This window comes from Zea mays, chromosome 4 (assembly GCF_902167145.1).
Source record: "Zea mays cultivar B73 chromosome 4, Zm-B73-REFERENCE-NAM-5.0, whole genome shotgun sequence".
Lineage (NCBI taxonomy): Eukaryota > Viridiplantae > Streptophyta > Magnoliopsida > Poales > Poaceae > Zea > Zea mays.
This window is the reverse complement of record NC_050099.1, coordinates 163,489,573-163,560,035: the sequence shown is the minus strand read 5'-3', so window position 1 is coordinate 163,560,035 and position 70,463 is coordinate 163,489,573. Positions and strand designations below refer to the sequence as shown.

General features: G+C 51.6%; 2 protein-coding genes and 1 pseudogene across 2 annotated transcripts; 1 reads left to right on the top strand and 2 right to left on the bottom strand.

Moving 5' to 3' along the window:
* Nucleotides 1-19,007: 19,007 nt before the first annotated feature.
* On the bottom strand, nucleotides 19,008-26,167 carry LOC100194134 (uncharacterized). The gene is made up of 7 exons (NM_001139186.2): nucleotides 25,773-26,167; nucleotides 25,583-25,678; nucleotides 21,629-22,049; nucleotides 21,228-21,318; nucleotides 20,389-20,725; nucleotides 20,150-20,298; nucleotides 19,008-20,021 (listed from the first exon to the last, which is right to left on the bottom strand). The coding sequence occupies exons 1-7, from the start codon at nucleotides 26,103-26,105 to the stop codon at nucleotides 19,505-19,507; spliced, it is 1,944 nt and encodes a 647-aa protein (NP_001132658.2). The 5' UTR covers nucleotides 26,106-26,167; the 3' UTR covers nucleotides 19,008-19,504.
* On the bottom strand, nucleotides 22,908-25,443 carry LOC109946056 (uncharacterized; annotated as a pseudogene).
* A 1,668-nt stretch (nucleotides 26,168-27,835) lies between the features above and the next one.
* On the top strand, nucleotides 27,836-29,419 carry LOC100278528 (uncharacterized). The gene has a single exon (NM_001151773.2). It carries the CDS (start codon nucleotides 27,893-27,895, stop codon nucleotides 29,048-29,050), a length of 1,158 nt encoding a protein of 385 aa, NP_001145245.2. The 5' UTR covers nucleotides 27,836-27,892; the 3' UTR covers nucleotides 29,051-29,419.
* Nucleotides 29,420-70,463: the final 41,044 nt, after the last annotated feature.

Genomic DNA, 70,463 nt, shown 5'->3' with positions numbered 1-70,463 from the left:
GGCCACATCTATGGCTCAGGCACGTCATGCCGACCTGCTAACTGTGTCGGGTCAGCCCGTTAGCCCGTCGATTCATTTAATTAAATTAGCGTAACGACGCCCGACACGGGCCACAACTATGGCACAGGCACGTCATGCCGGCCTGCTAACTGTATCGGGCCAGCTCGTTAGTCCGTCGATAGGAGGTGGGATTCGAACCCATGCCCTGATGGAAGAAGGGCGGGAGACACTGGGTGAAACTATCTAACTAGTAGAACATCACGGTAAGATGTTTTTAATATTGAATATAAATTGTATATAGGTATATACGTTTTTTTGTAAAATAAAAAAATAGACGTGTCGGGCCGGGCCAGCACTACGGGCCGAGGCTACAACCCAAGCACGGCACGACGTTCTTTGCTCTTGCAAGCATTAGGTCGTTTCTGAGATCACATTGGCGCAATGGACTACATGGTGTTTGAGGTTACTGAATTGGATAGAGCAGCAATGATTTGTCACACTAACAGCAAAATGAAAGGTTATTTGTTGGTTTTAAACGTTAGTAATTGCTACGAAGTAGCGTAATTTATATGGAGCGCATCCTTTTCTTATTGATGCCTGACTTTCACAATCACTCCATATTTTGATCTATCTTTTTTATAAGTTTGGCTTCATGAGACTTATTTTATAAACTTGATCTCATAAACTTTCTCTTATTTGGTCTTTGTATGATGGAATTATGTCATTTTATAATCTCTGTTCATTCAGTCAATCGTTGTGAACTCTCTTCTAATCGCTCACTTCATTGGCCGTGTTGTACCAAGACATATTTGCATAGAGTAAACAATAACATCAGTTAGCCAAATCAAAAAATATATTATAGAGAGAGCGGAGACAATCAATAAAAAATCTTGAATTTTTTTGATAGATAGTTTACGTGAGTATTGTTGTAAACCGTCGCAACGCACGGGCAACTGACTAGTTATACTTAAAACACCAGTTTCAACGATCGTACCGCGTCATCTTTTTACAAATAACCTCTCACAGCTATTTCCCTGCACGCCTATAGATGGCCAAACGGTGGCCCGGCCTGCTGACTGTTAAAAAATGGTGCAGAAGGTGGAATTTGAACTCATGCCCTAATAGAAGAAAGGTAGGAGACACTAGGTGAAGTTATCTAACCAGTAGAACATCATGCTCAAATGTTTTTAATATTTAATATAAATCGTATATATGTATATACGTTTTTTGTAAAATAAAAAATATAATCGTGTCAGGCCGGCCAGCACTACAGGCCGAGGCTACAACCCAAGCACGACACGACGTTCTTGGCTCTTACAAGCTTAGGTCGTTTCTGAGACCACATTGACGCAATGGACTCTATGATGTTTGAGATTGCTGAATTGGATGGAGCAACAATGATTTGTCACACTAACAGTAAAATGAAAGATTATTTGTTGGTTTTAAACGTTAGTAATTGCTACGAAGTAGCATAATTTATATGGAGCGCATCCAATTTTTATTGATGTCTTACTTTAGCAATCACTCCATATTTTGATCTATCTTTTTTATAAGTTTGAGTTCATGTGACTTATTTTAGAAACTTGAGCTCACAAACTTTCTCTTATTTGGTCTCTATGTGGTGGAATTATGTCATTTTATAATCTATGTTCGTTCAGTCAGTTGTTGTGAACTCTCTTCTAATCGCTCACTTCATTAACCGTATTGTACCAATATATATTGGATGGAGTAAACAATAACATCAATTAGCATAAATATTATTGTAAGCAGTCGCAACGCACGAACAACCGACTAGTACTAATTAATAACCGGTTTAGAGCAACTCTAAAAGAATGCTTAAAAGTTATTAGAAAGTCAAGTTTTTTACTAATATCTGTTTTGGGATGTATTTACAGCTTTTTTTAGTTTTGCTCTTACCGAAAAAAACAGAAAAAAGAGAGATCGGTTAATAAAACCACTCGGACAGGTCAATCACTGCTCCCTGCTGACAAGAAAAAGTTGTTCAACTCCGAGTGAGCTTGGAGCCAGACCGAGGGGCCGTCGAGACGATGGTCGAGATCTTCTCCAGGTTCTCCGCCGGCGCCCACCGCCGCTCCAAGAGCGTGGCCGCGAGCTTTCTCCTTTGGCCTATGATGCCCCACTTCGTACTTCTTCCATGTCGTTTCTGTCGTGGTTTACTTCCCCAACTCCTGCTCGTTTCGTCTGTAACCGGATCAGGTCAACAGTAGGTTAGCTTAGCTCCCTGAAGCCGTGCAAGGGTCAGATTTATTTGAGCTGGTTTCGTTTGACCGCTACCTGTTCATGGGTGGATTCCTGTTGTCTGCAGGGCTCGGTACCATATTAATATTCAATAATAATCAATGCTAGAGGCTTATTTTAATACTACGGTGTACTATTATTTTAGTACAATATTAGAAGTTTAAGGGACAATTCACTCAACTTAAATAGGTGTATCATTGGTGTATCTATTGAGAAACTGAGAAAAAGAGCTGCCACGCGCGCCGCCGGCCGGACGAGGCCGAGGCCGTAGCCGTGGTAGATCGGATCTTGGTCCGAATATGTCCATTACTGTCGTACGTTACTGGTTGTTTCCTATGTTATGGCTAGTAACAGACAAGCTGTAATAGTTGTTAGGCGTCAGTTTCTAGCTGGCGGTAACGGTAGCTGTAACACCCCTGGTGTTACGTAAACTAAAACTCTGACATGTCATCATAAGCATCTGCATTAATGTGCTTGTTACACCTAGAATGCATTTACTAGGTTAAAACTTTACAAAAAGTGAGATGTTGTGTGTTGAGTAGTGGACTTAGTTAAGGACCTGGTTTAAGCAAAATGAGGGAAGATCATCTCTTGAGCAAGTAATATGATGACTTGGAGTCTTAAGTATTAAAGGAAAGCTTTAAGAACTTGGAATTATTTGTTTTGAAGTGTTAGTCTAGTGGAAGTAACACTTGAGAAGATTGGATCTTGAGCTAGAGAGTAACTTTGCTCTAGGTGGAGGGATCAAAGGGATGAATCCCTAGAAGAAGCTGAAACACAAATGAAACTCATTTGAAACCCTAAAACTAGCCCAAAAGGGGAATTCAAAATCTAGAAGGATTTAGCTAAAAGTCTATATACCAAAATGGTAGAGCTTGGAAAAGTGAATAAGTTTCTTATTTGGAGAATTCCAAGTTGTGTGGAGAAATTTGGAGTAATTTGCAGAAATTCAGTTTTGGGTTCAGTTTGAATTGGGCTGAAAACAGTTTCATATAGCTGTATTTGGACCCTTATAACTTTTGATCTATGGACTTTTGGTAAGGAGTTGCTATAACAAACTTGTAAAGTGACTGTGGGAGAACAATCCTTATTAAGTGTACCAGCCCTAAAACTATATGCAACTAGTTGAAAAAGTGGTCCAAATTAGAGCTGTCAGATTTTGTATATTTCAGACTTAGTGAAATTCAGGGTCTGAATTTCAGTATTTTGTGCAAACTTTGGGCTAGTGTAGTTTGGAATCCAAGAGGTTTTGGTTATTGGTCACTATACAAAACTTGTATAAGAACTATAGGAGTATAAACTTTATTAAGCAGTTGTCCCCTAGAAACATTTGGAACCCAGGAAAAAGAGTGATTTAAAGTGGTGCTGCTGTGTTTCTGAATTTTCAGATTGGAAACAGTAACTGAATTTCAGTGTGGATAGCAGTTTTGGAGCTGGTTTGTGGCTGTTCTGTAATGTTTTGTGCTGGGATGTTTATAGAGAAGTTGAAGCCTATATGATAGTGAACAAATCTACTAAAGTATCTTTGACTTGATTCCACACAGAAAATGGAGAAAAACTTGTTCAAAGTTGGACTAATTGTGGCTGAAACTGAATTGTATTCAGTTACTGAAAACTGAATTTCAGTGAAAGTTGCTGTTTTTGGAGCCCATTTGTGCCTAATACATAAGGTTTTAAACTATGGTTTCTATAGAGGAATTGAAGAACATAAGTTGGGGTACAAATGTCTTTGAGGGTGATGGATATGATCCTACACAAAAGGTGGAGAAAAAGTAGACTGAAACTGGACTGTCCGTGTGCACAAACTGAATTTTTGTGCAGATCACTAAAACCTGAATTTACAGTTTGGTGCTATGTTTGGAGCTCTATTGTGCCAAATCCTGGCAGATTTGGACAGACAACTTTATAGAAAAATAAAAGACCATATATAGGAGAACAAATTTCTTTAAGTGGGTTTGGTCTGGTACTACACAACGAAGGGAGTAAAATGGTCCCAAACATGTTCTGTCAGACTTGGTGGTATGCTATTTCAGACTTTGAAATTTGATTTCCAGTGTTGTTGCTCAACTTCAGTGCACCACAACTCTTGTTCTGAGCATTTTAAGCCATGGAGTGTTATACCAAGTAGGAAGGGCTATAAGTGAAGAATAGTTTTGGTTAAGGAAGATTGACCAGTTGACATATGGAATTGTGAGAAACCAAGGTTTGAACAGGGAGGTCTGCAAGGGATCAGTGTTGTGCTGATTCAGTTCACTGTTGGTTTGGTTTAGTGTTTTTCCTTGGAATTTGGAGCTGTTTTGTGTCTGATCCAAGAGGTACAAGACTAAGGTCCCAACGGCAAATTGTTAGAGGGTTAGTTGGTGAACAAAGTTCATTAAGGTTGATTCCCTGGCCTGTTGTGGTTTGAAACTGGGAGAAATGAAGGAGTGATGTTGTGAACTCAGTCAAGCAGTAGCAGTTTAGTGTGCTCCAAGAATATCTGAAGAAGATATTTTCATCCTTACTGTGGCTGCACTTGTATATATATCGCTGATGATATGGATGGAGAACATGGCTAAGCATCTAGAGATCTCTCCCAACTGAAAATATCCAGTTTTGGACTAGTTTGAACCTACTCATAGATGCAGCCCTATCTGTTGGGTTCCTAACCACGTGGGTGGATAAAGATCAGCGCCCTGCTGTATTTTGTTTGATTATGTGGATTGAAATGAAGGTACAGTGCATAACTAGGCCCTAGGCGTCTCATTTCTTTTCCCCTTGCTGAACGTATTTCAGTTGGGCTTGTTTGTGCTTATCCATAAATAGAGTCATATCTATTTTAATTGTTGTTTGCAGTTGGGAACAAAAGGAGTACTTGTGAGTAGAGATTGGGATGTGTATGCAGTACAGGACTAAGGCCTGAAGACCTCCCTCTCGGCTGAACAAAATATCCAACCTTTGAACTGGTTAGAGTTTATCCACAATGGATATTTGTGAGTGAGTGGCCTAGGTTCAGTGTCTTGGTGATAGCTGTGAACCTGTGTGGGACTTCAGCATGAAGGCCACGTATTGGAGCCCAGGTTGTGCTGGCATCTCTAGCTGCTCTTCACCTCCATGCAGTGCACAGGTTCAGTGACATCTGCCCTTAATCTGTGGCTATAAAACTTGGTCCAGGGAAGTTTTTCTCCCTATCTTCAAGCTCCAGCCAGATTGCAGCGTGTGTGAGTGTGGTAGGTCTTCTGTCCGCACCAGTGTTCACCTCTCCCCTGCCCAAGTTTGCCCAGTCCCAGGGTCTAGTATGTCATCCTTCTGTCAGTGGTGACCACGCCCACTGACTGCCTACCTCGCCGTGGCCAAGACGTCTCAAGGAGTGACCAGCCCGCATGACCCTCGTTCCACGTTCTTCTAAGGTCAGAGAAGGTTTTCCCATTGGTATTTTCAGTTCTACCGTCTTGTGTTGACCGGAACAGGGTCGCGCCGCTGCAGACCGTCCCCATAGAATTGAGCCCACTGAACTGGGTTTGTCGCCGCCGCCATCGGTAGTTAGGTCTTAGTGTCCCCGCGGTCGATTGAACACAGGTTGGAGTCCACCGTTGCCTGGGGATCGTGATGGTGTCGTCGTCGTTGACTAGATCACACCACCATGGCGGATTGGACGTCTGACCGCCGGGGTTGAGCACGACGGTGTCGCGACTGAGTTTGTGCAAAAGAGATGAAGTCGAGGGGTCTAAGCGAAACTGTCAGTGACACCAATTAACAGTGGCTCGGGCTCGTTTGGATTTGTCTGGGCAACAAGGTTCTTTTTGCAAAGCGCGCACGGCGTGGGTGCGAGCTGTCAGCCATGGGTCGGCTCTGCCCAACTTGGGTGGTGTGGTCTAGTTTGGGCCCAATGTTGTTCATATTTTGGTCTTTTCTTTAACAGAGAACTTATAAATTGTGCTAGAAATTGTAGAAAAATCCAAAAATAGTGAGATCAATTTTGTTGGATGTCTAAATTCATGAGATCTCAGATAAGAATGGTTTTAGGATTTTTAGATCAATTAGCAAATTTTAAGTGAATCAAAGGTGTCTTTGGAAGGATTATTGGAATTTTTGAAATCAGAGTTGAGCACCAAAAATCATGGAAATTCTTGGAAAGGCTTGTTATCATAAAGTGAGCACTTGTTAAAATTTGGAGCCTTTTTAGAAACCTTTTTCTTAGAAGCATTGTAAAGTCACAAATAGGGTGAGAAAATCCCTAATCAAGTATGAATTAATGCTTTGGAAAGGAGCTAAGTTTATTTAGGGAAGAGATGCAGTTGCTTATGAAGTTTTACACTTTTGGATGAGATCAAAGATGGATTAGTTCTCTGGTTTACCTAAGTGAATTCAAATTGGTCACTTTAATCGAGCGTTAAGAAATAGGTGTATTCTTGTCATGTGCTTTAGTTGTAGTGTTTCTGTTCCCCACCTCTCCTTGTGAGAGTTTGCATTACATGTCATTACATAAGCATTCATGTATTTGTAATTGACTTGTAGAACACCTAGACGAGGTGGTATTTGAAGAAGTCTACTCCAACGCCTGCTCCTCAAGTGGATGAAGCCATCTAACTGGGTATTGAATAGAGGGATCTAGAACCACTTCACTGCAACAAAGGCAAGCCCCGGTGCATGCAACCCCTTCCTTGTGTTTTTAAATAATTTCTGCACACTTTAAGTCTAGTGAAATGTGCATTAGGTTTATAGGAGTTGTTTGAAACCTTCTTGATGCATTGCCTTTCCTTGATATCCATACCTTTATAGATACTTCTGATGAAGTATCAAAACATGATTTACAAAAATGCTTAGCCCTGCTTAGATCTTGTGGATAGAGGTTGTCCTTTGCGTTAATGCTTAGCTCAGGGGTTATCCTGAGGAAGGATGGCTTCTACCTGCAAGAATATTTTTCATTGGGAGCGTGGTGGGATCTTACTGCAAAGTTCCCTATAATGCTCTTTTCATCCTAAGGAATACAAACAATCCTAAGGGTGGAAGTACTTAAATCGGGACTTGGGCTAGGAACAGGTGATGCTCCGCCCAGGTTAATTAAGGATTGGATGCGTATGTAGGCCTGTTGATCAAGGACTATCTTAACTAGCCACATGCCCTGGAAATGGGACAGGGTAAGCTTGAACCCGGCTATTCCATACGTGAAAAGACAACCGCGCACTGGGCGTGGGAGATGGTGGGAGTAGCGTGTACCCTCCTGGCTAGAGGCTGGATGGAGGATACTGTGCTCCCGGGTAGCGCGGACCGGTTCACGTTGTGGAGGATCTGTGGGAACGGTTGACATTTGCAAGGGTTAAGTGCTACATATGTCGTGTGGTTAGAGATCCTCAGCTGAGTAAATCGATTCGGATCGCCGTTATATCCCCGGAGAGTGGAGACTTGATCTCCGACCTGCAACCTAAGTCAGGATGTGAACCTCATGAATAAAAATGATGTTGTATTGATGAGATGGTGAAATTAGACTAGATGCAAACAGAGTCTATTAATATTTAATCTGGCGTTAAAATATTGAAAGTAAGGACTCACTTTAGTAAGCTATTTCTGCGAAAGTATCTAAGTTGATTCTTGCTAAAGCCTCTCCTTGATTCCTAAATCCAGCATATCCTTGAGAGTCTTTTCTTTAGTCGAGTAAGTCTTGCTAAGTAATTCCATACTCAGGGTTTTATTCCCTGTTGTTTTTCAGGATATAACTTTGTGCTGCTGTGATGGTGTTAAGTGCCGGTGGGCTCGGCCTTCTTATATAAGTATACCCCGTCTTTATCTTCTTACTGAGGATGGTCATTTGTGATAGTCGCCTAGAGGGGGGGTGAATAGGGCGAAACTGAAATTTACAAATATAAACACAACTACAAGCCGGGGTTAGCGTTAGTAATAAGGAACGAGTCCGCAAGAGAGGGCGCAAAACAAATCCCAAGCGAATAAGCAAGTGAGACACGGAGATTTGTTTTACCGAGGTTCGGTTCTTGCAAACCTACTCCCCGTTGAGGAGGCCACAAAGGCCGGGTCTCTTTCAACCCTTCCCTCTCTCAAACGATCCACGGATCGAGTGAGCTTCTCTTCTCAAATCAAAGCCGGGAACAAAACTTCCCCGCAAGGGCCACCACACAATTGGTGCCTCTTGCCTTGATTACAATGGAGTTTTGATCTCAAGAACAAGTGAGAAAGAAAAGAAGCAATCCAAGCGCAAGAGCTCAAATGAACACGGCAAATCACTCTCTCTAGTCACTAGGGCTTTGTGATGAATTGGAGAGGATTTGATCTCTTTGTATGTGTCTAGAATTGAATGCCTGGCTCTTGTAAGTGGTTGGGAAGTGGAAAACTTGGATGCAATGAATGGTGGGGTGGTTGGGGTATTTATAGCCCCAACCACCAAACTTGACCGTTGGCTGGGCTGTCTGTTCGATGGCGCACCGGACAGTCCGGTGCACACCGGACAGTCCGGTGCCCCCTGCCACGTCATCACTGCCGTTGGATTCTAACCGTTGGAGCTTCTGACTTGTGGGCCCGCCTGGGTGTCCGGTGCACACCGGACAGGTACTGTTTGTTGTCCGGTGTGCCAGCATGGGCGAGCCTGCCATCTGCGCGCGCAGAGCGCGCATTAAATGCGCGGCAGAGAGCCGTTGGCGCGGAGATAGCCGTTGCTCCGGAGTCGCACCGGACAGTCCGGTGCACACCGGACAGTCCGGTGAATTTTAGCGGACTAGCCGTTGGCGTTTCCCGAAGCTGGCGAGTTCCTGAGGCCGACCTCCCTTGGCGCACCGGACACTGTCCGGTGTACACCGGACAGTCCGGTGAATTATAGCCGAGTCGCCCTCAGAAATTCCCGAAGGTAGCAAGTTTGAATCAGAGTCCCCCTGGTGCACCGGACATGTCCGGTGGCGCACCGGACAGTCCGGTGCGCCAGACCAGGGGTGCCTTCGGTTGCCCCTTTGCTCCTTTGTTGAATCCAAAACTTGGTCTTTTTATTGGCTGAGTGTGAACCTTTTGCACCTGTATGATCTATACACTTGGGCAAACTAGTTAGTCCAATTATTTGTGTTAGGCAATTCAACCACCAAAATTATTTAGGAACTAGGTGTAAGCCTAATTCCCTTTCAATCTCCCCCTTTTTGGTGATTGATGCCAACACAAACCAAAGCAAATATAGAAGTGCATAATTGAACTAGTTTGCATAATATGAGTGCAAAGGTTGCTTGAAATTGAGCCAATATAAATACTTACAAGATATGCATGGAATGTTTCTTTCTTATATAACATTTTGGACCACGTTTGCACCACACGTTTTGTTTTTGCAAATTCTTTTTGTAAATCCATTTCAAAAGTCTTTTGCAAATAGTCAAAGGTAAATGAATGAGAGTTTGCAAAGCATTTTTAAGATTTGAAATTTTCTCCCCCTGTTTCAAATGCTTTTCCTTTGACTTAACAAAACTCCCCCTAAAGGAGATCCACCTCTTAGTGTTCAAGAGGGTTTTGATATATCATTTTTGAAATACTACTTTCTCCCTCTTTTGAACATAATGGGTTACCAATTGATAAATACTCTTGGAAAGCACTAAGTTTTTGAAATTGGTGGTGGTGCGGTCCTTTTGCTTTGGGCTCATTTCTCCCCCTTTTTGGCATGAATCGCCAAAAACGGAATCATTAGAGCCCTTAAAGAACTATCTTCCCCTTTGGTCATAAGAAAATGAGTTAAGATTATACCAAAGATGAAGTCCTTTTCTTTGATGCTCATTTCTCCCCAAAGAATAGAGAGTTGCTTGGAGTGATGGCGAAGTATGAGTTACGGAGTGGAAGCCTTTGTCGTCGCCGAAGACTCCAATTTCCTTTCAATATACCTATGACTTGGTTTGAAATAGACTTGAAAACACATTAGTCATAGCATATAAAAGAGATATGATCAAAGGTATATAAATGAGCTATGTGTGCAATCTAGCAAAAGAAGTTGCGAGAATCAAGAATATTGAGCTCATGCCTAAGTTTGGTAAAAGTTTGTTCATCAAGAGGCTTGGTAAAGATATCGGCTAATTGATCTTTAGTGTTAATATAAGAAATCTCGATATCTCCCTTTTGTTGGTGATCCCTAAGAAAATGATACCGAATGGCTATGTGCTTAGTGCGGCTATGCTCGACGGGATTGTCGGCCATTTTGATTGCACTCTCATTATCACATAGCAAAGGGACTTTGGTTAATTTGTAACCGTAGTCCCGCAGGGTTTGCCTCATCCAAAGTAGTTGCGCGCAACAATGACCTGCGGCAATGTACTCGGCTTCGGCGGTGGAAAGAGCGACTGAATTTTGCTTCTTTGAAGCCCAAGACACCAAGGATCTTCCCAAGAACTGGCAAGTCCCCGATGTGCTCTTCCTATTAATTTTGCACCCCGCCCAATCGGCATCCGAATAACCAATCAAATCAAAAGTGGATCCCCGAGGGTACCAAAGCCCAAACTTAGGAGTATAAGCCAAATATCTCAAGATTCGTTTTACGGCCGTAAGGTGGGATTCCTTAGGGTCGGATTGGAATCTTGCACACATGCAAACGGAAAGCATAATGTCCGGTCGAGATGCACACAAATAAAGCAATGAACCAATCATCGACCGGTATACCTTTTGATCCACGGACTTACCTCCCGTGTCGAGGTCGAGATGCCCATTGGTTCCCATGGGTGTCTTGATGGGTTTGGCATCCTTCATTCCAAACTTTGTTAGAATGTCTTGAGTGTACTTCGTTTGGCTAATGAAGGTGCCCTCTTGGAGTTGCTTGACTTGGAATCCTAGAAAATACTTCAACTCCCCCATCATAGACATCTCGAATTTCTTTGTCATGATCCTACTAAATTCTTCACAGGTAGATTCGTTAGTAGACCCAAATATGATATCATCAACATAGATTTGGCACACAAACAAATCATTGTCAAGAGTTTTAGTGAATAGAGTAGGATCGGCCTTGCCGACTTTGAAACCATTAGCAATAAGGAAATCTCTAAGGCATTCATACTATGCTCTTGGGGCTTGCTTAAGCCCATAAAGCGCCTTAGAGAGCCTATAAACATGGTTAGGGTACTCACTGTCTTCAAAGCCGGGAGGTTGCTCAACATAGACCTCTTCTTTGATTGGTCCGTTGAGGAAGGCACTTTTCACGTCCATTTGATAAAGCTTAAAGCCATGGTAAGTAGCATAGGCTAATAATATTCGAATTGACTCAAGCCTAGCTACGGGTGCATAGGTTTCACCGAAATCCAAACCTTCGACTTGTGAATACCCTTTGGCCACGAGTCGAGCTTTGTTCCTTGTCACCACACCATGCTCATCTTGCTTGTTGCGGAAGACCCATTTGGTTCCTACCACATTTTGGTTAGGACGTGGAACTAAATGCCATACCTCGTTCCTCGTGAAATTGTTGAGCTCCTCTTGCATCGCCACCACCCAATCCGAATCTTGGAGGGCTTCCTCTACCCTGTGTGGCTCCATAGAGGAAACAAAAGAGTAATGTTCACAAAAATGAGCAACCCGAGATCTAGTAGTTACCCCCTTATGAATGTCGCCGAGGATAGTGTCGACGGGGTGATCTCGTTGGATTGCTTGGTGGACTCTTGGGTGTGGCGGTCTTGGTTCTTCCTCATCCTCCTTTTCTTGATCATTTGCATCTCCCCCTTGATCATTGCCATTATCTTGAGGTGGCTCATCTTCTTGATTTTGCCCCTCATCAACTTGAGCCTCATCCTCATTTTGAGTTGGTGGAGATGCTTGCATGGAGGAGGGTGGTTTATCTTGTGCTTTTGGAGGCTCTTCGGATTCCTTAGGACACACATCCCCGATGGACATATTCCTGAGCGCGATGCACGGAGCCTCTTCATCACCTATCTCATCAAGATCAACTTGCTCTACTTGAGAGCCGTTAGTTTCATCAAACACAACGTCACATGAGACTTCAACTAGTCCAGTGGACTTGTTAAAGACCCTATATGCCCTTGTGTTTGAGTCATAACCAAGTAAAAAACCTTCTACAGTTTTAGGAGCAAATTTAGATTTTCTACCTCTTTTAACAAGAATAAAGCATTTGCTACCAAAAACTCTAAAGTATGAAATGTTGGGCTTTTTACCGGTTAGGAGTTCATATGATGTCTTCTTGAGGATTCGGTGAAGATATAACCGGTTGATGGCGTAGCAGGCAGTGTTGACCGCTTCCGCCCAAAACCGGTCCGATGTCTTGTACTCATCAAGCATGGTTCTTGCCATGTCCAATAGAGTTCGATTCTTCCTCTCCACTACACCATTTTGTTGTGGCGTGTAGGGAGAGGAGAACTCATGCTTGATGCCCTCCTCCTCAAGGAAGCCTTCAATTTGAGAGTTCTTGAACTCCGTCCCGTTGTCGCTTCTTATTTTCTTGATCCTTAAGCCAAACTCATTTTGAGCCCGTCTCAAGAATCCCTTTAAGGTCTCTTGGGTTTGAGATTTTTCCTGTAAAAAGAATACCCAAGTGAAGCGAGAATAATCATCCACTATTACAAGACAATACTTACTCCCGTCGATGCTTATGTAAGCAATCGGGCCGAATAGATCCATGTGGAGTAGCTCAAGCGGCCTGTCGGTCGTCATGATGTTCTTGTGTGGATGATGGACTCCAACTTGCTTCCCTGCCTGGCATGCGCTACAAATCCTGTCTTTCTCAAAATGAACATTTGTTAATCCTAAAATGTGCTCTCCCTTTAGAAGCTTATGAAGATTCTTCATCCCAACATGGGCTAGTCGGCGGTGCCAGAGCCAACCCATGTTAGTCTTAGCAATTAAGCATGTGTCGAGTTCAGCTCTATCAAAATCTACTAAGTATAGCTGACCCTCTAACACACCCTTAAATGCTATTGAATCATCACTTCTTCTAAAGACAGTGACACCTGTATCAGTAAAAAGACAGTTGTAGCCCATTTGACATAATTGGGAAACAGAAAGCAAGTTGTAATCTAGAGAATCTACAAGAAAAACATTGGAAATAGAATGGTCAGAAGATATAGCAATTTTACCAAGACCTTTGACCAAACCTTGATTTCCATCCCCGAATGTGATAGCTCGTTGGGGATCTTGGTTTTTCTCATATGAGGAGAACATCCTTTTCTCCCCTGTCATGTGGTTTGTGCACCCGCTGTCGAGTATCCAACTTGAGCCCCCGGATGCATAAACCTACAAAACAAATTTAGTTCTTGGCTTTAGGTACCCAAACTGTTTTGGGTCCTTTGGCATTAGAAACAAGAACTTTGGGTACCCAAACACAAGTCTTTGACCCCTTGTGTTTGCCCCCAACAAACTTGGCAACGACCTTGCCGGATTTGTTAGTTAAAACATAGGATGCATCAAAAGTCTTAAATGAAATGCTATGTTCATTTGATGCATTTGGAGTTTTCTTAGGCAACTTAGCATGGGTTGGTTGCCTAGAGCTAGATGTCTCACCCTTATACATAAAAGCATGATTAGGGCCAGAGTGAGACTTCCTAGAATGAGTTCTTCTAATTTTGCTCTCAGGATAGCCGGCAGGGTACAAAATGTAACCCTCGTTATCCTGAGGCATGGGAGCCTTGCCCTTAACAAAGTTAGACAAGTTCTTAGGAGGGGCACTAAGTTTGACATTGTCTCCCCTTTGGTAGCCAATGCCATCCTTAATGCCAGGGCGTCTCCCATTATAAAGCATGCTACGAGAAAATTTGAATTTCTCATTTTCTAGGTTGTGCTCGGCAATTTTAGCATCTAGTTTTGCTATATGATCATTTTGTTGTTTAATTAAAGCCATATGATCATGAATAGCATTAACATCAACATCTCTACATCTAGTACAAATAGATACATGCTCAACAATAGATGTAGAGGGTTTGCAAGAATTAAGTTCAACAATCTTAGTATGAAGAATATCATTTTTATCCCTAAGATCGGAAATTGTAGTTTTGCAAACATCAAAATCTTTAGCCTTAGCAATTAAATTTTCATTTTCTATTCTAAGGCTAGCAAGAGAAATGTTTAATTCTTTAATCCTAGCAAGCAAATCATCATTATTATCTCTAGGATTGGGAATTGAAACATTACAAACATGTGAATCAACCTTAGCATTTAAGCTAGCATTTTCATGTCTAAGGTTGTCAATCATCTCACGGCAAGTGCTTAGCTCACTAGATAATTTTTCACATTTCTCAATTTCTAGAGCATAAGCCTTTTTAACCTTAACATGTTTCTTGTTTTCTTTAATTAGACAATCCTCTTGGGAATCCAAAAGGTCATCCTTTTCATAAATAGCACTAACCAATTCATTTAATTTTTCCTTTTGAGCTATGTTAAGGTTGGCAAAAAGGGAACGCAAATTATCCTCCTCATCACTAGCATTATCATCACTAGAAGATTCATATTTAGTGGAGGAGTTGGATTTAACCTTCTTCCGTTTTCCGTCCTTTGCCATGAGGCACTTGTGGCCGACGTTGGGGAAGAGGAGTCCCTTGGTGACGGCGATGTTGGCGGCGTCCTCGTCGTCGGAGGAGTTGCTTGAGCTTTCGTCGGAATCCCACTCCCGACAAATATGGGCATCGCCGCCCTTCTTCTTGTAGTACCTTTTCTTCTCCTTTCTTCTCTCCTTCTTGTCGTTGCCTCGGTCACTGTCACTAGATATGGGACATTTAGCAATAAAATGACCGGGCTTACCACATTTGTAGCAAACCTTCTTGGAGCGGGACTTGTAGTCTTTCCCCCTCCTTTGTTTGAGGATTTGGCGGAAGCTCTTGATGACGAGCGCCATTTCCTCATTGTCGAGCTTGGAGGCGTCGATTGGTTGTCTACTTGGTGTAGACTCCTCCTTCTTGTCCTCCGTTGCCTTGAAGGCTACCGGTTGCGCCTCGGATGTGGATGGTTCGTCAAGCTCGTTGATTTTCTTGGAGCCTTTGATCATGCATTCAAAGCTCACAAAATTCCCGATAACTTCCTCGGGGGTCATTTTAGTGTATCTAGGATTACCACGAATCAATTGAACTTGAGTGGGGTTAAGGAAAATGAGGGATCTTAGAATAACCTTAACCACCTCGTGGTCGTCCCACTTTATGCTCCCGAGGTTGCGCACTTGGTTCACCAAGGTTTTGAGCCGGTTGTACATGTCTTGTGGCTCTTCCCCTTGGCGAAGACGAAAACGACCGAGCTCCCCCTCGATCGTTTCCCGCTTGGTGATCTTGGTGAGTTCATCACCCTCGTGCGCCGTCTTGAGTAGGTCCCAAATCTCCTTTGCATTTTTCAACCCTTGCACTTTGTTGTATTCCTCCTTGCTTAGAGAGGCAAGGAGTATGGTTGTGGCTTGGGAGTTGAAGTGCTCGATTTGGACCACCTCATCCTCATCATAGTCCTCATCCCCTACTGACGGTACCTGTGCACCAAACTCAACAACATCCCATATGCTTTTGTGGAGCGAGGTTAGATGAAATCGCATTAAATCGCTCCACCTAGCGTAATCTTCACCATCAAAAGTTGGTGGTTTGCCTAATGGGACGGAAAGTAAAGGTGTATGTTTGGAAATGCGAGGGTAGTGTAGGGGGATCTTACTGTACTTCTTGCGCTCTTGGCGCTTAGAAGTGACGGAGGGCGCATCGGAGTCGGAGGTCGATGTTGATGAAGTGTCGGTCTCGTAGTAGACCACTTTCCTCATCCTCTTGTGCTTGTCTCCTTTCCGATGCGGCTTGTGGGAAGAAGATTTTTCCTTCTTCTCTTTGTGGTGAGAAGAGGGAGACTTTTTCTCCTTCCGTTTGGAGGAGTCCTTCTTCTTCTCCTTCCTCTTGGTGCGGGACTCTTCCGATGAAGTGCTCCCGTGGCTTGTAGTGGGCTTTTCGCCGGTCTCCATCTCCTTCTTGGCGTGATCTCCCGACATCACTTCGAGCGGTTAGGCTCTAATGAAGCACCGGGCTCTGATACCAATTGATAGTCGCCTAGAGGGGGGGTGAATAGGGCGAAACTGAAATTTACAAATATAAACACAACTACAAGCCGGGGTTAGCGTTAGTAATAAGGAACGAGTCCGCAAGAGAGGGCGCAAAACAAATCCCAAGCGAATAAGCAAGTGAGACACGGAGATTTGTTTTACCGAGGTTCGGTTCTTGCAAACCTACTCCCCGTTGAGGAGGCCACAAAGGCCGGGTCTCTTTCAACCCTTCCCTCTCTCAAACGATCCACGGATCGAGTGAGCTTCTCTTCTCAAATCAAAGCCGGGAACAAAACTTCCCCGCAAGGGCCACCACACAATTGGTGCCTCTTGCCTTGATTACAATGGAGTTTTGATCTCAAGAACAAGTGAGAAAGAAAAGAAGCAATCCAAGCGCAAGAGCTCAAATGAACACGGCAAATCACTCTCTCTAGTCACTAGGGCTTTGTGATGAATTGGAGAGGATTTGATCTCTTTGTATGTGTCTAGAATTGAATGCCTAGCTCTTGTAAGTGGTTGGGAAGTGGAAAACTTGGATGCAATGAATGGTGGGGTGGTTGGGGTATTTATAGCCCCAACCACCAAACTTGACCGTTGGCTGGGCTGTCTGTTCGATGGCGCACCGGACAGTCCGGTGCACACCGGACAGTCCGGTGCCCCCTGCCACGTCATCACTGCCGTTGGATTCTAACCGTTGGAGCTTCTGACTTGTGGGCCCGCCTGGGTGTCCGGTGCACACCGGACAGGTACTGTTTGTTGTCCGGTGTGCCAGCATGGGCGAGCCTGCCATCTGCGCGCGCAGAGCGCGCATTAAATGCGCGGCAGAGAGCCGTTGGCGCGGAGATAGCCGTTGCTCCGGAGTCGCACCGGACAGTCCGGTGAATTTTAGCGGACTAGCCGTTGGCGTTTCCCGAAGCTGGCGAGTTCCTGAGGCCGACCTCCCTTGGCGCACCGGACACTGTCCGGTGTACACCGGACAGTCCGGTGAATTATAGCCGAGTCGCCCTCAGAAATTCCCGAAGGTAGCAAGTTTGAATCAGAGTCCCCCTGGTGCACCGGACATGTCCGGTGGCGCACCGGACAGTCCGGTGCGCCAGACCAGGGGTGCCTTCGGTTGCCCCTTTGCTCCTTTGTTGAATCCAAAACTTGGTCTTTTTATTGGCTGAGTGTGAACCTTTTGCACCTGTATGATCTATACACTTGGGCAAACTAGTTAGTCCAATTATTTGTGTTAGGCAATTCAACCACCAAAATTATTTAGGAACTAGGTGTAAGCCTAATTCCCTTTCAATTTGAGCTAGCATATATTTCAAACTTATACTCTTGTAATCACTCCGATAAAATATTGTAAAATTTTTGTAACCTGTAAAATTTGGTAATAAGATTTCCGCTGCAAAAATGTTGTGTGTGTGATTGGTGTTACTTAATCCCGCGGTTCTGATTGTAAGTGGTTTATCTGATGTCCTTGGGGCAATCAGACGGATCCTATTAAGTTATCTGGTGCACATGCATGGCTGTCTGAGGTCTTTAAGACAAAGACAGGTGCATGTGGGCCCGATATCTTGGGAGGTTCTGCCACAGTAGCTCTGATGGCGACCGTTACTGTCCGTTGGCCTCCCTCTACGCGTGTATATATACGAAAGAGGTGAGTCTGTTCCTGGTGACGACAAGACAGTAGGCACGTACAGTCTCAGACGCGTTGCACACAGCCATTCCCGTCCCGCCTTCTGCGATCACAGACAGTGTGGGAGAGCAGGCCTCCGAAATCGTCCTCCGCAGAGAGACACTTGCACGGGTGTCCGTAGAGAGACTGCTCGCTTCGTCCGCTCGACCAGCACTGATCAAGTTCCTCGTCGCCGTCGCCGTTCGTGGAACTGCACTGCGTACATCTGCCTGCGTCGATTGTGTACGACTACATCGAACATACACACAAAATGTCTCGTGTGAATGGAGTCACTAATGCCTTGAGCATCGGTCCCTCCAGAAGGTACAATATGTTCTTTGAATTTGTGTATATTTTATTGTTGTTTACTGCTTATGTGAGTAGTGATACACATATGCACATACATGTCGTCATATACATCACTGTGATTTTCTAGATTAAATTAAAACTGAAAATGGCTATTTCTTCAACATTACGTACCTCACCTTTTTTGTTGCTCTTCCGATTCTTCGATCGAGATGGGTTTAGTTTGCCGTTATCGTTAGATTTTATGTGTTCCGGAATGTAACGTTAAACCAATTTAAGCCTTATTCGGTTATATGGGATGAAATTCCACCATGGATTTAATTCAGGTATAGATTGAGTGAATCCATACCTCACATCCAATCACGTGGTGGGATTTAATCCATGTGTATATCAAAGCTAGTTATTATTTTGATCCATGGATTCTAATGTAAATTTGTGCAATATTTTCATGGATTTGTTCCATACCTAATGAGCTATGGATAAAATCAATGTCTTACATAGTTTTAAAAAATCCTAAACCCTTGGGTTATATTCGATGATGAGTTTAACCAAATAAAAAAAATTAAGTAGACTTAGATTATTTGGGACATGAATTGTGACATGAATTTAATTCCAATTCATGCTAATCCAGAACTGAATTGGTGTAAACGAACAAAGTCTTATGAGACTTTCTTGTGGTACAGAATTAGTTAATCGATGCTTGAAGTGTCATTTCCGTTGTAGCAAAGGTATATCACACGGTGCAAACCTGTTGCCTAATTGGTCTTAGTTAATTGACTGATGGATTCTACGATAGGAGGATAAAAGGACAAGGTGTTTTCAGTATCAAATGCAGACCATACTTGCAATCTTTCTTGCGTTGCAGGCTAAGTGTTTGATCATATTAGCAATCTGCCTTGAATAGAAGAATCTAATGTTGTGCAAACAACAAACCTTGCCGACTAACAGCCTAGTCTTGCTGTATGCCTGAAGTTCGACATTCCCTTCCTTAACAGCAGACTACTGTTCCCTTATTGGTTTTGCTGTATGTCTTCAGTCAGCAGAGCACGAGGGTGAGGACGGACTTGCCAGGGCTGCGGCTCGAGCCTGACAGCAGCGGTGCTAGGTCACGGCCTGCAGTCCCCTCCGCGAGTGCGCCTAACTGCCTAAGCACAACATCCTAGCGCTGCTTGACTGGTGCGACGTGCCGACGTCTCTGGGAGCCGTGGCTCTGTTGTCTGATTGAGCTTTTAGTTGGGCGTCGCCTGCACATTGTGTAGCTAGGCTGTGTTGTCTGATGAAGCTATCTATCCCGGGAAGGCAAAACGGGGGTGAATGAATAAAAAAAAAGGGTCAACCTAGGCATCCTGCTTTGGCTCCTCACCGGCTAATCTTCTCCGTTGCTGGTGCTCAGCGACCTTGTAGTCCACGACCTCACGGAACAGGCCAGGGGTTAGCTCGCAGTCCTTGCTCCCGTAGACAGCCGCCTGGACGCTGGCCATCATCTTGGCTATCTCTCGTCCGGAGAAGCCCTGGGTCTTGGCCGCCGCCTCGCGGATCAGGTCGTCGGTGACGCCCTTCACCACGATCTTCTGGGGCTGGCGGCGGAAGAAACGGAGCCAGCTCTTCTCGCGCTTGTCGCCGGCTCTGATGACGTACTTGTCCAGGTATAGCTTCAGGAGCTTGAACCGCTCGTCTTCCCCGGGCAGGGGGAATTCCAGGACCTCGTCGATACGGTCGGCGACGGCCGAGTCGAGATCGCCAGGCCTGTTGGTGGCAAGCGCAAGGACGATGTCCTTGGACTGGTCGCCTGTGCGGAAGAGGAGAGCGTTCAGGGCACTCCTTTGAGCTTCGCTCATGTAAGTTTTGTTTCGTCTGTAGGGTACCCCAAAAAAAAAACAAAAACGGTCTGAGATGTCAACGCTACAGTTTGCAAGTTATGGGTGAGAAACTGAGCACTACTCGCACAAGAAAAAGTATCTGAAGATTTTGTTTGCACTTACTCGCACAAGAAAGCATCTGCTTCATCTATGAAGAGGAGCAAACCCCTGTTAGATTTCTTCGCCCAGTCAAACAACTGATGGATCTTGGTGACTGCTTGTGATCCTAATGGTGCAACATCTCCACCAGTCATTAGTGCATAATCTAATCCCTGCAAATGGTGGCAACATTTATTGGGGCAGCCGTATTTCAGACGGTTTTATTAATGCTGACATAGATATGGTCTATGAATGAAACATACAGAATTGCGAGCTAGTTCTCGTGCTGCCATGGTTTTCCCTGTGCCAGGAGGCCCATAGAAAAGCATGTTCCTGAAAGGAGCTTGATGAAGTTTCGTATTGGCTGTGGCATTAGCAAGCTGCTTCACTCTCTTCTGGAGAGAAGGATTTAGAATAACATCACCAAACCCATTCCCGTCCTTCCCTAGGTTGCTTCCACTCTTCAATTTGCTAGTCAGGGTACTTGTAGCACGTGATAGGGAACCAGACCAGGGATATTTCCCCCGTGATGACTCCCTTATCAGTGATGGCTGACCAAGAATACGATCAACATAGCCCCAGACTACTCTTGCACCCTCCCTGGGGAAAAATATGTGAATCTACGTAAGGGCATCAAGCAGAAAATAAAATCAGCAAAAAGGTCAGATTTACGTGAATGAATGAGAAATGAAAAAAAAAGGCACTCCAAAACAATCAACACAAAGGTTATGTTCGTTTGTGCAGATTCCTCTTGCATCATTTGAAATATACTCACTGACCTTAAAACAAAATGTGGTAGATATAAGAATCGTCAAAAGGGAAAAAAAGACAAATTTAAAAGAAATATGGCAACACAAAGGTTATGTTCATTTGTGCAAATTCCTCTTGCATCATGTGACTACTAGTATATCGCATAAGATGTAACTCTGGCACCACAATTGGTTTCATATTCATCATTGAGTTCAAATTTTGAGAGGTGGATACACAGCAGCAGTTTAATTCAGTAACTTATGAGCTCCAATGCAGAAGAAACACCAGAATTATGGTGAGTGAACCACACAACTAAAACAAGAAATTGAAACATAGATAACATGAACTTTACCTTGTGGTGTATATCCCTGCAGCAAGTGCTGTTACACCTCCCACTGCTACCACTAGCTTATTTTGATCAGTTAGTATCGTTCGCAAACCACCTGGGGAAAAAGGTAAAGAAGGAATGACGCAAAGGTGTCACAAAGTTTTATATGTCACCACTGATGTTTCATAATATAATAAGCACATAAAGACCCCTAACATCCCTAGGTTGAATACAACATAGGAGTAAACGGTCTGAGTAAAGTGACATTTGCTGGTACCCGTAGTATCCAAATACCAGTTTTAATTGCAAATAATAACTTTAGGTTTTATCAAATACCCAAGCTATTTGACACAAACTATTAGAAATAGTTTAAAAGGACTGCATAAAAAGGTCTAACAAAAAACTATTCACATAGTATGGCATACCTCCGATATGCTCAAAGGTTGTATTTATCACTTGGATCCACTTCTCCCTGTCAGCATTTATCTCCTCCAAAAGCAATCGCCTCTTCACATCTTCAGTTTGCTTTGTTACTAGTATTCTCCCCTCCGCCTCTGCCATGGCTTTCTTTGAAAGGGTCGCCTGCTCTAGATCAGCCCTTTGCCTCTCTGTCTGCCTCCGTTGTTCCTGGATTTGCTCCTCAGTCGCCCGCCTGATCTGCTCTAGCCTAATCCCAGATTCCTCTTGCATCTTCACGAGCTCTTGGTTTCTTAACCTTTGCGCCTCATGTTCAGCCTGCAGTCGCTTCCTCTTTAGCTCATCCTCATACTGAGCTGTCTGCGACTTAAATTTCGCTCGTTGTTGATCAAGTTTTTTTCTCTCTTCAAAATCCACTCGTTTTTGCTCCTGTGAAATGGCTCGTGTTACAAAATAAATTTGAGCACAATGTAATTCATGACTTGACAAAGCAAAAGCTATGTATAACGACTTGCAATTTAAAATGAAGTACTTAATATCACACCGTTTACTATGAGAACGAAACAATTACAATTTATACAAATGTAATAAGAGTATAAAACCCCTCCAGTAAAAAAAAACTATATTCCATGCTTGCTGCAAAACTATTTCATTTTCACCAAATATCTTTACAACTACATATGTCAGACGTATGAAAATGATAAAAGAAAGAAACTTGTCTTAGAAAAACTATGTGATGGAGACTATCTGTTATGGATCAGAATCTGGTGGGTTGATAGGATTTAATACGAGTGGAAGGTTTGGGGTCTAGGGCCAGGACCCCGACGCTTGGGGAGGCCGGGCATAGGGCTTTGCCCACGGCCAGGCAAGAAGAAGGCTTGCTTCTAATCTCTTGCTTACCTTCAATTGATACAGTCCTTCTTATATAGAGAGGGTTACTTGACCTCTAAGCACAAAATATAATCTTATCTCTAATTCTAATTTTATCCCGAACTAGCCTTATCTTTACCTAACCTACCTGAGGGGACCTGACACTACACCCCTTCTAGACAAGCAGGTCGTCCTCGAGCTGCAGCCTAACGATGATTCTGCTATACAGAAACTTAACACATAAAAATAAGTCTTTTACATCTCAGCTTATTTTATTATTCCGAACCTAAATTAGACCGCGACTCTTTATTTTTTCTTTGACCCCTTAAGATAAGGCAAACACCCTCCGCGCATTGGACCTGCATGTGTGCAGCCACCTGGATCCCATGGACGCCATCTAGATGAAAGAGGAGCACGTGGATAGCAACCTGGAATAAGACACAACAATGACCAGCGGAAGCGCCCTCGTGGCGGCCGGTAGCGGCCCTCGCTGATGACAAGGAGAGGAGCGCCTTACCTACCGCCTCTGCTGTAGAGCTGGAGTTCGTCGCCCGCGGGACACGCACTATGCTCGCACTTGGAGACAGCGAGCCAATGTGGTTGCTGATAGTCGTCCGACAGGGCGAGGTCGCGCCGCCGTGTGTCGAGGTCGACCACCACCAAGGTTGCCTCGAGCATCTGCCGACGCACTAGGAAGCCACGCGCCGCAGCCTGCAGCCGCTGACACCTTGCAGGCACTCGCTCGTGCAATCGCCTTCCTCTCCGTGAGAGGCTGCAAGGTTGCTAGGTCGACTGGGTGCCGCCGCCTAAAGATGGGGCGTTGTCCTTGTCGGCGTGCTAGGAGGCAGTGTGTCGTCACCTGTAGCTACGCCATCGATGTCCGAATGCCATCCACACCCCCGTAGAAGACGCCATCGCAGTGCTGCTGTGGCGGCACAGGCTTGGGGGCAGCGAACAACGGGGTCAGTGAAGGAGACATTGCCATCGTGAATTTCGGCGACGTTGTTGATGAGAGGGCATACAATGGAATTGGCGATGGTGATGGTGGCATGGATATGAGGTAAAGGGGCAAATCTGGTGCCGCTGGTACGCGGCATGCCATAAGATATCGGCGGTAGTGGTTGTTGCTGCAGAGGAAGAAGGGTGGCTGCCAATGTTGCCTGCATGGTTGCGACCACAGATCGCTTGAGGTCCTGGACCACAGCGGCTACAGTTTCAAGTGTGAAGGGGTGTAGAAGAGGATGATGGTGTCAGCGTCATGGTGGTGGGTGGCACTATTGCCGTCAGGAAGGCCTGTGGATCGCATAGATCGACGTCAACCTTTATGTGATCCAGAAGGCCCCCCACAAAGAGCTTCGCCTTTTGGGACGCCGAGAGGTTGTGTGCATGACACAGTAACTCATTGAATCTTTCGGCATAATCATGCACCGTAGATGTGAACGGCAGCCGGGCGAGCTTAGACAGCCTGGTCCCGCGTACTGCCGGTCCAAAACGCAAGGTGCAAAGCTCACGGAAGCGCCCTCACCCTGGCATGCCTTCGCCCTGCTAGAGGGTGTAGTACCATGTCTGGACGACACAATGAGGTGGTACGACGCCAGCTAGGTGCGATCCAAGGTCGGCGTACGTTGGTCGCGGAAGTACTGCTCACATTGGCTGTGATCCAATTGAGCGGGTCGACGGTGCCGTCGTAGGTCAAAAAGTCGACCTTGTAGAAGCAGAGAGTTGGTCCCTGTGGGGTCGGCATGGGCTCAGACGACATGGCCACCATGTACGGAGGCCGACCCCCCTGCGGTGCGCTGTATAAACTCCGACCCTCGACGCTGCCGGAGGGGGGGGCGTCCTAGCTGTATGGAGGTGGGTGAAGTTCCAAAGATGTAGATGCCGGTCTTGATGGTGATGGTGTTGTTGTCATTGTATATTGTATTGTTCCCATTGGGGCCAGTGCATATGATGGTATTGGGGATGGCGATGCTGGCATTGGCAGGAGGTGAAGGGGCACGCCTAGCGTGGTGGTGGATGGAAGGTCGGATGTGGCGGGTGGGTGGAAGATGGAGGATCGTTGGACATCTCTGATACCATGTTGTTATGGATCAGGATCTGGTGGATTGATAGGATTTAATACAAGTGGTATGTTTGGGGTCTAGAGCCAGGACACCGACGCTTGGGGAGTCCGACCGCAGAGCTTTGCCCACGGTCGGACAAGAAGAAGACTTGCTTCTAATCTTTTGCTTACCTTCAATTGATACAATCCTTCTTATATAGAGAGGGTTACTTGACCTCTAAGCACTAGATGTAATCTTATCTCTAATTCTAATCTTATCCCAAGCTAGTCTTATCTTTATCTAACCTACCTGAGGGGCCCTGACACTATTAGTGTGCAAAGTGGCACTTGTGACCGTTGAAATTATGCAACGGTGAACATCAATTTATCAATTCCTTCATCACAGATCTACACTATTCAATGAATAGATAAGAGTGACGTGATCTGACTTAATTGTGTAATAGGATCAATGCACAGACATAAACTCAGTTCAAGTTAATCACTAGCATTCTGACAGAATCGTCAAATACTGCAAAAACAGCAGAACTAATGAATAAGTAGATCTAAGATAATGTATGTTGATTATGTTGATCACAATTATCTGTGTTGCAAACAGTCAGTAAGGCCGCAGTCCGTACAATATGGCCACACAGTTCAGGATTTCAAGAATAAATAATTGTGTGAAGCAGTTCGATAGCTGCAACACAAAATAAAACCAGTCATCAACAGGAATGCAAACATTATGGAAGCACATGAGTGAATATATTCATAACAATTATGAACATGTGATGCTCATTTTGGAGTTTCCAGGAGGGCATAGAATCGCTATTTGCCTATTTGTAATCTTAAATCTCGAAATTATACCTTATTAGTTATTTTTTTCACGCAATGGTTCTCCAAACTAGCTCTTAGACTTACCCCAGACGAGCTGAGCTTGGAACTAAAAGGCCTTGCTGCTGTTAAGTTAGTTTGGGAAGTGATAATTCCTTCGTCCAAAATATCATAACCAACAAAACAAAGGTCGACGGTGATGGGATGAGAAATGCCTCACAAGCTCGATCTCGGCCACTGCCTTCTGCAACTCGAGTTTCTTCGCAGCTATTTCCTGCTGGTGCGTCTCCTCCTGCTTCTTCATAAACTCGAACAGCTGCAAGAACACGGGCGGAAACAGCCCCCAGTCAAAACCTGCCGTAGAACGAAATAAACAAAAGAACCGACGAGAAAGACCCACGAAAATCAACCTTTTTAGGGTCCGACGACTGTTTGAGCTTGTCAATCGCCTCCACCCCACGCTCCAGCGGCGCGGGGTCGAAGCCCGCGGCACTCGTGCGAGGGTGCTGAGTAGAAACCTTCGGAGCCTCCTCCGGGGCTTCCTCGCGCTGGCCGCCTGACGGCGGTGGGGGCTGCTGATGCGGCGGCGCGGCGGGGGGCGGGGCCGGGGCCGGGGCGGAGGAGTAGAATCCGGGGAAGCGGAAGGTCGAGCTGCCACCGTCAGCGTGGGCCCGCTCGGAAGAGAGCACGAAGGCTGCCCCCGCGGAGACGGCTACGGCCGCTGCCTTAGCGGCGGCGGCCATGGCTGTGACTTGTGAGTCGTGTGGGTTTGGGCGGGTAGGGTTTAAAGTTGGCTGCACGTCCGTACCGAACTCTCTATCAATACCGCCGTAGGAGATGCGACTATTTGTGCCTTTGTGCGTGGGTAGGGCTGGACGAAATACTCGTGGCTCGCTGGCTCGCTCGGTTCGTGGTCAGCTCGGCTCGGCTCGGATCGGCTCGTTTGAATTTTTTCACGAGCTGAGCTAACATCCTAGCTCGGTTCGTTAATGAGCCAGCTCGGTTCGTTAACGAGCCAGCTCGCGAGCTAAACGAGCTACCATATTCCAGCAAAACGAAACTATATGCATATCATTTACAAAATAATTGATGAACATGTTATATATATGTGAGGTGTTTATGGCTTATGAATTAAACTAATGATTAATGAACTATGTCTATGTGTTAATTTGGTTTATACAAATATAATTATGGGTTAAACTGATGAGCATGTATGTGAATTGTGAATTAATGAGTGACGAATTGTGCTAATTTGGTGTTATATTGACGTGGTTTGTGAAACTATGAGTATAATTACTATTTTCTATTATTAAATTAGTTTGAAATTAACTAAAAAATAATTATTATATACATTTTATTTTTTTCTGCTCTGGCTCGCGAGCTAAACGAGCCAGCTCGAGCTCGTAAACGAGCCGAGCCGAGCTGACTCTGTGGCTCGTTACCTTAACGAGCCGAGCCGAGCTGGCTCGTTAGCTTAACGAGCCAGCTCGAACTCGGACGAGCCGAGCCGAGCTGGCTCGTTATCCACCCCTATGCGTGGGTAGGCGGTTCTGCAGGTCGTCTTGCTGCCCAAGAAGGTCCGGATTTTTTTTTTCATTTTAATCCATTTTAAACTTTATTTCTAACCTTTTAGTTCGCACGATAGAAAAAAATTGCCGCGTTGGATAATAATTTTTACATAGAAAATCTTGTTAGGCTATCTATATCAGATCTACTATCCTATTTTCTATTCTGCATCTCGTTTTAAACTTCACTCTACAGAATATATTGTACGATCATATACATATATGTTGGACATATAGGCCTGTTTGGTGTGGCGCCGAAACCGCCACACCGCGCCTAAGCCGCGACGTTTGATTTGGCCGCCAGAACTAGGGCACAAAATATGTGGCGCGTGTGGGCGTTTGCGGCGGCCAACCAAACATAGCCATAGTCTTTTACACTGTTTTTATTGATGTGGTGATATTATACGGTATCTGTTGTTGGATGGGAGTGCAATAATGATCTTATCCTCCAAAATTTAACTTATACGATTTTAGGCCCTTTTTAACGGATAACAAGTTTGAGCCTATTCTGAAATATAGGGTTAAAATCGTAAAATAATTAAATTAAAAACATGAGCAAAATCGCAATTGTAAATGAAAAGAAATTATGACCTTGTCTCCTGTATTTTACTCTGTCAAGTGTCTCTACTCTAACAGAACATCATTAAACATGTTCGTTATTTTTAAAAGTAGGCTTAAAATAAGTTAAATTTTAGGAGATAAATTTATAATTGCATTTCTATTCAGAGAATGATACACTATGTTGTCCTTTGATTGACGATGACGACGAAAGACCCGATGGTCAGTTGGTCACACCAAAACTCCAAAAGGCCCAGCCAGGATACCAGAGAAAGTCACCCAAGTGCTACAGAAAGCCCATTTGCAGACAACGGCTGAAGCCCACGAGCCCCGCTCGCGTTAACCCTTTCGGCGGCGTTTCGACGCCCCATCCCGGCGGCGTCCGCTGGCGTGCGTCGTCGGCGAGCATGGCACGGTGGTCGTCCCCTAAGGACCCTGCCCTGGAGGCGGCGCTCCGGCGCAACCGCCGCTGGGTCGTCAACAACCAGATCAAGCGCCTCCTACTCCGCTTCCCGTCCCGCACGGCGCCCGTGCGTTTCCTCCAATCCCGCTTCAAGACACTCGATCTCATGGGTCGCGCCGCCAACTGGCTCAGCAAGTACCCTTCCTGCTTCGAGGTCTTCTCCGCGGACGATGGTGGCGGTGAGCAGGAACCCCATTTCGGCTTCACCAAGCGGATGGCGGCGCTCGTCCACGCGGAGGAGGCTGCCGTCGCGGCTTCCGAGCCGGCCATGGCGGACCGCCTCGCGCGCGTGCTCATGCTCGCCCGCGGCCGCCGCCTACAGGTTTCCAAGCTCGCCGCGCTGCGGGGCCCTCTCGGCCTCCCCGATGACTACCTCCTCCGCCTCGTCCCCGCCAACACCGATCTCTTCCGCCTCACAAACCCCTACCCGCACCGCCGCAACGCCGCTGAGCTAGAGCTCGTCAGATGGGCTCCCTCTCTCGCCGTCTCCGCCGTCGAGGCCGCGAGCGACTCGACCCCACGGTTCAGCTGCTCGCTGCCGGCCTCATGGGTCAAGTCACACGCCAAGATGGAGGATTTCAACGCCTCCACGCCTTACATCTCGCCCTACTCGGAGTGGGCCTTGCCGGGCACGGATGCCGAAGCCGAGAAGCGATCGGTGGCCTTGGTGCACGAGCTCCTCTCTCTCACCCTGTGGAGAAAGATGTCGATTTTGAAGCTGGAGCATTTTAGGAGGGAGTTTGGGCTACCGGAGGACACGGCGAGGATGCTGCTCCGGCACCCCTGCCTCTTTTACGTGTCGAATCGGTACAAGATACATACAGTGGTGCTCCGCGAAGGTTACGAGGGGTCAGAGCTGAGGGAGAAGGATCCGGTGGTCTTGGCCAAGGATCGGCTCGGGGAGCTGATGCAGGAGGGGCTGCATGAGTATAACCAACGGCGGCGAGGGATGAATATTGAGAAGAAGAGGAGGAGAGGGGAGGTTGAGGTAAAGAAAGAGAAAGAGGTGGAGGATGAGGAAGCGGCGCGCTTGGATAGTGCAGAGAAAAGAGAGGAGAGGAGGCGGTTTTATAAGGTGTTGTTTGGTGATGGCAATCGGTAATTCCCAGTTTTGCTGTGTTGATATTGAAGGTGAACATCATCAGTGCATAGCTGCTGCTGATTGGGCTGTGTTGATATTCAGAGGAAGGTGAACATCATCGGTGCATAGCTGCTGGTTGGGGTTTGAGCATTACCCTCTTCCCATTATGTGATCGAAAACATTTGCCCGTGGCCTTGTTCTCGCGGGTGCAATAAGGTTGACAAACTGTCTGCAAGTGAAAATGGTACCAATGTGTGCTGTTTTCTTGTCACAGGGCATGGGATTTGTTAACTGTTAACTAGAATGTATGAGTGAAGAAAGGATTCCCACAGGCACCAGATGCTTTGATCTGTCTACCAATCGCAACAATTTAAACACTTTGGACCAAGGTAATAAGTCAAGTATTGTTACAGAGGCAGCAGAATATATTGTTGGCATGGATGTCGGCCTTCACACTCGGCAATGGGGAAAACACAACAGAACGGTTTCTGATCTTGTGTTAGGGTACAATGGTTTGGCGTGATGCCATGGAGTGATCCTTGGAGGTGCCTGGTGTCCTCCCTGCCAGTGCCTGAAGCAAACCATCCTCCATCAGATTTCTCTATCCTCCTTTCTTTATACTTACAATCTCTCTGTTTGAATGTGAAACATAGTGGTAGAGTAGCTAAACTATTTAGGACCTGAGACTGACGTGTTCATGTTGTTAGGGAGAAGAAAGATCCCATGGTCCACTGACTCGGGTGCATGGGGCCTTGACCAGGATGCTTAAGCTCGTCTTGGCATTAGTTGAGGGTAACCTCGTGTGTTAACAGAAGACGAACAACTTTGTTGAAGGACTTGAGTTCTTTTAGCTTGTTGCTTCTATTCTTTTGAGTCTGCTTGGTTGTGCTATGGCTGTGAAAAAAGTTGTTGTTGGTTGTGAGCTGTGGAAAAAGCTGTTGTAGGTTGTGAGCTGTTAAAAAGCTAAACACAGTTTAGTGGAAACCACTAATAGTCGTTAAAAGTTCTTCGATATATATTTTCACAGTTCCATCCGAAAGCCACTAAAAGCAGGTTTAGGGGTGCTTTTAGTTTTGCGTTACGAGAAAGTCAGCTTTTAGCAAAAGCTGCTTCCTGGATCCAGCCCTTTGGTTGGCTTTTGGTTTTTATGGGACAAAAGCCAAACGAAATATACCCTTTAGCTTGTTGCGAAAAGGCATCTAAGGTAATAGTTAAGGCTTTCGAGTGCACCTCCAAGTCTCGGGTTTGATCCCCTCGAAGGTGAATTTCGGATTTGGTTAAAAAAATACTCTTGTTATGTTCCGTCCGCTCGGCCCGTTAGTGATGGGAAGCTAGGGTTCAAAGGTTTTCTTAATAGAATACCGGGAGTACGGTGTTTCCTTCTTCGGCCGAGTTTTTTTTTCCTATCGCTGATTTAGATCCTTTATTATCTTATTGCCTTTATTTCTTTGGTCAATAGTCAACGCGTTCACCTATATATTATAAAAAAACAGAACTAATCTAGACAACTGCAAGTTCAACTGCTTTATTTGTAGAATGTAGTTCGCTAACTGCCTGCTCTCTTGTGACTCTGTTATCTGAGCAACGTAATGGACAAGAGGACCATAAATCCTACTCTAGAAATATTTGGGGAATTATTCTAGAATTTTTACGAAGGAAACTGAAACATTTCATGAGATTATGTATAGTATGCTTTGGAAGTTTCATATTTGATGAAAGTATTCTAAGGTGTTTATATGACCAGATGTCTGCTGAAAGCATGTCAACTATCCCTCTTGTACTACATACTATTAAATATCTATATGTTTGGTTACCCGCCCGAGCCTAACTAGGCTCTCCACGTGCATTGATGTTTGGCTGTCTGTATGGGACAAACGAGGCTTGGATATGCAAGTGCAATCAAAGCCAAATCAAGCAGTTTTGCTTGCATCCGCGGAGACGTGGTTCGAGCGCATATCTAACCAGCCAGGCTGCGACGAGCCAGACGCTCGACGCACAAACAACTAATCACATGGTATATGTTGTTTACCAGATCGCTGCACGCAATGAAATGATGGGATTGTTCACTCTGCTTTCGAAAATCCAAGAGTATAGGTTCAGTTCAAATCCATGCCAATAGAGTGAGCTCGGCTCGTTTAGCTCGCGAGTCAGAGAAAAAAAAACAATATGCATATAATAATCGATTTCTAGTTAATTTTAAACTAATTTAACAATAGAAAATAATAATTATACTCATAATTTCACAAACCACATCAATATAACCCCAAATTAATAACTCATCAATTCACAATTCACACATACGTTAATCAGTTTAACCCACAGTTATATTTGCATAGATCAATTTAACACATAGATACAGTTCATCAATCATTAGTCTAACTCATATGTCATAAACACCACACATACATATAATGTGTTCATCAATTATTACATAAATGATATGCATATTGCTTCGTTTTGTTAAAATGCGATAGCTCACGAGCTGGCTCGTTAACGAACAAGCTAGAATGTTAACTCAGCTCGTAAAAAATTTAAACAAATTGAGCCGAGACCACAAACTGAGTGAGCCAACGAGCCACGATCATTTCGTCTAGCTCTAGTTTTGAATGAGAATTTTATCTAGCAGCCAAGGGACATTCCTCTCAAGCAGATGAGGCAAGCATGGAGTTGGCACCGTAGAGCTTGTCATTCCGGCTAGGCGTTACCACGTGCCCACATGTGCCACCTCCACTGAAGTTCTCCCAAGTCGCGTTGGTCTCCCGTCACCGTGATGGCGCGGTACGGTCGCCACCCGTCACTATCTACTTGATTGGTTGCCCGTATCATTTTATTCTGTATCAACGTGTGCGTTGACTTTATGTGAGCCACTGTTTGGTTACCTGTACGCGGGAGATGTGGCTTGCATGAACAGATGCAACATAAGTCATTTCACTTGCATCCGCAGAAACGCTCAAAAATGGCGTATCCACACAGCCACCCTCGCGGGAGCCTACGCGCTCATGTGCAGGTATCCAATCAGACTGTATACGTATGATTGGATGCATGCGCGAGCGCATGCAGGCTCGCCCAATCATGTCCCGCGGGATACGGCTGATTCCTGTGTATCTGTGGATGCAACGAAATAAGCCTAGGCTGCACCAGTGCATGCGCGCCTAGTTTTCTAGCTGCAGCGAACCAAACATGCGCTCAACTGTAGTCAATGCATGTGAGGAGTCTAGCTCTCCTGATGCAACCAACCAAACACATGGTACATAGCCCATGCCCTTTCCCGTGAGCCTGTGGTTGCGCGTGCAAAGAGGGAGCCATGAAGGTGGCGAAGGCCCAAACCTATGAGGCTATGAATATGAGGAAGGCTCGACTTGGCCAAAATGCGAGGAGGAAGCGACAGGCGCGACAGGCTGTATATCGAGCCGGTTTGGTTCGACCAAGCTCGAGCTAGCTTGTTAAGGTAACGAGTTAACTCGGCTTGTTGAGGAACTAAGCTTAATTTGGCTCGTTCGTAAGCTCGAGTTGTCTTATTTAGCTCGTGAGCCACAACAAAAAACAATACACACATATAAAATAACATAATCAATTACTAATTAATTTGAAGACCAATTTAACACTACAAAAGAGTAATAATACTCACAATTTCACATATCACGTCTATCTAACACCAAATTAACAAAGTTCATTGCTTATTAGTTTATCCAACACAAGTGTGGGCTTGTTTTCTGACAGATGGTTGCTCGCTGGCTTAGCTCATGATAAAATTAAAATGAGTCGAGCCGAGCTAAGCAATCTCACGAGCCATCGATATTTTATCTAGCCCTAGAAAGGGATGGGTTCCTATAGCATCAGAATCCGTTACCCCTATCTGTTACAAGTTGGTCGGATCGGATGACTAGGGGATTAACGGTCCGATTCGTTAGCCCGCTTTTGGTTTAGAGATGGCAATGAGCCTCGAGCCCCGATTCCTCAATAGGGCTTGTTTGGTGATAAGAGAATTTGAGGTGATTGAGAGGGATAGGAAATCCATCCATCCAATTCCCTGGTCATTAGGGCCTATTTGGTGACAAAGGAATTGGAGGGGATCCATGGGGAGGAATCCTCTTGCTATTCAAAATTCCTCTCACATGGATCCATCCAATTCTCTGGTCACCAAATCGGTCCTTAGGGGATAGGGATGGGGAAAGTTTTTCCCCACGGGGATGTAAACGGGAAATAAATCTCCTCCGATGAATAAACAAGGATGCATTTCCACGTTCTCGTTCTTCGTGGGAAACCCGTTGAACTTGCATGTGACGATGTTTTTATGTAATATTTAATGATAAAAATAAATAATTAACTTATCAATAGACCACTCATTGTGAAAATGTGTTCATTTTGGTTTAGAATAATGATTTGTTACATCTAATAATCTCTATCTCTACCCCTTAAACCCACCAGTTTAAACTAAACTACGTACACCCCACAAACCATCCCACACACTCATGTCTCTACTAAAGCCACCAAACGATTTAACCCTAGATAAATCCCACTGTGGATGATCTGAAAACTATTCGGTACTTGGTGGATCACTTCCTAAACTATCCACCACCGGAACCACCCTATCCCAATATAGGTATGTGCAGGTTCGACTACTCATTCAAATATTGGTACAACCTGTAATAGGCTTTGGTACAATAGGATTTGGTTGTGCTATTCACTTTGTTTTTAGTTCCAAACAACCAACAAATTGCATGTTCTTTAGGAAAAATATCACATGCATATCAGTAATATAACATTGATAATAACAAAAAATGTTTCGATTTCTATATATTTTTCATGTTATAAGGTTGAAAACATTTTGTCTCGCGGATCAAAATGGGTACAAGGGGACATACTGTGTTTACAAATATATCTAATCATAATAAAACATCTTTGGAAATTGGATATCGTTTAAGTCCAAAAACGTTTTTGCTGAATGTTCATTAAGCTAGAGTGAAGAGTAAACTTAGCATTTCTTTTCTATATCTCTCCCTCGCGCTCATGTCGTCGCAGTCTCCTCCATCCCACCTTTCCTACGCATGTGGCTCTGTCTCAGTCATTGTACCCGTTCAGTGACAAGCTGGTGGCAGTGATGCAGGAGATGATCCATGCCGAGGTGCACAAGCACATGTTAGTGGACGACACCTACCAAAGATACAAAGTTTCTACTGGTACACATTATATTTTTTCATGGTGAGAATTAATTCGTAGCTTGCGCAAAACCAAAGGTTGAGTGATTTGTCAAGGCAGAAATCAGTATCATGATAGGTGTGCTTGAGCTTTTGATACCTGGTTTATTTGAACTTTTATCTTTTTACGATCATGATATATTGAGACAAAAATATCTTAAATGTACCTTTGTAGTTTTTTAGTTGGAGAAAACATTTAAGACACCATTTTCATTGCTTGTTCTCCATATGTGGCTTGTTTCACGCCGCTTGAAGGAAGATGGGAATGATGGTGTTAAGTCCGGACAATACATCTACACATCTACGAAATGTACAACCACGATGTAGAGCATAGAGTTTCTAAAGTTGGGTAAGCTATTTGGCTATTTTATAGAAATTTGTATCAACATCAACATAGCCTTTTAGTCCCAAACAAGTTGGGGTAGCCTATATTTGAAACCCAACAAGAAGTCACAAAAAAGAGAAAGAGAGAGAAAGGGGAGGCGAAAATCTTTTTAGAGAACTAAAAGAGAAAAGGCCTAATCATGGTTCGAGCACATGGATAGCTTATTTCCAAGCACTTCTATCCAAACACAACTCATTTGGGTGTGTGGGATGTTATTAGAAGCTACATGTTAGGTGTTTGATACTTTCTTGAATATAGGATTTTTGTGTGGGGTGTAGTATGTATAAATATGTCCATAGTTGAATACCAAAGTTTGGATATTGTATAATGGGAGTTATGGTTGCCTTCTTCATTGCTTGATCTTAGATGTTGGTAGCAATCCATGTGGGTATCTATTTGTCGGCGTTTCGAGACCGGGGGGTCCCTCAGGCCGACGAGTGAGTGCCGCGTGCCCCAGCCCAGATGGGTCGAGCGCGTGGGCGAGCGCGAAGGGGGGAAAGGAGCGAGGCGGCCGGAGACCGGCGCGAGAGAGGTGGGAATCCCGCGGCCTTCGTGTTCGTCCCGCGCCCATGTCGGGTGCGCTTGCAGTAGGGGGTTACAAGCGTCCACGCGGGTGAGGGAAGCGAGCGGCCCCAAGAGAGCGCCTGTCCCGTCCTCGTCCCGCACAGCCAACCCTCTCTAAGAGGGCCCTGGTCCTTCCTTTTATAGACGCAAGGAGAGGATCCAGGTGTACAATGGGGATGTAGCAGAGTGCTACGTGTCTAGCGAGGGAGAGCTAGTGCCCTGAGTACATGCCAATGTGGCAGCCGGAGAGATCTTGGAACCCAACTAGTGTGATGTCGTGGCCGTCGGAGGAGCGGCGGAGCCTGGCGGAGGGACAGCTGTCGGAGCGGTTGTGTCCTTGCTGACGCCCTCCTGCTTCCGTAAGAGAGCTGAGAGCCGCCGTCGTCACAGGGCATGCGGGGCGCCATCATTGCCTATCTGGTGGAGACAGCCAGATGGGACACCGGTCTTGTTCTCTGCGGCCCGAGTCAGCTCGGGGTAGGGTGATGATGGCGCTTCCTGTTGACGTGGCTAGCCTGCGCCCTAGGTTGGGCGACGTGGAGGCTCCTCCGAAGCCGAGGTCGAGTCTGTCTTCCATGGCCGAGGCCGAGTCCGAGCCCCTGGGTCGGGCGAGGCGGAGGTCGTCGGCAGAGGCCAGGGCGGTGTCCGAGCCCTGGGGTCGGGCGAAGCGGAGTTCGTCGTCTTCTGGGGCTGAGCCCGAGCCCGAGCCCTGGGGTCGGGCGAAGCGGAGTTCGTCGTCTTCCGGGTCTTAGCCCGAGTCCGAGCCCTGGGTCGGGCGGAGCGGAGTTCACCGTCTTCCGTGTCTTAGCCCGAGTCCGAGCCCTGGGGTCGGGCGAAGCGGAGTTCGTCGTCTTCCGGGTCTTAGCCCGAGTCCGAGCCCTGGGGTCGGGCGAAGCGGAGTTCGTCGTCTTCCGGGTCTTAGCCCGAGTCCGAGCCCTGGGTTGGGCGGAGCGGAGTTCGCCGTCTTCCGGGGCTGAGCCCGAGTCCGAGCCCTGGGTCGGGCGGAGCTTCCTATGGTGCCTTTGGCAGGGCCTGGCTTCCTGTCAGCATCACTCTATCAAGTGGCGCTGCAGTCGGAGTGGCGCAGGCGACGCTGTCCTTCTGTCAGACCGGTCAGTGGAGCGGCGAAGTGACGGCGGTCACTTCGGCTCTGCCGGAGGGCGCGCGTCAGGATAATGGTGTCAGGCCACCTCTGCGTTAAATGCTCCTGCGATTTGGTCGGTCGGTGCGGCGATTTAGTCAGGGTTGCTTCTTAGCGAAGGCAGGGCCTCGGGCGAGCCGAAGATGTGTCCGCCGTTGGAGGGGGGCCTCGGGCGAGACGGAAATCCTCCGGGGTCGGCTGCCCTTGTCCGAGGCTAGGCTCGGGCGAGGCGTGATCGAGTCGCTCGAATGGACTGATCCCTGACTTAATCGCACCCATCAGGCCTTTGCAGCTTTATGCTGATGGGGGTTACCAGCTGAGAATTAGGAGTCTTGAGGGTACCCCTAATTATGGTCCCCGACAGTAGCCCCCGAGCCTCGAAGGGAGTGTTTGCACTCGCTTGGAGGCTTTCGTCGCACTTTTTTGCAAGGGGACCAGCCTTTCTCGGTTGCATTTTGTTCCGGTGGGTGCGCGCGAGCGCACCCGCCGGGTGTAGCCCCCGAGGCCTCGGAGGAGTGGTTTCACTCCTTCGAGGTCTTAATGCCTTGCGTAATGCTTCGGCTGGTCTGGTTGTTCCCTCATGCGAGCTGCCCGTAGCCCGGGTGTACGGTCGGGGCCCAAGTTCTCGGGCTGGTATGTTGACGCTGTCAACGGTTTGGCCGGAGCCGGGTTTGCGAGAGCAGCCCCCGAGCCTCTGCACAGGGCAAGAGGGCGATCAGGGACAGACTCGGCTTTTTTACATACGCCCCTGCGTCGCCTTTCCGCAAGGAGGAGGGGGGGGAGAGCGCCATGTTACCCTCGATGGGCGCCGAACATGGTGTCTCCGGTGAGCTGCAAGCGGGTAATCCGAGTGGACGTCCGTGCCCCGTTCGTTAGGGGTCGGCTAGGGGCCCAGAGGCACGCCCAAAAGTACCTGCGGGTGATCTGCCGGACCCGGTCCCCTGGCGACGGGGTCCGAGGGCTCGATGCCTCCCTCCGATGGGATTCCGTTACAAGATCGCTCCCGCTGGTCTCGGAAATGTCCTAGGGTACCTCGGGAGCGCAGCCCGAGCCTTGGTTATGTATCGAACGTACCCCTGGTCATCCCTCGCTCGGCGTCTGAGGCGGCTATGAACCCTTCGGGGGCCAGCCTTTGAACCCCTGATCAGTAATGGGCGCGGAGCCCGAGTAGCCTGAGGCGGCCGTGGAACCCTTCGGGGGGCCGGCCTTCGAACCTCTGACCAGTAGTGGGTGTAGGGCCCACGCGATCTGAGGCGGCTGTTGAACCCTTCGGGGGGCCAGCCTTCGAACCTCTGATCAGTAAGGAGGCTCGGAGCCTGGTTCCTTCACGGGGAAGGATCCCTTTCGGAGTATCCCCCTTTCCCGGTCCCTGTCGCAAGAGATAGAGAAAGAGGAAAAAGGGAAAAGGATACGAAACCGAACGACGAGGCGTACCTTTTTTGGCGCGGTTGTTTCGGCGAAGGCGAAGCGTCGCCCGCTGCTCCTGCCAGAAGCGCCGCCTGTCCAGCCGCGGAGTTAATGCGACGGGGCGAGTAGTTGGTGGGGCGGCCGTTGCGCGTGCGCGAGCCGTTCGAGGAACGGATCACGGGCGCGTTGTCTTCACGCCGTGAGAGGGGGTTCTCTTGCTGCCCCCGGATGGGACGTGAGCTTGGCTGGCGACGTGACCGCTGCTCCCGCGCGCCTGCCACCGTCATTACTGCCGGCCCACTTTTGGTCGCGTTGACCGCCGCGTCAGGCTGGCGCTGCTGGGTCGCGCGCTGGGTCGCCTCGAGTCACGGTATTGGTTCCGCAATCGAGGAGGCGTGGTGGTGGCGCAAGTGGCGGTGCAGTTGCTTTCGTGCAGCATCCGGCGCGCCGGTTGCGCGACGCGTGGGCCTGGGCCTCCATGCTGGCGTGTCGGGAGTCGGAGAAGCGCGTCCACTTGGCGCGGTTGCATGCCGCCTGCATGGCTGCCCGCCTCTTTCACCCGTTGGTCTGGGCAAAAGTGGAGGGTCACTTGTAACCGCTGGGCGGTTGCGTGCACCACGCGCGGCGGTTTGGCTTCTTCTGCTCGGAGCCGGTCTGCACGACTGTCGGGACCCAGCCCCCGCGCCGCAGAGGAGGGCTTTGGAGCGTGTTGGAGAAGACTCAGCCCGTGACGGTTGGGGGTGCAAGCGGGGAGAGTTGCCTTTAAAAGGAGGGTGACCCCTTTCGAAAGGCGACCGTGTCTTCTCGCTCCCTTATGCACCGCGTCTTTCCACCTTCCAAGCCCCCGGATGGGGGATACCCGCCGTCTTTTTGCCTCGTCGTTGGAGGGACGCAACTCCGTGGGAGTTGGTACCTTTCAGCCATCGTTCGGCTTCAAGGATTTTCATCATGCAGCCCGGCTGCACCCCTCCACCGGCGGTCACCCAAGATGGTGACCTCTAGCTTGATGGTAGGGGAAAGCGAGCCGGGCTGCGGCCTCTGCCCCTCCCTCAGCCTCAAGGATTTTCATCACCAGGGCTGGGGAGGAGAGTGTGCCGAGTTGGGGTCGGCCCCTGCGTGGGCGGCGGCCCGCTCCTTCACTCAGTGATTGGAGGGAAGGGCGGCCGTCGTCCGTGGCGCCGGCAGCTGCACCGTGCCTGGCTCTCGGACGCGAGTGGCTTCGGAGCCGCTCGCAGCGCCGGCGTCTGCCACGGCAGCTGGAAGAGGTTCTTCCGCCGGCGTTGATAGCCAAGGCCGGCCACGGGCTGACCTCCAACTCTACGGCCTTCTGCCCGTCCTTGCCTCACGAGTTTGGGCATGGGCGTGGGCCTCCTGGCAGCAGCATTCGCCCTGAGGTCAGTGCTGCCGCTGTTCGGCCCCCCGGAGCAGAAGTCGTCGTCGTCGCCGCTGCTGGAGCGGGTGACGGTGCGCCGTTCGCCGGTCTTCTGTTGCTCCGCAGGCCCACCCCTATCGAGTGGGGCTGTTCGTACCTGCGGAGGGGGGAACCGGAGTTCCGTTTGTGACGGCACTTCGAATGCCGGTGTTTTTTGTTCATTTCGGCTTTCGAGGCCTGAACATGTATGTAATTTCGGCACGGAGCCGTGTTTTTTCCTCATTTTTGAGCGCTAAGACTCGTCTGTTGATTATCTGAACCGCTTCACCAAGCATGAGTCGCCCCGTGTCAAGGTGACGAGTGAGGTATCCGTATCCCGGAGGCGTAGGAGTCCCTCGGCTCGGTCGGCCTTGCTGTCCGAGGCTCCTCTAGCTTAGTTAAAGGGACCCCTCGGCCGCTCTTCGATGAGCCGAGGCCAGGGGTAGCGATATTAGTATGAACAGAGGCAGAGTCGGCTCGAGAATGAAACCTGGTTGGCCGAAGCCTAGCCGGGTTGTCCGTTGGCGGGACCGACATCGGAGTTGATCAGCCGAGGCCTCAGGTCGGGCTGGCGCCCTTGGGAGATGGTCGGCCGAGGCCCCAGGGGCAACCGGCCGAGCCGCCTGCTCGGGCCGGATTCCCGGAGAAGTCCCTGGCAGCGATTGCCCGGGCGTGGTGATGACGCCGTCCTTCGGAGCGGAGATCCTCGGACTGTGTCGCCGTCCGAGGCTAGGTCGGGCCTCGCCGAAGGTGTCGTCGATGCCGAGGGTGTTGCTGCCCCCTTCCAGCATCAAGACCCGAGCCTGCAGGGTCAGAGTGTCTTGTAGCGTATGCCTTCTGCAGCCGCCGAGGCCAGAATACATGCCCTCGCTGTGTTGTAAAGCTGCGTCTCCTTTCCTCTTGTTTCGAGTATCTGGACTTTTTTATCGGTAACAAGGATGTTTGTGTGAGTGGGAGTTGCTTCTCGTGGAAGGTGATGAGTGAGGTATCCGTATCCCGGAGGCGTGGGAGTCCCTTGGCTCAGTCGGCCTTGCCGCTTACGCGTACTTTCACCCGTCCATGAGGCCCTGCCACCGACTCAGTCGAGAAGGCTTGAAGGATTGCTTCGGCAGAAGAACTTCCGAACATGAAGACTTGTTCGGTCCGCGGAATCACTTTATCCGAACGCGAGTTACTTATCGCAGAAGGTGATGAGTGAGGTATCCGTATCCCGGAGGCGTAGGAGTCCCTCGGCTCGGTCAGCCTTGGCTGCTTACGTGTACTCCGTCGTTTTCAGGATCCACTTTTTGAAGTAGTCAAAAAGCACGAAAGATATTCTGGCAGAAGAGACCTTTTTTCGAGGAAAATTTCGATGCAGAGGGGGTTACCCCCCCCCTTTTAGCCCCCGAGGGAGGGTCGGGCTTTGCCGAGGCGAGGCCGACCCTTCCTTGATGACTAAACTTTGCGTGGGTGCGAGGTATATGAACGACTTGAAAACATCTTAAGGGTAGAAGCGACGTAGCTGTTGGATGTTCCAAGCGTTGTCGTAGACCTCGCCTTGACTGTTGGCCAGCTTGTACGTTCCGGGCTTCAGAACTTTGGCGATGACGAATGGCCCCTCCCAGGGGGGCGTGAGCTTGTGCCTCCCTCGGGCGTCTTGCCGCAGCCGAAGCACCAGGTCGCCCACCTGGAGGTCTCGGGGTCGGACCCCTTGGGCGTGGTAGCGCCGCAGGGACTGCTGATACCGCGCCGAGTGTAGTAAGGCCTTGTCCCGAGCCTCTTCCAGCTGGTCAAGCGAGTCTTCTCGGCTAGCTTGGTTGCTTTGATCGTCGTAGGCCCTCGTTCTCGGGGAGCCGTATTCCAGGTCAGTGGGCAAGACGGCCTAGGCCCCGTAGACCAGGAAGAACGACGTGAAACCCGTGGCCCGGCTTGGCGTCGTCCTTAGGCTCCAGACCACCGAGGGGAGTTCCTTCATCCATCGCTTGCCGAACTTGTTGAGGTCGTTGTAAATCCGAGGCTTGAGCCCTTGTAGAATCATGCCGTTGGCACGCTCTACTTGCCCATTCGACATGGGATGAGCTACGGTAGCCCAGTCCACCCGGATGTGGTGATCCTCGCAGAAGTCCAAGAATTTTCTGCCAGTGAACTGGGTGCCATTGTCGGTGATGATGGAGTTCGGGACCCCGAAGCGATGGATGATGTTGGTGAAGAACGTCACCGCCTGCTCGGACCTGATGTTGTTCAGAGGTCGGACCTCGACCCACTTGGAGAATTTGTCGATGGCGACCAGCAGGTGCGTGTAGCCCCCGGGCGCCTTCTGCAAAGGGCCGACGAGGTCCAGACCCCACACAGCGAAGGGCCAGGTGATGGGTATCGTCTGTAGAGCCTGAGCGGGCAGGTGGGTCTGCTTCGCATAGAATTGACACCCTTCGCAGGTGCGGACAATTCTAGTGGCGTCAGCCACCACCGTTGGCCAGTAGAAGCCTTGCCAGAAAGCATTCCCGACGAGGGCTCGTGGCGCTGCGTGATGGCCGCAAGCCCCCGAGTGTGTCTCTTGCAGGAGTTCCTGACCTTCGGCTATGGAGATGCATCGCTGGACGATGCCCGAGGGACTGCGGTGGTAGAGCTCCTTCTCATCGCCCAGCAGGACGAACGACTTGGCGCGTCGCGCTATCCGCCGAGCCTCGGCTCGGTCGAGGGGTAGCTCTCCTTGGCGGAGATATTGCAGGTACGGGGTCTGCCAATTTCGATCAGGCGTGGCCCCGCTTCGCTCCTCCTCGATGCGCAATGCCTCGCCCTCGGGGACCGAGGGTACCTCTTGTTGAGCTGAGGGTGCCTCGGGCCGTGCCGAGGGTACCTCGGGCTGGACCGAGGTCGCCTCGGGCTCGGGAGGGTCGTCGATCTTGACGGAGGGCTGATGCAGATCCCGGGAGAAGACGTCCGGGGGAACCGTTGTTCGCCCCGAGGCTATTTTTGCCAGCTCGTCCGCAGTCTCGTTGTAGCGCCGAGCGATGTGGTTAAACTCGAGCCTGTAGAACTTGTCTTCCAGGCGCCGAACCTCATCGCAGTAGGCCTCCATCTTCGAGTCGCGGCAGTGGGAGTTCCTCATGACTTGGTCGATGACGAGCTGCGAGTCGCCGCGAGCGTCGAGGCGTCGGACCCCTAGCTCGATGGCGATTCGCAATCCGTTGATCAGAGCTTCGTACTCAGCCACATTGTTGGACGCCGGGAAATGGAGGCGTAGCACATAGCGTAGGTGTTTCCTGAGGGGTGAGACGAAGAGTAGGCCCGCGCCGGCTCCCGTCTTCATCAACGACCCGTCGAAAAACATGGTCCAGAGCTCCGGTTGGATCGGAGCCGTCGGTAGCTGGGTGTCGACCCATTCGGCTACGGAGTCCGCCAAGACCTGGGACTTGATGGCCTTCCGAGGCGCGAACGAGATGGTCTTGCCCATGATTTCCACCGCCCACTTCGCAATCCTGCCCGAGGCCTCTCGGCACTGGATGACCTCCCCCAGGGGGAAGGATGACACCACAGTTACCGGGTGAGACTCGAAGTAGTGTCGCAACTTCCGCCTCGTCAGGATCACTGCATACAGCAGCTTCTGAACTTGAGGGTAGCGGATCTTGGTTTCGGACAGTACCTCGCTGACGAAGTAAACCGGCCTCTGAACGGGCAATGCATGCCCCTCTTCTTGCCTCTCGACCACAATCGCGGCGCTAACCACCTGAGTGGTCGCGGCGACGTAGACCAAGAGGGCTTCTCCATCGGCTGGGAGCACCAAGATAGGCGCCTTGGTGAGGAGCGCCTTCAGGTCCCTGAGAGCTTCCTCGGCCTCAGGGGTCCAAGTGAAGCACTCGACCTTCCTTAAGAGGCGGTACAGAGGCAGGCCTCTTTCGCCGAGGCGCGAGATGAAGCGGCTCAGGGCCGCGAGACATCCCATGACCCTCTGTACACCTTTTAAGTCCTTGATGGGCCCCATGCTGGTGATGGCTGCGATCTTCTCCGGGTTGGCTTCGATGCCTCGCTCGGAGACGATGAACCCCAAGAGCATGCCCCGGGGCACCCCGAAGACACACTTCTCGGGATTGAGCTTGACGCCTTTTGCCTTGAGACACCGGAATGTCACTTCAAGGTCGGAGAGGAGGTCGGAAGCTTTCTTTGTCTTGACTACGATGTCATCGACGTAGGCCTCGACCGTGCGACCGATGTGTTCGCCGAACACATGGTTCATGCACCGCTGGTACGTCGCACCCGCATTCCTCAAACTGAACGGCATGGTGACATAGCAGTACATGCCGAAGGGCGTGATGAAAGAAGTCGCGAGCTGGTCGGACTCTTTCATCCTGATTTGATGATACCCTGAGTAAGCATCGAGGAAAGACAGGGTTTCGCACCCAGCAGTGGAATCCACGATTTGATCGATGCGAGGCAGAGGGTAGGGAACCTTCGGACATGCTTTGTTGAGACCAGTGTAGTCTACACACATCCGCCATTTCCCCCTTTCTTTCTCACAAGCACAGGGTTGGCGAGCCATTCGGGATGGAATACCTCTTTGATGAACCCGGCTGCCATTAGCTTGTGGATCTCCTCGCCTATCGCTCTGCGCTTCTCCTCGTCGAATCGGCGCAGAGGCTGCTTGAACGGTCGGGCTCCGGCCCGAATATCCAACGAGTGCTCGGCGACATCCCTCGGTATGCCGGGCATGTCCGAGGGACTCCACGCGAAGACGTCGGTGTTCGCGCGGAGAAAGTCGACGAGCACTGCTTCCTATTTGGGCTCGAGCCCGGAACCGATCCGGATCTGCTTGGAGGCGTCGCCACTGGGGTCGAGGGGGACGGTCTTAGCCGTCTCCACTGGCTCGAAGTTGCCGGCATGACGCTTCACGTCTGGCACCTCTTTGGAGAGGCTCTCCAGGTCGGCGATGAGGGCCTCGGACTCGGCGAGGGCCTCGGCGTACTCCACGCACTCCACGTCGCATTCGAACGCGTGTTTGTACGTGGGGCCGACGGTGATGACCCCGTTGGGGCCCGGCATCTTGAGCTTCAGGTAGGTGTAGTTGGGGACGGCCATGAACTTCGCGTAGCATGGCCTCCCCAGCACCGCGTGGTAGGTTCCTCGGAACCCGACCACCTCGAACGTCAGAGTCTCCCTTCGGAAGTTGGAGGGTGTTCCGAAGCAGACGGGAAGGTCGAGTCGTCCGAGGGGCTGGACGCGCTTCCCGGGAATGATCCCGTGGAAGGGCGCAGCGCCTGCTCGGACGGAGGACAGATCGACGCGCAAGAGCCTGAGGGTCTCGGCGTAGATGATGTTGAGGCTGCTGCCCCCGTCCATAAGGACCTTGGTGAGCCTGACGTCGCCGATGACGGGGTCGACGACGAGCAGGTATTTCCCTGGGCTCGGCACGTGGTCGGGGTGATCAGCTTGGTCGAAGGTGATGGGCTTGTCGGACCAGTCTAGGTAGGCTGGCGCCGCCACCTTCACCGAGCAGACCTCCCGGCGCTCTTGCTTGCGATGCCGAGCCGAGGCATTCTCTGCGTGCCCGCCATAGATCATGAAGCAGTCGCGGACCTCGGGGAACTCTCCTGCTTGGTGATCTTCCTTCTTGTCGTCGTTGCGGGCCCTGCCACCCTCCGCGGGTGGCCCGGCCCTGTGGAAGTGGCGCCGAAGCATGACGCACTCCTCAAGGGTGTGCTTGATGGGCCCCTGATGATAGGGGCACGGCTCCTTGAGCATCTTGTCAAAGAGGTTGGCACCTCCGGGGGGCTTCCGAGGGTTCTTGTACTCGGCGGCGGCGACAAGGTCCGCATCGGCGGCGTCGCGCTTCGCTTGCGACTTCTTCTTGCCTTTCTTCTTGGCGCCGCACGGAGTAGACGCCTCGGGAGCATCTTCCGATGGGCGGCCCTGGGGCTGCTTGTCCTTTCGGAAGATAGCCTCGACCGCCTCCTGGCCAGAGGCGAACTTGGTGGCAATGTCCATCAGCTCGCTCGCCCTGGTGGGGGTCTTGCGACCCAACTTGCTCACCAGGTCGCGGCAGGTGGTGCCGGCAAGGAACGCACCGATGACATCTGAGTCGGTGATGTTGGGCAGCTCGGTGCGCTGCTTTGAGAATCGCCGGATGTAGTCCTGAAGAGACTCTCCCGGCTGCTGTCGGCAGCTTCGGAGGTCCCAGGAATTCCCAGGGCGCACATACGTGCCCTGGAAATTCCCGGCGAAGGCTTGGACTAGGTCATCCCAGTTGGAGATCTGCCCCGGAGGCAGGTGCTCCAACCAGGCGCGAGCGGTGTCGGAGAGGAACAGGGGGAGGTTGCGGATGATGAGGTTGTCGTCGTCTGTTCCACCCAGTTGGTAGGCCAGGCGGTAGTCCGCGAGCCACAATTCTGGCCTCGTTTCCCCCGAGTACTTTGTGATATTAGTCGAGGGTCGGAACCGGGTCGGGAACGGTGCCCGCCGGATGGCCCGGCTGAAGGCCTGCGGACCGGGTGGTTCGGGCGAGGGACTCCGATCCTCCCCGCTGTCGTAGCGTCCCCCACGCCTGGGGTGATAGCCTCGGTGCACCCTCTCGTCGAGGTGGGCTCGACGGTCGCGGTGATGGCGCTCGTTGCCGAGGTGGCCCGGGGCCGCAGGCGCGGTGTTGCGCGTGCGCCCGGTGTAGACCGAGGCTTCCCGCATGAATCGGGAGGTCGCGGCATGAGGTTCCGAGGGGTATCCTTGCCTTCGGGAGGCAGTGCTCTCGGCCCGTCGGACCGCGGCGCCTTCCAGGAGATTTTTGAGTTCTCCCTGGATTCGCCGACCCTCGGTGGTGGATGGCTCCGGCATCGTGCGGAGGAGCATCGCTGCTGTGGCCAGGTTCTGACCGACCCCACTGGATGCAGGTGGTGGCCTGACCCTGACGACATCGGCGACGCGGTGCTAGAGACCCTGGGGCAGGTGACGTATTTCTCCGGCCGGGGGTTGGCCCGCCCATGCCTGCCCGACGTCCCGGCGGATCGGCTCAAGCGCTCCTGCTCCCTCGTCGATCCTGGCCTGCGCCCCGCGGACTTGCTCAAGCTGTGGGTCGTAACCCCCCGCCGGAACGGGGACCACAGCTAGCTCCCGCGGGATGTCAGCGCGAGGCACCGGCCCAGGGGGAGCACCGTCCTCTGGCATGCCGAGATGGTTGCCTTCGGAGGGACCCCTAGATCAACGTGGAAACATTCGCGGCTTGGGCCGCAGTCCTCGTCGTCGAGGCTGCGGCTACCGTCGGAACAGTCGGAGAGGCAGTAATCACATGCGGTCATGAAGTTCCGCATGGCACTGGGGTTGCCAAATCCAGAGAAATCCCAATAGATGTTGGGGTCGTCATCTTCCTCGGACCCAGAGGGCCCGTAGGTCGAGACGTCCGTCAGCCGGTCCCAAGGCGACCGCAAGCGAAACCCCAGAGGGTTTGTACTCGCCTCTACAAGGGCGCCCGCCAAAGCGAGATTGCTAGGCGGGTTGAGGCTGAGTACAAATGACGTAGGATGGGAATCGGTTGGTACCTTTTGGTCATCGAGCGGTGATGAAGTCACGTCGAGGGCTGACTGCATCGTCGCCTCCGGTACGAGGGCGACGTCCTGCAAGCTTTTCGCAAGCGCGCTGGCGTCGTCCACTTGCTCGGGATTGGCGTGTCGCGGGGAGACGGCGATCGCCTTCGTCTCAAACGCGAGGTCGACGCCCAACGCGCCCCCCGTTGGGGTGCTAGGGACGTCGACTCGCTCGACAGCCGACGAGGCGCGACCTCCTGCTTGGCCTTGGTTGCCCTGCCTCCTCCTCCGTTGGCGGGGGAGAGGACGGGGCGAGCTCGAATGTTGTTCTTCCGCCATGCGGGGAAGACATCGTCGATTCCACCGCCGGCGGGCGGGCTGTCGGCCGCCATTGTCGTTGTCGCGCGACGGTGGAAGGAGTATCATGTCGTAGCTGCTGTCGAGGGACATGAACTCGAGACTCCCGAAACGGAGCACCGTCCCGGGTTGGAGAGGTTGTTGGAGACTGCCCATCTGGAGCTTGACGGGAAGCTGTTCGTCAACACGCAGCAGGCCCCTACCTGGCGTGCCAACTGTCGGCGTTTCGAGACCGGGGGGTCCCTCAGGCCGACGAGTGAGTGCCGCGTGCCCCAGCCCAGATGGGTCGAGCGCGTGGGCGAGCGCGAAGGGGGGAAAGGAGCGAGGCGGCCGGAGACCGGCGCGAGAGAGGTGGGAATCCCGCGGCCTTCGTGTTCGTCCCGCGCCCAGGTCGGGTGCGCTTGCAGTAGGGGGTTACAAGCGTCCACGCGTGTGAGGGAAGCGAGCGGCCCCAAGAGAGCGCCTGTCCCGTCCTCGTCCCGCGCGGCCAACCCTCTCTAAGAGGGCCCTGGTCCTTCCTTTTATAGACGCAAGGAGAGGATCCAGGTGTACAATGGGGATGTAGCAGAGTGCTACGTGTCTAGCGAGGGAGAGCTAGTGCCCTGAGTACATGCCAATGTGGCAGCCGGAGAGATCTTGGAACCCAACTAGTGTGATGTCGTGGCCGTCGGAGGAGCGGCGGAGCCTGGCGGAGGGACAGCTGTCGGAGCGGTTGTGTCCTTGCTGACGCCCTCCTGCTTCCGTAAGAGAGCTGAGAGCCGCCGTCGTCACAGGGCATGCGGGGCGCCATCATTGCCTATCTGGTGGAGACAGCCAGATGGGACACCGGTCTTGTTCTCTGCGGCCCGAGTCAGCTCGGGGTAGGGTGATGATGGCGCTTCCTGTTGACGTGGCTGGCCTGCGCCCTAGGTTGGGCGACGTGGAGGCTCCTCCGAAGCCGAGGTCGAGTCTGTCTTCCATGGCCGAGGCCGAGTCCAAGCCCCTGGGTCGGGCGAGGCGGAGGTCGTCGGCAGAGGCCAGGGCGGTGTCCGAGCCCTGGGGTCGGGCGAAGCGGAGTTCGTCGTCTTCTGGGGCTGAGCCCGAGCCCGAGCCCTGGGGTCGGGCGAAGTGGAGTTCGTCGTCTTCCGGGTCTTAGCCCGAGTCCGAGCCCTGGGTCGGGCGGAGCGGAGTTCGCCGTCTTCCGGGTCTTAGCCCGAGTCCGAGCCCTGGGGTCGGGCGAAGCGGAGTTCGTCATCTTCCGGGTCTTAGCCCGAGTCCGAGCCCTGGGGTCGGGCGAAGCGGAGTTCATCGTCTTCTGGGTCTTAGCCCGAGTCCGAGCCCTGGGTTGGGTGGAGCGGAGTTCGCCGTCTTCCGGGGCTGAGCCCGAGTCCGAGCCCTGGGTCGGGCGGAGCTTCCTATGGTGCCTTTGGCAGGGCCTAGCTTCCTGTCAGCATCACTCTATCAAGTGGCGCTGCAGTCGGAGTGGCGCAGGCGGCGCTGTCCTTCTGTCAGACCGGTCAGTGGAGCGGCGAAGTGACGGCGGTCATTTCGGCTCTGCCGGAGGGCGCGCGTCAGGATAAAGGTGTCAGGCCACCTTTGCGTTAAATGCTCCTGCGATTTGGTCGGTCGGTGCGGCGATTTAGTCAGGGTTGCTTCTTAGCGAAGGCAGGGCCTCGGGCGAGCCGAAGATGTGTCCGCCGTTGGAGGGGGGCCTCGGGCGAGACGGAAATCCTCCGGGGTCGGCTGCCCTTGTCCGAGGCTAGGCTCGGGCGAGGCGTGATCGAGTCGCTCGAATGGACTGATCCCTGACTTAATCGCACCCATCAGGCCTTTGCAGCTTTATGCTAATGGGGGTTACCAGCTGAGAATTAGGAGTCTTGAGCTTACCCCTAATTATGGTCCCCGACACTATTGGAGTTGGTGGAGCAGATCATTGGGTGCTCCAGAAAATCATGGAGTTGGAGTTGTAAGCCTTTAGAATACATGTCTATTTTTTAAATTATTTGAATTGATATTATAAACTATAGCTCCACACTAGAGTTGGAACCTGGAGCCATCCCAAACACGCACTTAGAGTATGATCCTTGAAGAGATTTGGACGATGTTGGAGATGTGCTTTGGTGTAGTTCATCTCTCCCGAACCAAGGTTCATACCCCACTGTTTTGGTTGCCTAAACTCATAGGCACAACTAGAAATTATCGAATCATGTCTAACTTTCCTACCTGTCTTGCAATGCAGAGGCTGGTTTATGGGGCCAAGGTAGAGTCTGCCATTGCCATTGGATTCGATGACTTCATTGCAGATGCTCTGAGAGGCATTGGGTTCTACCAGAAGGATAACATGGAGATCAAGAAGGCCAATGGCAATGGTGAAAGGGAAATAGGGTCAAACCTTTTCCTAAATAATTTTGGTGGTTGAAATGTCCAACACAAATAATTAGACTAACTAGTTTGCTCTAGATCATACATTCTACAGGTGCCAAAGGTTCAACACAAACCAATAAAAAGAACAAGTTAGGCTTCAAAAGAAAGGAGCAAAAAGGAAACCGATGTGTTCCCTAGTCTGGCGCACCGGACTGTCCGGTGCACCACCGGACAGTGTCCGGTGCACCAGGGTGAATCAACTCCAACTCCGCAGCTTCGGGTTTCCCAGGTGCAGCTACGCTATAATTCACTGGACTGTCCGGTGTGCCACCGGACTATCCGGTGAACCAGCGGAGCAACGACTATCTGCGCACAACGGTCGACTCTGTTGGATGAACAGTGCAACACAGTACCACGGCAGAAGTCAGAGCAGCAGGTCAGAGGGACACCGGACTGTCCGGTGTGACACCGGACTGTCCGGTGTCACATGAGGACAAAGCCTCTAACAATCGACCAGCTCCAAGCCCTAACGACAAGATGACGTGGCGGCGCACCGGACACTGTCCGGTGGCGCACCGGACTGTCCGGTGTGTCCATCGCTAGCAGCCTTCTCCAACGGCTACAATTTGGTTGGTGGCTATAAATACCACCCCAACCGGCCACTTCAAGGAGTGGGAGCCGAAGCAACATTCCAAGTCATATAGTTGACATATCCAAACCCTCCCAACCACATCTATTCATTGATCCATCATATACACAAGATTTAGACCACTACAAACCACACAAGTGCCACAAAAGAGAGAGCAAGCAAAAGAAAGCCTCTTGTGAGAGTTTAGCTCTAGTGCCTTGTGAGATTCATTGAGAGAAAATGTGTGCTACATCTTGCGTTCATTTGTGCGTGGAGTTTTGACTCCCATTGAACTTCCTCCAAAGTTTTGGAGGCTTGTAAAGCTAGCAAGAGACACCTAAGTGTGTGGTGATCCTTGCGGGGTCTTAAGTGATCCTTGAGAAGAAGAGCTCGCCGATCTTGGGGATCGATTGAGAGAGGGAAAGGGTTGAAAGAGACCCGTCCTTAGTGGACTCCTCAACGGGGACTAGGCCTTCGAGGGCCGAACCTCGGTAAAACAAATCATCCGTGTCTCGTGTGTTTATTGCTTGTGATTTGTTTATTCTCTCCCTTTCTAAGTTCTCTTGCGCTACTCTTTGCTAATATTATTTTGTGTTGCTTCATGTTAAATTCTCATTTAAAGAAGCAACTCCTTGCAAGAAAGAACTTGTGTTTATCCTCTTCGTATCTAAGCCCTCTCGCATTATTCTCCACTAACATTTCTAGTAGTATTGCCATTGTTTAAATTCCGCACTCTTTGAAAACAATACTCATTGCAAGCAAAGGACTTAGTTTTATACTCCGATAATTGTGAATCTTGTTCTAACCACTAATCAAGGGATCTAGTTTGTATTTAGAAATATAATTTTCAGGTTTCGCCTATCCACCCCCCTCTAGGGGACTTTCAATTGGTATCAGAGCTAGGCACTTCATATTGAGTCTAACAACTCGAAGTGATGGCTCGTTGTCGGCGTTTCGAGACCGGGGGGTCCCTAGGCCGACGAGTGAATGTCGTCGCATGCCCCAGCCAAGATGGGTCGAGCGCGAGGCCGAGCGCGAAGGGGGGAGAGCGAGGCGGCCGGAGACCGGCGTGAGAGAGGTGGGAATCCCGTGGCCTTCGTGTTCGTCCCGCGCCCAGGTCGGGTGCGCTTGCAGTAGGGGGTTACAAGCGTCCACGCGGGAGAGGGAGCGAGCGGCCTTAAGCGAGCGCGTACCTCGTCCTCGTCCCCGCGTGGCCAACCCTCTCTAAGAGGGCCCTGGTCCTTCCTTTTATAGGCGTAAGGAGAGGATCCAGGTGTACAATGGGGGTGTAGCAGAGTGCTATGTGTCTAGCAGGGGAGAGCCAACGCCCTAAGTACATGCCGTTGTGGCAGCCAGAGAGATCTTGGCACCCAGCTGGTGTGATGTCGTGGCCGTCGGAGGAGTGATGGAGCCTGGCGGAGGGACAGCTGTCGGAGCTGTTGAGTCCTTGCTGACGTCCTCTTGCTTCCGTAAGGGGGCTGAGCGCCGCCGTCGTCACAGAGTATGCAGGGCGCCATCATCGCCTATCTGGCGGAGCGAGCCAGATGGGACGCCGGTCTTGTTCCCCGTGGCCCGAGTCAGCTCGGGGTAGGGTGATGATGGTGCCTCCTGTTGACGTGGCTGGTCTGCGCCCTAGGTTGGGCGACGTGGAAGCTCCTCCGAAGCCGAGGTCGAGTCTGTCTTCCGTGGCCGAGGTTGAGTCCGAGCCCCTGGGTCGGGCAAGGCGGAGGTCGCCGGCTGATGCCGGGGCGGAGTCCGAGCCCTGGGGTCGGGCGAAGCGGAGTTCGTCGTCTTCTGGGACTTAGCCCGAGTCCGAGCCCTAGGTCGGGCAGAGTTCGCCGTCTTACGGGACTTAGCCCGAGTCCGAGCCTTGGGTCGGGTGGAGTTCGCCGTCTTCCGGGACTTAGCCCAAGTCCGAGCCCTGGGTCGGGCGGAGTTCGCCGTCTTCCAGGACTTAGCCCGAGTCCGAGCCCTGGGTCGGGCGGAGTTCGCCGTCTTCCGGGACTTAGCCTGAGTCTGAGCCCTGGGTCGGGCGGAGTTCGCCGTCTTCCGGGACTTAGCCCGAGTCCGAGCCCTGGGTCGGGCGGAGTTCGCCGTCTTCCGGGACTTAGCCCGAGTCCGAGCCCTGGGTCGGGCGAAGCGGAGCTTCCTATGGTGCCTTCGACCGGGCCTGACTGCCTGTCAGCCTCACTCTGTCGAGTGGCACCGCAGTCGGAGCGGCGCAGGCGGCGCTGTCTTTCTGTCAGGCCGGTCAGTGGAGCGGCGAAGTGACGGCGGTCACTTCGGCTCTGGGGGGCGTGCGTCAGGATAAAGGTGTCAGGCCACCTTTGCATTAAATGCTCCTGCGACTTGGTCGGTCGGTGCGGCGATTTGGTCAGGGTTGCTTCTTAGCGAAGACAGGGCCTCGGGCGAGCCGGGAACACATTCGCCGCTGGAGGGGGGCCTCGGGCGAGACGGAGATCCTCCGGGGTCGGCTGCCCTTGTCCGAGGCTAGGCTCGGGCGAGGCGTGATCGGGTCCCTCGTATGGACCGATCCTTGACTTAATCGCACCCATCAGGCCTTTGCAGCTTTATGCTGATGGGGGTTATTAGCTGAGAATTAGGAGCCTTGAGGGTACCCCTAATTATGGTCCCCGACAGTAGCCCCCAAGCCTCAAAGAGAGTGTTAGCACTCGCTTGGAGGCTTTCGTTGCACTTTTTTGCAAGGGGACCAACCTTTCTCGGTTGCGTTTTGTTCCGGTGGGTGCGCGCGAGCGCACCCGCCGGGTGTAGCCCCCGAGGCCTCGGAGGAGTGGTTTCACTCCTCCGAGGTCTTAACACCTCGCGTAATGCTTTGGCTGGTCTGGTCGTTCCCTCATGCGAGCTGGCCGTAGCCCGGGTGTACGGTCGAGTCCCAAGTTCTCGGGCTGGTATGTTGACGCTGTCAACGGTTCGGCCGGAGCCGGGTTTGCGAGAGCAGCCCCCGAGCCTCTGCACAGGGCGAGAGGGCGATTAGGGACAGACCCGGCTTTTTTACATACGCCCCTGTGTCGCCTTTCCGCAAGGAGGAGGGGGGGAAGCGCCATGTTGCCCTCGATGGGCGCCGAACATGGTGTCTCCGGTGAGCTGCAAGCGGGTAATCCGAGTGGACGTTCGTGCCCCGTTCGTTAGGGGTCGGCTAGGGGCCCAGAGGCACGCCCAAAAGTACCTGCGGGTGATCTGCCGGACCCGGTCCCCTGGCGACGGGGTCCGAGGGCTCGATGCCTCCCTCTTATGGGATTCCGTTACAAGATCGTTCCCGCTGGTCTCGGAAATGTCCTAGGGTACCTCGGGAGCGCAGCCCGAGCCTTGGTTATGTATCGAACGTACCCATGGTCATCCCTCGCTCGGCGTCTGAGGCGGCTGTGAACCCTTCGGGGGCCAGCCTTCGAACCCCTAATCAGTAGTGGGCGTGGAGCCCGAGTAGACTGAGGCGGCCGTGGAACCCTTCCGAGGGGCCGGCCTTCGAACCTCTGACCAGTAGTGGGTGTAGGACCCACGCGATCTGAGGCGGCTGTCGAACCCTTCCGAGGGGCCAGCCTTCGAACCTCTGATCAGTAGGGGGGGCTCGGAGCCTGGTTCCTTCCCGGGGAAGGATCCTTTTCGGGGTATCCCCCTTTCCCGGTCCCTGTTGCAAGAGAGAGAAAGAGGAAAAAAGGAAAAGGATACGAAATCGAACGACGCGGCGTACCTTTTTTGACGCGGTCATTATGGCGAAGGCGAAGCGTCGCCCGCTTCTCTTGCCAGAGGCGCCGCCTGTCCCGCCGCGGAGTTAATGCGATGGGGCGAGTGGTTGGCTGGGCGGCCGTTGCGCGTGCGCGAGCCGTTCGGGGAACGGCTGTTTCGCTTTGCGTTTTTGAATCCCGCGTCCGGTCCGGGCGGAACGTTTGGACCGGTCTCGCCTTAGTCCTTATATACTCGGGAGAGGGTCTAGCGATGGTTCTTTGCTCCTCTTTCTGCCTCCCTATCAGGTTTTCGCAACCCGAGAGACTTAGCCAGAGAAGAGGAAACCGCCCTCCCTGTCCCTTGCGCCGCCACCCCTTCCGCTCGGTGATGGCTGACCGGGTGACCATCATCTCGCCGCGCGACCCATGGCCTTTTTCCACAGTGACGGTGAGTGATCTGGAGGATCTTGTTGGCGAGGGTTTACTTCGCCCTCTCACCGATGAGCAGCGGCCGGAATGGATTCCCCCCGTGGGCGGAGCCGCTCCGTCCCCACCACCGGGGTACATCGTGAGCTTCATCTCCTTCCACGAGCGGGGGTTTGGTGTGCCGGCGAGCCGATTCGTGCGGGCAATCCTGCACCACTACGGGGTGGAGTTGCACAACCTCAGCCCCAACTCCATCTCGCAGGCCGCCATCTTCGTAGCGGTGTGTGAGGGGTACTTGGGGATCGCCCCCCATTGGGATTTGTGGACCCATCTCTTTTTCGCGGAGCTTTTTGCTTCGCAGACGGGGGAGAGGAAGGTTCGCGCGGCGGTGCGGGCCGGCGGCTGCACCCTTCTGTTGAGGCAGTTGCGGGCGTCGCTGTATATTCCCGCAGTCCTTGCGTCCTCGAACAAGGGGTGGCAGTGCCGGTGGTTCTACCTCCGGAATGACGGTGAGTTGCTCCCGCCGTTCTCCCAGCGAGTAGTCACCGCCGCCGCCGATGCTTGGCGCCACGGGACCCCGCACGAAAGGCAGAAGAACCTTGAACCCCTTCTCAAGGCCTTGGAGGCGTTGCGAAAGGGGGGACTCACCGCTGCGGGAGTGATTGCTGCCATCCACCGCCGGAGGGTGCTTCCCTTGGCGGAGCGACGGCTGCCGCTTTGGGAGATGACACCGGAGGCTGACTTGGAGGGCTCGCGGATGTCCTCTGATCCTCTTCCCTTCGACGTTCTCCACGGGCGGGTGTCCGTTGCGTTGGGGAAGCCGGACCCCGGTGCCTTCTCCCAGCCTTTGATGCGCCCTGACCAAGGGTGCGTGACCCTGGTGAGTGTCCCCTCCTTCTTTCTTCTTGCGTCGGGTTGCCCCTGGTTTTTACGGTCGGGATTTCCATCCGTCTTCAAGAGGTAGGGTGGCACAAGCCTTCCCTGCCATGGGTCACGCAGGATGCGGCGGACCGAGCAGCGCGGCGGGTCGCCGCGGAGGAGAAGAAGAAGAAGAAGGACGTGGAGAAGGCCCGGGCCCGCGAGCGGAGGCGGGCTCGAGACGCTTTGGAAAAGCTTCGTCGCCGGCAGGAGAGGGAGGGGCTCCCGAGGGAGCCGTCGCCGGAAACGCCCGACGACGACGACGATGATGAAGATGATGACGAGGAAGACGACATGGGTGTCCGCCTTGGACTCAGCCCTGGCTTGGGGTCAGGCCAGGAGCCGTCAAGCCAGCCCCCGAGCGGGCTGATGCCATCAGTCCCTGGAGTCGGGACGCCGGGGTCCTGACCCGAGGGGCAGGGGCAATCCGAGGGGGTACTTGACCCCTCGGCTGGAGGAGTTGAGGCGACCCCGGGGAGCCAGGCCGAGGCGTCTGCTCCCCGAGAGCCGCCGCCCACGCGGGCAGCGCAGGGGAGCGACCCTCAGGTCGCCGTGGCGGTGCCTGGGCAGTCCGCCCCCCGGGCGTTCAGGGCGCCCAAAGCAAGGGTGGTGCCGAAGCTGCCGGCGAAGCGGACCTCGACGGTGGCTCCGGGGGTTGAGATCCGAGAGACCTCCCCCCAGGCTCGGTTGGTCATGGCCCGGAGCGGGTAAGTATCTTGGAATGTCTTCGTCCTGGCTCTTCATTCGCATGTCCCGGTCGTGATTTTTCTTTTTTCTCTCAGCAAGCGAAGCCATGGCCTGACTGACCTGGCACCCCGGAAGGCCCTTAAGACGGCGCCGACTTGCGTGGCCAGCGCCACACCGGGCCTTGCCGTTCAGCTGACCTTCTCGCAAGGTGCTCCACAGCAGGGGGCTCAGGCGGCACCAGCCGCCGTGGAGCGGGTTCCCGAGGCTGGCTCTTCTGCTGAGGCGGTCATTGTGATAGGGGAGGCGGCTGACGCGGACATGGCCCCGGGCCCACCAGACGTGCCGGCGATGTCGGCACCTGTCGCTACTGAAGTCGCCGCCGTCCCGGTTGGGGAGCGACCGGTTGCTGCCGACGTCGAGACGGCTGAGGCGTCGGCGCTCGGTGCCTCGGAAGAGGGGGGCGTGGAGACGCGATCCGTCCCGCCGGGCGGCAGTCTCGTCGCTGTGCGGTGGAGCTCCGAGGGCCGGCGCCAGTTGCTCCGGTTCCGGACCCGTGAGGCCTCGGATCCCGACTTCGTTCTTGACGATGAACGGGAGGACCAGTCCTGGGACGAGCTCCGCGAGTGTGCCGAAGCAACGGTGGGGTCGCTCCGGTCGTCGCTGGAGGTTTTCTGCAGGGACGTCCCCAAAATCCTCCAGGTAACGGTTTCAGGCATACCTTTTCTCTTTTGTGACCAAGCCGTCCTTCGTGACGCCCCGCTTCCTTCCCTCAGGATCTGACGGATCGGAGCGCCGCCAAGTCGTCGTTCATCCGGCGCGAGGTTGACGTCTGGGGCTCGTTGCGATCCCTGAGGACCTCGCTCGCCGGGGCTACTGCGCGCCTCTCTCAGCAGGGTGCCAAGGTAGCGGACCTTCGGTTGCTCTGCACCGATCTGAGAACCGAGGTGGCAGCGGCGCGCGCGGAGGCGGCCGCGGCGCGCGCAGAAGCGCGACGACAGCAGTCGGAGTTCGACCGGGTCGTCAAGGAGCGGGACCAATCTCGGGGCCAGGCTGCTGAGGCCAAAAGCCGGGCCGAAACCCTTGCAGCCGACCTAGCCGTAGCCCAGGTCGCAGCCTCGGAGCAACGTGCCCGAGCCGGAGGTACGCCTTGGCCATCTTCGGATTTCGTTCCTGCTTGTTTCCTCTGCTCGTGTTTGAGGTCTTTCTTCTGGCTGTTCGCAGAGCTCGAGTCCGCCCTCGATGAGTCCGCCAAGGCGCTTGCCGAGGCACTTGCCGGGGCGGCCGAGCAGAGGGAGGCCGACCACGCGGCCATGTCCGAGGCCGTCTCGGACGTTTACTGGGTCCTTGGCTCCGGCGACGTCCCCTCAGGAAGCTCCCCTCACAGTCGCCTTCAAGTCTTGGGCGATCATGTGCGCGGCAGACTCCGTGAGGCGCTACACCACGGCATCAGGCGGGCCTTCGCCGTGCTCGCTTCCCACTACGTTGTGGACCTGGAGCGGGTTAGCGAGGGGTATTGCCTTCCTGACGAAGATGAAGCCGCCCTGGCAGAAGTCCAGAGGCTCGATGCGGCCGCCGCAGGTCCGAGCGCAGTGCTGGCGACCACCTTTGAGGCAGAGATCCTCCCACCTGCGCCGTCGCCGGAAGCCGGGATGGACTTTGCCGAAGGTGGGGACGAAGCTGAAGGCGCGACTCCTTCCCAAGGCGACGCCTAACTCTGTTGGAATAGTTTCTGTTGGATGCACATGTGTCTTTCTGCGGCCGCTGAGGCCTGAACACTTTGTTACCGTCGCATGAAGTCATACTCCTTTCCCTTTTATTTTGCGTGTCCGGCTTCGCCTGTTAGTAACAGGGTGGCTTCCCCAAGTAGGGGTCACTTTTTGTGGCGGGTGACGAGTGAGGTGTCCCTAACCCGGAGGCATAGGAGTCCCTCGGCTCAGTCGGCCTTGCCACTTACATGCACCCGCGTTCGCTCCTTGGGGTCCTGCTTCCGACATAGCCGGGGGAACGCAAAAGCCTTTTTGATTGAAAATTTTGGACGCAGAGAGGTTCCCCAATCTTGACGCAGAGGGGTTCCCCCCTTTTTAGCCCCCCGAGGGAGGGTCGGGCTCTACCGAGGTGAGGCTGACCCTTCCTTGACGACTAAGACTTGCGTGGGAGCGAGGTATACGAACAACTTGAAAACATCTTAAGGGTAGAAGTGACGTAGCTGTTGGATGTTCCAAGCGCTGCCGTAGACCTCGCCTTGACGGTTGGCCAGCTTATACGTTTCGGGCTTCAGAACTTTGGCGATGACAAGCAGCCCTTCCCAGGGGTGCGTGTAGCCCCCGAGTGCCCCCAACAAGGGCTTGGGGCGCTGCGCGATGGTCGCGATCTTCTCCGGGTTGGCTTCGATGCCCCGCTTGGAGACGATGAACCCCAAGAACATGCCCTGGGGCATCCCGAAGACCCACTTTTTGGGATTGAGCTTGACGCCTTTCGCCTCTTCGATGAACCCCGCCGCCACTAGCTTGTGGATCTCCTCGCCTATGGCTCTGCGCTTCTCCCCGTCGAATCGGCGCAGAGGCTTCTTGACAGGTCGGGCTCCGGCTCGGATGTCTAGTGAGTGCTCGGCGACATCCCTCGGTATGCCGGACATGTCCGAGGGACTCCACGCGAAGACGTTGGCGTTCGCGTGGAGAAAGTCGACGAGCACTGCTTCCTATTTGGGCCGAGCTCGGAGCCGATCCGGACTTGCTTGGAGGCGTCACTGCTGGGGTCGAGGGGGACGGACTTAACCGTCTCCGCTGGCTCAATGTTGCCGGCATGACGCTTCACGTCTGGCACCTCCTTCGAGAGGCTCTCCAGGTCGGCGATGAGGGCCTCGGCGTACTCCACGCACTCCACGTCGCATTCGAACGCGTGTTTGTACGTGGGGCCGACGGTGATGACCCCATTGGGGCCCGACATCTTGAGCTTCAGGTAGGTGTAGTTGGGGACAGCCATGAACTTCGCGTAGCATGGCCTCCCCAGTACCGCGTGGTAGGTTCCTCGGAACCCGACCACCTCGAACGTCAGGGTCTCCCTTCGGAAGTTGGAGGGTGTTCCGAAGCAGACGGAAAGGTCGAGCTGTCCGAGGGGCTGGACGCGCTTCCCGGGAATGATCCCATGGAAGGGCGCAGCGCCTGCCCGGACAGAGGACAGATCGACATGCAGGAGCCCGAGGGTCTCGACGTAGATGATGTTGAGGCTGCTGCCTCCGTCCATGAGGACCTTGGTGAGCCTGACGTCGCCGATGATGGGGTCGACGACGAGCGGGTATTTCCCCGAGCTCGGCACATGGTCGGGGTGGTCGGCTTGGTCGAAGGTGATGGGCTTGTCGGACCAGTCTAGGTAGACTGGCGCCGCCACCTTCACCGAACAGACCTCCCGGCGCTCTTGCTTGCGGTGCCGAGCCGAGGCGTTCGCCGCTTGCCCACCATAGATCATGAAGCAGTCGCGGACCTCGGGGAACTCTCCTGCCTGGTGATCTTCCTTCTTGTCGTCGTCGCGGGCCTTGCCACCCTCCGCGGGTGGCCCGGCCCTGTGGAAGTGGCGCCGAAGCATGACGCACTCCTCAAGGGTGTGCTTGACGGGCCCCTGGTGATAGGGGCACGGCTCCTTGAGCATCTTGTCGAAGAGGTTGGCACCTCCGGGGGGCTTCCGAGGGTTCTTGTACTCGGCGACGGCGACAAGGTCCGCGTCGGCGGCGTCGCGTTTTGCTTGCGACTTCTTCTTGCCCTTCTTCTTGGCGCCGCGCTGAGTTGACGCCTCGGGGGCATCTTCCGAAGGGCGGCCCTGGGGATGCTTGTTCTTCCGGAAGATAGCCTCGACCGCCTCCTGGCCGGAGGCGAACTTGGTGGCGATGTCCATCAGCTCGCTCGCCCTGGTGGGGGTCTTGCGACCCAGCTTGCTCACCAGGTCGCGGCAGGTGGTGCCGGCGAGGAACGCGCCGATGACATCCGAGTCGGTGATGTTGGGCAGCTCGGTGCGCTGCTTCGAGAATCGCCGGATGTAGTCCCGGAGAGACTCTCCCGGCTGCTGCCGGCAGCTCCGAAGGTCCCAGGAATTCCCGGGGCGCACGTACGTGCCCTGGAAATTGCCGGCGAAAGCTTGGACCAGGTCGTCCCAGTTGGAGATCTACCCCGGAGGAAGGTGCTCCAACCAGGCGCGAGCGGTGTCGGAGAGGAACAGGGGGAGGTTGCGGATGATGAGGTTGTCATCGTCCGTTCCACCCAGCTGACAGGCCAGACGGTAGTCCGCGAGCCACAGTTCCGGTCTCGTCTCCCCCGAGTACTTTGTGATAGTAGTCGGGGGTCGGAACCGGGTCGGGAACGGCGCCCGTCGGATGGCCCGGCTGAAGGCCTGCGGACCGGGTGGTTCGGGCGAGGGACTCCGATCCTCCCCGCTGTCGTAGCGTCCCCCACGCCTGGGGTGGTAGCCTTGGCGCACCCTCTCGTCGAGGTGGGCCCGACGATCGCGGTGATGGTGCTCGTTGCCGAGGCGACCCGGGGCCGCAGGCGCTGTGTTGCGCGTGCGTCCGGTGTAGACCGAGGCTTCCCGCATGAATCGGGAAGTCGCGGCATGAGGTTCCGAGGGGTACCCCTGCCTTCGGGAGGCAGAGCTCTCGGCCCATCGGACCGCGGCGCCTTCCAGGAGATTCTTGAGCTCCCCCTGGATTCGCTGCCCCTCGGTGGTTGATGGCTCCGGCATCGCGCGGAGAAGCATCGCCGCTGCAGCCAGGTTCTGGCCGACCCCACTAGATGCGGGTGGTGGCCTGACCCTGACGTCGTCGGCGACGCGGTGCTGGAAGCCCTGGGGTAGATGACGTATTTCTCCGGCCGGGGGTTGGCCCGCCCATGCCTGCCCGACGTCCCGGCGGATCGGCTCAAGCGCTCCTGCTCCCTCGTCGAGCCTGGCCTACACCCCGCGGATTTGCTCGAGCTGTGGGTCATGGCCCCCCGCCTGAACGGGGACCACAGCTAGCTCCCGTGGGATGTCAACGCGAGGCACCGGCCTAGGGAGATCACCGTCCTCCGGCATGCCGAGATGGTTGCCTTCGGAGGGACCCCCTAGATCGACGTGGAAGCATTCGCGACTTGGGCCGCAGTCCTCGTCGCCGAGGCTACGGCTACCGTCGGAACAGTCGGAAAGGCAGTAGTCGCATGCGGTCATGAAGTCCCGCATGGCACTGGGGTTGCCAAGTCCAGAGAAATCCCAACAGATGCTAGGCTCGTCGTCTTCCTCGGACCCAGAGGGCCCGTAGGTCGAGACGTCCGTCAGCCGGTCCCAAGGTGACCGCGTACGAAACCCCAGAGGGTTTGGACTTGCCTCTACGAGAGCACCCGCCAAAGCGAAGCCGCTAGGCGGGTCGAGGCTGAATCCGAAAGACGTGGGATGTGAATCGGTCGGTACCTTCTGGTCGACGGGCGGCGATGAGGTCACGTCGTGGACTGACTGCGCCGTCGTCTCAGGTACAAGGTTGACGTCCAGCAAGCTTTTCGCGAGCGTGCTGGCGTCGTCCGCTTGCTCGAGATTGGCGTGTCGCGGGGAGACGGCGCTCGCCTTCGTCTCAAACGTGAGGTCGACGCCCGATGCGCCCCCCGTTGGGGCGCTGGGGCCGTTGACTCGCTCGACAGCCGACGAGGCACTGCCTCCTGCTTGGCCTTGGTTGCCCCGCCTCCTCCTCCGTCGGCGGGGGAGAGGACGGGGTGAGCTCGAATGTTGTTCTTCCACCACGCGGGGAAGACGTCGTCGATTCCGCCGCCGGCGGGCGGGCTGTCGGCCGCCATTGTCGTTGTCGCACGGCGGTGGAAGGAGTATCATGTCGTAGCTGCCGTCGAGGGACACGAACTCAAGACTCCCGAAACGGAGCATCGTCCCGGGTTGGAGAGGTTGCTGGAGACTGCCCATCTGGAGCTTGATGGGAAGCTGTTCGTCAACACGCAGCAGGCCCCTACCTGGCGCGCCAACTGTCGGCGTTTCGAGACCGGGGGGTCCCTAGGCCGACGAGTGAATGTCGTCGCGTGCCCCAGCCCAGATGGGTCGAGCGCGAGGCCGAGCGCGAAGGGAGGAGAGCGAGGCGGCCAGAGACCGGCGTGAGAGAGATGGGAATCCCGCGGCCTTCGTGTTCGTCCCGCGCCCAGGTCGGGTGCGCTTGCAGTAGGGGGTTACAAGCGTCCACGCGGGAGAGGGAGCGAGCGGCCTCAAGCGAGCGCGTACCTCGTCCTCGTCCCCGCACGGCCAACCCTCTCTAAGAGGGCCCTGGTCCTTCCTTTTATAGGCGTAAGGAGAGGATCCAGGTGTACAATGGGGAGGTGTAGCAGAGTGCTACGTGTCTAGCAGGGGAGAGCCAATGCCCTAAGTACATGCCGTTGTGGCAGCCGGAGAGATCTTGGCACCCAGCTGGTGTGATGTCGTGGCCGTCGGAGGAGCGATGGAGCCTGGCGGAGGGACAGCTGTCGGAGCTGTTGAGTCCTTGCTGACGTCCTCTTGCTTTCGTAAGGGGGCTGAGAGCCGCCGTCGTCACAGAGTATGCAGGGCGCCATCATCGCCTATCTGGCGGAGCGAGCCAGATGGGACGCCGGTCTTGTTCCCCGTGGCCCGAGTCAGCTCGGGGTAGGGTGATGATGGTGCCTCCTGTTGACGTGGCTGGTCTGCGCCCTAGGTTGGGCAACGTGGAAGCTCCTCCGAAGCCGAGGTCGAGTCTGTCTTCCGTGGCTGAGGTTGAGTCCGAGCCCCCGGGTCGGGCGAGGCGAAGGTCGCCGGCTGATGCCGGGGCGGAGTCCGAGCCCTAGGGTCGGGCGAAGCGGAGTTCGTCGTCTTCTGGGACTTAGCCCGAGTCCGAGCCCTGGGTCGAGCGGAGTTCGCCGTCTTCCGGGACTTAGCCCGAGTCCGAGCCTTGGGTCGGGCGGAGTTCGCCGTCTTCCGGGACTTAGCCCGAGTCCGAGCCCTGGGTCGGGCGGAGTTCGCCGTCTTCCGGGACTTAGCCCGAGTCCGAGCCCTGGGTCGGGCGAAGCGGAGCTTCCTATGGTGCCTTCGACCGAGCCTGACTGCCTGTCAGCCTCACTCTGTCGAGTGGCACCGCAGTCGGAGCGGCGCAGGCGGCGCTGTCTTTCTGTCAGGCCGGTTAGTGGAGCGGCGAAGTGACGGCGGTCACTTCGGCTCTGGGGGCGTGCGTCAGGATAAAGGTGTCAGGCCACCTTTGCATTAAATGCTCCTGCGACTTGGTCGGTCGGTGCGGCGATTTGGTCAGGATTGCTTCTTAGCGAAGACAGGGCCTCGGGCGAGCCGGGAACACATTCGCCGCTGGAGGGGGGCCTCGGGCGAGACAGAGATCCTCCGGGGTCGGCTGCCCTTGTCCGAGGCTAGGCTCGGGCGAGGCATGATCGGGTCCCTCGTATGGACCGATCCTTGACTTAATCGCACCCATCAGGCCTTTGCAGCTTTATGCTGATGGGGGTTACCAGCTGAGAATTAGGAGCCTTGAGGGTACCCCTAATTATGGTCCCCGACACTCGTAGAAGATCCCAAAAGAACAAGAAGACAACCCCAAAGGAGGTAAGTCTTGAGATATTACTTCCTGATTGTTCTAATTATGTTTCATGGTCTTCTAATGTGATAAATGCTTTTAGAACCGTAGATTCACAATTAGAAGAAATTTTAGACAAGAGTATTATACCCTCTAGTTATAATGGGAGAAATGCCTCCGAGGAAGATCAAAGATGTATACGCTTAAACTACCTAGCTTATGACATCTTAAGTAATTCTCTAAGCAAAGAAGATTGTCGTGCCTTCATAATGAGATATGATGAACCTATTTGTGATGCGCATGATATTTGGACTAGAATTAAAAACAAATTTGATGAGTCCAAACATGATAGTTCATTTGATGCTTCTACTTCCTTTAGTTCTTGTGAAACTAACCCTTTGAAGGAAGAAGAAGAAAATGAACGATGGAGACCAAACGATGAATCCACCTCTCCAAAAGGTTTGTCTTCCAATTTTGATTCCCACATATGTTGTGTGGCTAATGAAAATGATAGTGGAAGCACAAATGAGGATGACGAGGATGAGAGAAGCTTTATGCAACTCTACGCTCATCTATGCCTAGAAGATAAGGCGGTCATGCTCAAACTTTGTGACGGAACCTCCCAAGTAATTAGGCCCACCTACAGTTGTCCTTGTCTAACAGGCATCAGACACCCTGTAGATGTTCCTAAGTCACTTGACAAGTTCAGTATCTTTCCTTACCTTTCCAGGAACGTCTCACCCGTCTTGCAGACATTACAGAACATCGGAGGTAAAGAAATGCGAAAGCGATTACAAAACTTACATTTATTTAAGAAGTAAGATCAGGTTGTTTATTACAGACCAGAAATATAAGCGAGTGCAGAGTAGTATTATTACATAACTAAGGGAGGCAAAAACTCCTCCCGATAAGTTTTTCACAAAAGTTTTCTATATGGAGGACCAAGTCGTCCCGCATCTTCACTCTTGTTTCTCCTCCTTAGGAACCACCTTAGTACAGAAGCAACAGAAATCTGCTACTTCCTCACCTAAAAACAACGAAGGGATAAACCCTGAGTATGGAATTACTCAGCAAGTCTTACCCGACTAAAGAAAAGACTCTCAAGGGTATGCTGGTTATATGGGAGTCAAGGTAAGGCTTTTCAATAATCAAAGACTCTGTTTTGCAGAAATGCTTACTAAAGTGGATCCTTAAAATCCAGTTTTATTTGTCAAGTTAAGTAGAATTACCTGTAACTAGAGTTCTTTCTACCCTAGTTCAATCACTGGTCCTGCACTAGCCAATTTCTTAACAAAAACCCATCATCTTTAGTGAATTGCTACGTGTAAGTCAGTGACCAAGTCTTCATAACCGCGAAGGTATGGCGATCCGAATCGATTATACTCAGCTGAGGATCTCCAATCACACGACATATGTAGCACTTAACCCTTGCATATGTCAACCTGCCATCGGGGTTCTTAAGACCAGATCAGGTTCACGCAAACCGAGAGCACAGATACACCACCGTCCAGCCTCTTGCCACGGAGGGTACACGCTACTCTCGCCACCGCTCCATGCCCATTTCGTGTTATCTTATTCTGGCCTTAGTCCACCCGAGGCAAGGCTTACCCATGACGAGGCATGTGACCAGTTAAAGGGTCCTCGGTCAGCAGGCCTACATCGAGACGGTCTTTAATCGACTCAGACGGAGACACTACACCGAGACTCTCTTTCTCGTGCAAGTCACCCGCCCGGTCTCAACTTAATCATTTTAACCCAAAAACTTGGTACCTGGCAGAGGTACATCTTTTCCGATGTTGAATCCATCACGGCCGTGATGGATTCACCATCAAGTTTTATTTTTGAAAACAACCCTCCCACTTTGCCAAACATCTTTTATAAAACAAATCCTTTTGTTTTTCTAAAGCGATACTAAGCATAATAAAACCTTTTTGTAAAAACAGGGTTTCAAGGAAGGTAATCAAGTTCAAGGAAGGTAATGCAGGAATTGTTTAATCAATCAACTCCTATCACCTAATGCAGCAAGCAAATGAGAAAAGATTTTAAAAACATCAAGGGAGGTGGCAAATGCACCGGGGCTTGCCTTCGTTCACAGGTGAGTCTGGCTCGGATCCACAAATATCAAAGTAGAAGCAGTTGCCTGCCTGAGAATCCGAGGGTGGTGGTGTCCTTTCTTCAGTGACTTCCACTTCTTCTTCATGTTCTAACATAACCATATATATACATATATAAGAATGAATGCCATGTAATGCTTATGAGAGTGCGAAGATAATAAAGATTTATTATCCAAGTCTTGAATACAACTTTCCTTCACGGAACTCCGAGAACTTAGGGTTTCCGGAGTCGGTAAAGGAGTTCATAGAGCAGGGGGGTTTTGGGGTTCTAGTTATCAAACATGGTCCAAATCAATTCAAACTCTACCCATGGCTTCTAAGTATTGCCTTAAGTTCATATAAAAAGGTTGGGCATTTTTGGACTTATTATCTATTTTCTAAAAAATCCAGAACTAAGACTTTAAACTATTTAAAATGCTTTAAAATTCCTTATTTAACCTAAAAATCATGAAACTATTTTTATTAAATACTATGAAAAATGATAAGTCTAGGAAAATTGGTTTCACAATTTTAGGATTTTTCTACAATTTTTAACAGATTTCCAAAGCTCTGCTGAAAAAGAAAAAGGAAAAGGCTGAATAGTATTGGGCTGGTTTCGGCCCAAGCGGCCCGTGCAAAGGAGAAAGCGCACGCGCGCGCGCCCGCGCCCTGGCGGCTTTGCAAAAAAGGGCCTCGGGGTTTTATCTATCTGGAGACAGGTTCTTCTATTGTTTCAGTGAGTCGCTGACGGTTTACATTAAGGCCCTTAGACTTCTATTCCTTTGCAGACCACGGTCCACGACGGCGCTCCGCACGGGAAGCTTAACTCCGGCGAGCTAAACCGGCCGGAGGGGACCAAGACCGGCGCTAGTCTTCGGTTTATCCCAAAATCTACCCCAGAGAGGCATTTCCCCTCATTCAATTTCAGAATTGGAGCTCTACAACTCTCTGCCCACAGTGACAATGGAAAAACTTAAAGGAGTCGCGTGTTCCAAGCGATTCATGGCGGTATAGGCCAATTAAAGGGGTCATGGAGCATCACGGGTACCTGAGGATACTCAATTGAGGGATCAAAGGGCGTGAGTTGGCTTGAATTGCACTGGCCGCGGTAAGGCTAGTTCATGGTGGCGGAAACTTGATTTGGGGGGAGATGGAAATTCCAGAGCTCGGGTGAACGATTACGGGTGGGAGTGGGTGCTAAGGCTTCGGTATGACCTAGCGCAACTGCCCGAGGGCTCAATTTATAGAAGGCTTCGATGGTGGCCGGTGAATTTGGGGAGGACGCGCGGCGGCCGGAAATGAAGAAGAAGGCGGGCGCGGTGAATTCGTGGCTAACGCTGTGGCAACCTCACCGGCGTTGATAAGACAGTGGTAGGGAGTCACGGCGATGCGATGGCACGGTTAGGACACGCGGTGGCCAACGGCGATGGCACGACGACGGTGAGCACTTTACCCGCGAGCGGTGAGCCAGGGGAGGAGCACCGCGGCCGACCGGGGTAGCTTCCAGCTTGACGACAGTGAGGATCTTTTACCCCGAGAGGTTATCCACAAGTCCGGTGCACGAATCCAAACACCGGCGACACGAATCGCGGCGGAGGGATCCGTCGGCGGTGAGGACAGCCGCGCTGGCGGTCTGATCCCCAAACGTTACTGTACCATGGTGGTTGGTATTCAGTCCGCCTGACAGAGCGACTTCAGAGCCATTTTTTTTTCCAATTTTTGCATTACAACTTTGTCATCTATCAGCACCAAAGTTGTAGGGCTATCATCCAACTATAACTTTGTTACAAGGTGCTCTCACAAACAGTCACCGGATCATGCTTAAAATTAAGCCCTAAGTTCATGTCATCCCACTGTTAATCTGAATTTCAGACTTCAAGCAGTCTGACAGTCCAACTTCAGGCTCAATTATCTCCAGTTTTTCCTTAATAACTATGCTCACACCCTTAAGCAAAGTTGTTCTCCTATGATTAGGCTATAATTTTGATGTGGTGACTTAGGGCAAAGATCCCATATTTTAAAAGTTACAAGGTTCCAAAGTTGAGCCCTCAACACTGAAATCAGACTTAGAATAGAACTCAATTGAGGTCTATTTTGCAATTAGGTCCAAAACTCAGGGTTTGGCTTGTAAATTCACATATTTGTGACCCAAATGACTTAAGATACTTATTTAACTTGGTTTTTGCACTTTAGTCCAAAAGTGGACTAATTTTGCACATAGGCCCCTAGGGTTTGGTTTTAGGGTTTTCCAGGGTTCCAATTAGGGTTTTTGGTATCCCAGGGGTATAAATGTGATTCAAGTTTATGTTTGGGAACATTTTATGACTATTCCCAAAAGCTTTTAGGTTTTCTCAACTTGGGTTAGGTTTTACCCCTTTAATCCCTATTTAGGGTTAAGCTCCCCATCCAGGGTTCTATTTGCAAAACACTAAAACAATACAACTTGTTTAAAATTTTTACCTAGTGAATGCACTCTAGGTGTATCAAACATATGCAATGCTAATGCTTATGATGCCATGCTCAAGTTTTAGTTATAGTAACACCAGGGGTGTTACATCCTTCCCCCCATAAAAGAATCTCGTCCCGAGATTAAAAGTCCTAGGGTAAGTAATGGAAAAGGAAACGCGGCATACTTTTATTTCCTTATTTCTGGTACAAGGCAGGGGTGATGTGGGGGTCACTTCTTTATTACATAGTTATACAGGCTTTACAATTTACAAGAGGCTAAAAAGTCTGGGAAATTCTTATCTAAAAAGTCTTGAGTTTCCCATGTAGCCTCATCTTCGGAATGTTGGTTCCACTGTATCTTATAAAACTTGAGAGTTTTTCTTCGGGTAACCCTGTCCTTTTGATCCAAGACTCGAATAGGGTGCTTAGAGTATGTCAAGTCCGGTTCAAGGACAACATCTGTCACTTCAACGGTTCGATCAGGAACCCGAAGACACTTCTTCAATTGGGACACGTGGAACACACTATGTACAGCAGACAATGTTTCAGGTAACTGGAGTCGGTATGCCATTGGCCCATATCTTTCAAGTATAGGAAATGGACCAATGTACCTGGGTGCAAGCTTTCCTTTTATCCCGAAACGCGATACTCCCTTCATTGGCGAAACCTTCAAGTAGACGTAGTCCCCTTCAAGAAAATACAAGGGCCTTCGCCGTTTGTCTGCATAGCTCTTCTGCTGAGCTTGGGCTTTCTTCATATTATAAATAATTTTCTAAACCTTTTCCTCGGCCTCTTTCACCATATCAGGCCTAAAGAAATACCTTTCCCCAGGTTCAGACCAATTTAGCAGAGTACGACACCGTCGTCCATATAAAGCTTCAAAAGGTGCCATCTTGATACTTTCTTGATAGCTATTATTATATGAAAACTCCACCAAGGGCAAACATTCATCCCATTTCGGTGAGAAGTCCAGAACACATGCTCGCAACATATCTTCGAGTATTTGATTAACCCTCTCAGTCTGTCCACTTGTTTGGGGATGATAGGCCGAACTGTGGAGCAACTTAGTACCCAAGGATTTGTGAAGTGCTTCCCAAAACTTGGCTACAAATTGAGGTCCACGATCCGACACTATGGTCTTTGGAACACCATGCAGACTAAGAATACGAGCAATGTACAATTGGGCATAGACAGTAACCGGGGAATCTGTCTTGACCGGCAGAAAGTGAGCAATCTTCGTAAGCCGATCAATTATAACCCAGATAGAATCGTACCCTTTTGCAGTCCTGGGTAATCCCACGATAAAGTCCATACTGATGTCTTCCCATTTCCATGTTGGTATTGGTAATGACTGTAATGGACCGGCAGCTTTCAAATGTATGGCCTTGACACGTCTGCAGGTGTCACATCTAGCCACATAGCGTGCAATTTCGATCTTCATCTTTGTCCACCAGTAATGTTGCTTCAAGTCTTGGTACATCTTAGTGCTTCCGGGATGAATAGAGTAGCGGCTAAGATGTGCTTCATCAAGAATTTGCTGGCGGAGCTCTTCATTCCTTGGCACCACTATGCGGTTATTAAACCATACAATGCCTTGATTATCTTCTTTGAAACATTTGGCTTTTCCAGCCCTTAACTTCTCACGAATGTGTTTCATGCCCTCATTATCCTTTTGGGCATCAATTATCCTTTGCAAAAGGACTGACTCAAGCTTTAGCTGATTCAAAGTTCCTTGTTGGACCATTCCCAGGTTTAGCTTCTCCATTTCTTGGCATAAAGTGTTGTCAGAGGTCTTCACCGTAAGACAATGACAGGGAACCTTACGGCTTAGCGCATCTGCCACAACATTGGCTTTGCCTGGGTGATAATGAATTTCCAGTTCATAGTCCTTAATAAGCTCAAGCCATCGTCTCTGCCTCATATTCAATTCTGACTGGGTGAAGATGTACTTCAAACTTTTATGATCTGTATAGATATGACAGACATTTCCCAGCAGATAGTGACGCCAAATTTTCAGGGCATGGACCACAGCAGCTAGCTCCAGATCATGAGTTGGGTAATGCTCCTCATGTCGGCGTAACTGCCGTGAAGCATACGCAATTACTCGGCCTTCTTGCATTAGCACGCAGCCGAGTCCACTGCCAGATGCATCACAATAAACATCAAAAGGCTTAGTGATGTCCGGTTGAGCCAATACCGGAGCAGTGGTTAATAATGTCTTCAATTATTCAAAGGCTTCATCACACTTCGAAGACCAATTGAATTTAACATCATTCTTCAATAAACTTGTGATTGGCTTCACAAGCTTAGAAAAGTCTGGTATAAATCTGCGGTAATATCCAGCCAGTCCAAGGAAACTTCGGACCTGATGAACAGTGGTCGGGGGTTTTCACTCCAAAATGTCCTTGACTTTGCTGGGATCTACCGCAATCCCTCTGGCAGATAGAACATGTCCCAGAAATTGAATTTCCTCTAGCCAAAACGCGCATTTGCTGAACTTGGCATACAACTGATGTTCCCTCAGGCGCGTTAACACGATCCGTAAATGTTGGGCGTGCTCCTCTTCATTCTTGGAATATATCAAAATGTCATCAATGAAGACCACCACAAACTTGTCTAGCTCGGGCATAAATACCGAGTTCATCAAATATGTGAAGTGGGCCGGAGCATTTGTTAACCCAAAAGACATTACCAGATATTCAAACAGCCCATACC

Bases quoted from the DNA above. Each gene is read 5' to 3' on its own strand.
- LOC100194134 (NM_001139186.2), bottom strand. From the start codon at position 26,105: ATGGCCGCCGCCGCTAAGGCAGCGGCCGTAGCCGTCTCCGCGGGGGCA. The intron at 25,679-25,772 runs GTTGATTTTCGT...GTGTTCTTGCAG, and splicing joins AGTCGTCGGACCCTAAAAAG to CTGTTCGAGTTTATGAAGAA. The intron at 20,022-20,149 runs GTAAGTGCAAAC...GGTACCCTACAG, and splicing joins GCAGATGCTTTCTTGTGCGA to ACGAAACAAAACTTACATGA.
- LOC100278528 (NM_001151773.2), top strand. From the start codon at position 27,893: ATGGCACGGTGGTCGTCCCCTAAGGACCCTGCCCTGGAGGCGGCGCTC.